Raw genomic sequence first — 60,948 nt, 5'->3', positions numbered from 1 at the left:
AACATTTTTGTTTTTATTTTTTTATTTGTTGGGCAGTGTTGGGCAAGGAACCCAGGGCCTCGAGCATACTAGGCAAGCGCTCTACCACTGAGGTTCACCCCTCCTGGGAAACACGTTCCCTGAGAGCGGCCGTGGCCTTGGCAAGGTGGCTCGGTAGTGGAGGACAGTCCTGGAGAGGGACTCAGCAGTGCCCCGTTAGCCAGCCCCTCCTAGCCCCCGATGAGGTGAGGGCTTCAGTTCCATGATTCTCAGGTCCACTCTGTGAGGTCAGAGATCAGGGGCACTGGTCCCACCTTGGTTGGTTTGGGGCAGGGAAGCTCCCTCCTGAAGGGGAACTGCTTCCTTGATGAGAGAAAAATAATAATGTCCAGTGCAACATTAAAATAGAAAACAAAAACAATAATAAATGCACTATACAAACGTCTGACCGATGGCGTGTCCACTCAAGCCCAGGCAGCACTGGGTTAGGGTTAGACCATTTCTTTCAGGTAAGTCATCCAAGACCCCATTGCCTGCCTTGATTTCTCAGACTACAGAGAAAATAATATTTGCTGAGAACCCCTCTAGATACTAGGGATCCAAACAGAAAGTGCAAAAGCCCTGATCCCTTGCCCAGTTTCCAGACCTGAGCTGGTTCTCAAATCCCACACCAAGGACAGAGGAGACTGTGTCCTGGGGAGAAGACCTGTCCCACCTGGCCAAGGCCCCCGTCCAGTGTAGCTTACAGCCAGTTACTCAGGCAGCCAAACCCTGGGGAAAGAGCACCCATGTATCTTGAGGGGTGTGACGTGAACACAATGTGTATCATCATCACAGTGTGACTAGGCGACTCGTCAGGAGCACCCACCTGGTGCTTCCGGCTCCCAGTCTCTCCTGAGGCCCAGTCAAGATGTCAGCTAGGACTGCAGGGCCAAGGGCAACAGACTGCTTCCAAGTGGCACCCCTGACCCAGTGGGCTAGGGCCTGGGGTGCCCTCTGTTGAGGCCTCTCCACGGCTGCCGCAGTGTCCTCATGACACAGCTGCTGGCTTCCCCCAGAGTGACAGCCCCAAGGAAGGGTGCAACACCACCTGGGCTGAGGTCCCTCAGCAGCCAGGCAAGTGCTGGCAAACCAGCCAGTGCTCCCGGACCTGGACGGCAGGCCTTAAATGGGCACCTGCCCAAGGGCAGAGTTGAGCAGAAGCCAACCCAGGATTAAGGCCTCAAAGGAGACAGACCCAGCCTGAAGGCAGGGCGGCCAGGCTTTCCCTCCCTGTTCCAGGCAGCCACTGTCCTGACCCACATAGCAGCAGGGTCAGGCAGAGCCTGAGGGAGACGAATACACTGCTCAGCTGTAGGACCTCCAGGGTTAAAATTTTAAGGTTGACTGAAAGCAAGAGCAGCTGGAGGGTATCTCGTCCTTCCCTCGGTCGCACTGTGAGGAGTTCATGGCACAGGGGAGGCCGACGCTGCTCTGTCAATTAGCCCAGTGAGACCTGTCCCCCACGTCCCACTCTGGTGACCTCCTCGAGGATCCCTGTGGTTCTTGGGAGCCTCCATCCAGGGCTCTTCCCTCCCCTGAAGTTCTCGGAGTGCCTACTGGGACAGCCAGGGACAGGGAGCCGGGGTTGGCCTGGAAGTGCAGCACCCTGTCCCACCTCCACTGGCTAACACAGTCCTGTGGCCACACTTGAAAGGAGGAGGCCGGGCAGCGTGGTCCAGCTGAAGTCCTGGAAGGCCGTGTGGCGCCATAAGCGCTACTCACAAAGGGTTGGAGGGTCTGTCCTGGGCTGGGGATGCAGAGGGCCCAAGGAGCTGGACAAGGCAGAGGACACACGGGCTCGCCTGGAGCACACGTCCCTGGGTGCACCTGCTGAATGAAGGGCAGCATGACCACTCCAACAACGGTCCAGAGCCAAGCCCGGGCCCACTGAAAATTCCCACGAGGGCCCAGCTGTTTGATTCCTGGTCGGGAACCACCGTAGGCCTCCTGCTCTGGGGAGCAGCGATGGCACGGAGGACACTCTTGCCCACCAGGCTGCACCATGTGACCTCCGCACCTCTGGAAGGTCGGCAGGAAGGAGATGGGAAGGTTTTCTCCTTGTCAGAGGGACAAGTCTTGAGAAGGTCCCCAAACAGGAAGACTCCATCTCAGGCCCAGAGTGTCCTTGACTTCCTTGCAGAAAGGATTTAAGGGTGGGTCACAGTGAGGCACAGATTGACTGACTTAAGGGAAAGCAAGGAGCTTCCTAGAGGGAGGCACTGGAAAGGGACGGGTCAGCGTCACCTGGCTAAGGCATGTTTATTTACAAAATCTATAGGGCAGGGACAGGACCCCAGAGGGCGGTTTCGTTTCAGTTCTCCTCGGCTGGTGACTCAGCATGTTAACCATTACATTTCAGGGCTGTTTTCTTCTGTCCTATTAATTTCCCACAGGGAAGACGGGGTTATTCTTGTGAACTTAAGAGTCTTACAACTGCATAGGACCGAGCAGCCACCAAGAGTGCAACAGGCGAAGTAATCAGGCCCTAAAAACAGAAAATTCTACTGGTTGAGCAAAAACATTCTGAGAGCTGTTTTTTCTTTGGGTCGGGTCAGGAGAAAAGTTATTGACGATCCGCGGATCAGGTCTGATGGTGGACTTCACAGTGTTGTCTGTGCTCCAAGTAAGTGGAAGGGACTTGAAGCCTGGACCTCGGCCCTGGCCACTCTGGTTTTTGCCCCTCGTGTCTTCCACCAACTCGGCGCTCATTTCTGGCCCCTCCGTAGAGGCCGAGAGGTTAAGCACTGGCCCCAGGTCACCAGTCGGCCCCCAGTTAAGTCACTGGGCTTATTGACAGAGCAGGGTCCCGACCCTCCACTAGCCGTGTGACCCGGACAAGTTCAGGGCGGGCCTCAGTAGGTCCCCAGCCACCCGGCGGGCACGTCAATCCCCACGTCCGCGGGAGCGCGCGGTGGGCGGGCGGCGCGGCGGCGCGCGCGGCGGGCGCTAACCTGCGGGAGCGCGCGCCCCTACCCGCCCGCGGCCGCCTGCGCACCCCGCCCGGCCCGGGGCGCCCGGGTGACGCGGCCCGCGGACCCGGAAGTCGCCGGCCCGCCCCGCCGGCCGGCCGCCAGGAGCAAGATCCCCGCCGCCCGGGATGGGGCCGCGCTGGCTGCCGCTGCTCGGGCAGCTGCTGCTGCTGCAGCCGCCGGGGTCCCGGGCCGCCGGCCCCATCCGCGTCTTCGTGGTGCCCCACAGCCACATGGACGTGGGCTGGGTCTACACGGTCCAGGTAGGTGGCGGGGGGGCGCTCCACGCGCGCCCCTCGCAGCTGCAGCCTCCCTCCGCCAGGGGCGCCCCGGGTCCCGGTGCCGGCGCAGGCGGTCCCGCTGGGTCCAAGTCCCGGCTGGGCTCGGGCTGGAGGAGCCCCCGACTTCTCTGGTCACTTCCTGTCTCTGAACCCCAGTTTCCCCTTCTGTCGGGTGGTACACTGAATGGGTGGCTCCTGCGTTCCAGGCTGCAGAGCGGAGTGGCGTCCCCAGCCTGGGCATTGACCGAGGTGGCCCATGTGAGCCTGAGCAGGAGGGGCAGGCAGGCTCCAGGGCAGGTGGACGTCAGGTGACCACTGGAAAGAGGCTGCTTCCCTGTGCGCCTGGGTATTGGAGGCCAGTTCAGCATGCCCCGCCTTCCCAGCCCAGGGCTTGGGTCGGGCCAGGGGTCACCTCCCGGTTCTGCTCCGGACCTTGGGCAGGGGGTTTGCTCTCTAAGCCTCAGTTCTCCTGTCTGTGAGAGCAGTCACTCGCCTGCCCCGCCCCACGTCCAGCTCCCTGCACAGCCCTGCAGTTCCCTGCTGGGACCCAACACGGGTCAGACCCACCCCCTGGAGTCCTGAGAGGAATGCAGGAGAGGGACCAGCATCAGGGTCAGTGTAAGTGCTCAGCTCCCATTAGGCCTGCGCCTGTACTGTGGAGGCAGGTGGTGGTCAGCTGACACCCAGACTCTGAGGCACATGACTATTGGTTTGCTTCACTCCAGCCACACTGCTGCCCTGGGCCTCCTCCACACCTCAAGACCCCTCCTGCCACAGGACCTTTGCCCTGGCTGTGCTCTCTGCCCAGGAAGCTTTCCTCCTGAGAACCTGCAGACACCGTCCCTTCCTTCCCTCCGCTTGTTATTTGAAAGTCATTCTTGGTGTGGCCTTCCTGATGACCCTCTTCCCCTCTCCCTTCAGGATGGTCCCTGTTGCACTTGTCTCCATCTAAGGGGCCATATGTTTTGCCTGTTGGCTTGTTGACCGTGAACTAGAACCTGACTCCTCAGGGCAGCGGCTTTGTCCACTGTGTTCACTGTGTCCCCACCATGCCCGGAAGAGTGCGGATGGAAACCAATGGACACCCTGAGGTCCTCAGGTCTCCGTGGGCATTGCATGTTGTCACCTCAGCCTCCCGAGCTCCTTTGTGGGGTGAGGAAGGAGATGCCTAAGTTAATGAGCCAAACCCTCGGTGGCCTGGTGCGGTGGCCACGCCTGTAATCCCAGTGGCTCAGGAGGCTGAGTCAGGAGGATCATGAGTTCAAGCCCAGCCTCAGCAACTTATCGAGGCCCTGAGCAACTTAGCCAGACCCTATCTCAAAATAAATAAGTAAATAGAAAAAGGGCTGGGGATGTGGCTCCGTGGTTAAGCGCCCCTGGATTCAATCCCTGGTGCCAATAAATAAATAATCAATCGGTGATTAGGGACAGAATAACTTACAAAGGACATTGTAAGTAAATGGTGACATTTTAAAGAGAGGCAGGAAGCAGACCTGATGCCAAATGTAAAATCTTGTCCCTGGTGCATTTGGCAGCCTGTCAGGGAGGCCACCCACCCACAGGAGACAGTTTGAAGGTGGGGGAAGGGGCACCCACCACTCCCAGTTCCCAGAAGAAGAAACTGAGGACCAGAGAGGGTGGATGCGTTTCCTGAGACTACTCAGGAGTAACCCCAAGCCTCCCAACTTCCTGCACCGGGCTCTCAGCACTAGTGTGCAGGGCCTGGAGACTCCCTGTTCCTCAGAGTGCCCAGCCTGGGGGCATCGGGCAGCCAGTCCCCCAGGGACAACCCAAAGCACCTCTTCTCGGTTCAGCTCCCACCACCCACATCCCCCTTCATGTCAGCCCAGCAGACCCCTTTGTGGTCTCTGAGCCACGACCCGTCTTGCATCTGGGGCTTCACTGTGCTGCTGCCCATGGACCCTCAGGGCCAGCGGACACACGCCTCTCTGCCCAGCTGATTCTGGCTCCCCGGCTGGCTGGCAGGCACATCCCTCTTCCCACTAGGTGTCCTTGCCTGTTTCCTGGTGCCCCCTGCCTGGCCCCCAAGAGCCCGTTCCCCCCACGGGTAGGGAGCACGTTCCCTCTTCATGTACTGGGCAGAGATGGGCACCCTGGACTGGTGAGGGGCTCAAGGGGGGAGCCGGGAGGGGGAGAGACCACAGACGTGCCCTGCAAGTGCCAGGGCCCTGGGACACTTGTTCAGCTGCATTTGTCCTGCTTCTTGGGGCCAAGCCCTGCAGAGCTCCTGGGGCACTGGCCTGACACGCGCCCCTCCCCAGGAGAGCATGCGGGCGTATGCTGCCAACGTCTACACCTCCGTGGTGGCGGAGCTGACCAGCCGGCCCCAGCGCCGGTTCATCGCGGTGGAGCAGGAGTTCTTCCGGCTGTGGTGGACCAGCGTCGCCTCAGAGAAGCAGAAGTACCAGGTGAGGTGGCCGGTGAAGCCTGCAGCAGGGGCCTCGTGGGCTGGGCTGAGGCCACAGCTGCGTCCGCCTGAACCAAACCCAGGGACCGCTTAGGCCAGGCCTCGTGGTCAGGGCCACAGCAGGAAAGGGTTTTCTGTTTGATCCAGGCTTTCCTGGGGGTTCTTGAAAAAGTCTCCGGCTCTGGCAGGAGGGGCACGTTCCCAGGTGCTGCCTGGCCCCTCCTGGGCCCCTGCACCCCTTCCCTTATTTGCTCTGTCTGCCTGGCCCCCAGGCACAGGGGTGGTGGCCCTTGTGAGGGCGCTGTAGCGTGGGCCAGGGCGTGACGGCTTCACCAAGTGCCAAGAGCCAGAGCACCCCCGCTCTGTGACACAGACACCCAGAACCTACGCAGGAGCTTGTTCCTCTTTTCAGAACAGTTACCGAGCATGGACTTCAGAGAGGTTAGGCAGTTTGCTTGAGGCAGCGAAGCTGAGAGGCAGAGCAAGGACTGCTCCCCGCCTCACTGGGGGGTCTCTTCAGCCTGCAGCCTGTCCAGTCATGATGAGAAACCCTGCATGTGATGGCCGCTTGCCAGGTGCCCGGCCACGGGGAGGTTACCCAGCTTTACAGAGAGGGCGTGCAGCAGGTCACACAGCCTGTGAGTGATGGGGGAGATTCGGAGCCAGTGTGTCTGACTTGGGAGCACGCTGGGGACAGTCCACAGTCCTTTCTTAGAGGGATGAGGGACGTGACAGGCATGTCTTGGTGGAGACCTGGCAGGACACTCCTGGGAAGCTCCCTGGAGGCAGGGACTTGGTTTCCTTTGTCCATTCACTGCAGTGTCCCAGGGCCTGCCCAGTGCGGTGCCCATGTGTCTCAAGTGAATGACCCACAAACGCTGTGTCTTGGAGAACCAGCCATAGCTGCGGGCCCACGTTCTTGGGATCATTTACCTTCCCATCCTCCTGTTCACTCGTTTATCCAAAAATATGTATCAGCTACTCACGAGACCAACCCAAATCCAGGGACAGTCTGCAAAATAACTAGTCTGTGGTCTCAGAGTGGTCAGTCCCACAAGGAAAGGGGAAGCCTGAGGAGCTGTTTCAAGTTAAAGGGTCCAGAAGAGAAATGACAGTGTCATGCACTCGTGGTCCTGGCTTGAATCTGGCAAAAGGAACAGGAATTTGGCACAAAGTCTGTGGATGAGCTGGTAGTGTTGTCTTGGCGTTAAAGGTGCTGATTTTCATCATTATGCTGTGGTTATAATTAATTACCGCTGCTCTTCTGAAGTGCACCGAAAGCCTCGCTGCTCCTGAGCTACTTCCAAAACAGATGGGAAGTGTCAGAGCTGGGGCATTACAGCAAAGGAGGTCAGAGCAACGGGCGAACCGGCAGGAGGCTGCACCTTAGCTCTTTGTACTATTCTTGCAAGTTTTTGTTTTGTTTTATTTTGTTGTACTGGGGATTGAACCCAGGGCCTTGTGGTGGCCAGGCAAGTGCTTAACCACTGAGCCACATACCCAGCCCTTTATTTTATTTTGAGACAGTCTCACTAAGTTGCCCAGGCTGGCCTCAAACTCACAGTCCTCCTGCCTCAGCCTCCCAAGTAACCCAGCCTTACAACTTTTTGCTGAGTTTTAAATTATTTGAAAACTAGAAGTGCACTTATAGGTGAAATCTCAGACAGCAGCCAGGGCCAGGTGCTCTCTGGGTGCAGCTGGCACAGTCTGGACCAGAACAGTGTCCTGCTTTTATGGAATAAAGTAGGGTGAGGGGTTTAATGAGGTGCTACAGGCGCGGCCGTCACAGACCCAGCCAAGTTTAGGGCTTGAACCTGGCTGTTTCTCTCTGCCCACCCATGCCAAGGTCCACCAGCTCCTGAAGAAAGGACACCTGGAGTTTGTCCTTGGAGGCCAGGTCATGCATGATGAGGCTGTGACCCACCTTGATGACCAGATTCTACAGCTCACAGGTATGGCCACCCCGCCCTACACCCAGGGACTCCAGTGGGCTAGGAGTTCCAGCTGTGGCCACCCGCAGTGTGAAGCCTGCCCCCTGGAAACGGTGACTCCTAGAGCACACCCATGCCTGGCCAAGGGAGCGGAGTGCCAGGGTTGAGCCTGGGTATTAGAGTCATGTCGCGTGGGTGCACCCTGACCCTGCTCAGTCCCGTCCCCGTGGCCCTGAGCATGGGATGTGTGCCCCCCGTTTCCTTTGTTGGTAAGTGTGATGTTAATGCCCTCCTGAGAGAGTCGTCGTGAGGGTTCAATTGGGATGATTCAGGTGAAGGACTTTAAGTGGAATGTGTGGTCCTCTAGGGTGCTCAGCTGACTTCACCACCCCCCACCACCCTCACCAAGGTCACCCTCACCACCGTCATCACCCCGATCGCCACCTCGGTCACCACCTCAGTCACCACCAGCACCAGCACCCTCTTCCCCTGCACCATCACCATCCTCGTCCTCACCATCTCCATCCCCTCCGTGGTCACCATACTCCCTGTCCCCACCACGGTTGCAGTGGGCACGTCACACTGCAGGCTGTAGCCACGCCCGCCGTGGGCCGTGTTCCTCAGAGGTGTGGGAGTGGAGGAGCTGACCACCCTCGCCATCTCTGGTCCCTTGGGCCCCGTTTTTACCTGGGTTGAGCTGTAGTGGGCCCTGCTGTGAAGTGGGCCCCAGAAGGAAAGAAAGAGGCTGGCAGTAGCCGGCCTCCCGCCGAGCTGGCCTCCCACATGGAGCTGAGCCCCTTCCCGAGTGGGGACGTAAGGCGCCTCCGCCCAGACCTGTCCCGCTGCCCGGCTGTTGGGAGCTCCTGCCCTCCTCTTGGCCCTCATGTCAACACACACCTGAATGTTGGATGTGACATTTTTATTGAGGGGGCGTTTGTTTCCAGCATCTCTGGGGTTGAGACGAGTCAGAGGTGGGCAGCAGCCCCCGTGACCGAAGCTTTCGGCCCCCTCCTCAGGCAGCAGTGCCCTAGCGGATTCTCAGAGGCCTCCTGGGGGAGTGGCAGGTGCCAGCAGTAACCACCCCTGCCCCTGAGAGGGCCTGAGCGGGCCTGAGGAGGCCTGGCAACACCAGGTGGAGTGGAGGGAGGAAGGAGTCCAGGCAGGAGCGAAGGAGGCCACTACTGTACTGTCCCCCCACTGGTGCCCCCTCCCTCTCCTTTGCCGATGGACCTCTCCCTCCCTCCATCCCTCCAGCGTCCCCCGGCAGTATTGAAAACACACTGAACAACGCCTTACGCATCTGCAGGTCTGGGCAGCCCAGGGCATAGTAGATATCCAGCCTTCCTGTCCTCCCTTGTCCGTGCCTCCACACATGGCTTGGCCTGTCCACTAGGTCACTGTAGTAGTGAGACACTGGTTCGGCTGCTGCAGTAGGGACCAAGAGCCATGAAAGACTTTCTTTATGGTTAAGGTGGGAAGTCTTCCCTGGAGCCCAGCAGGGTCACCACACGTGTGGTAACCATGCTATTAAAGATGAACTGAGGCGCCTGGGGGACATGTGGGAGCTCCTCTGAGCAGACGGCAGCCCCTGAATCGGCAGCACCACCCTGCGGATGACCAGGGCGGGAGGCCATGGGGAGAACCTTCCTGAGGAGATCCTGGAAGCAAGACGCAGTGTTTGGCTGACGTGGAAAGCCCTAATTAGGATCCACGTACGCGAGTCTGGCCCTGGTGGCTTACCCGTCCTCCCTCGGTCCCTGCCTTGGTCTCTTACATAGAGACCCCGGGCGCCAGTGCCACCACAGCCCAGTGGCCTGAGTCATTGAGGGCACCCACCTCTGGCTGCCGAGAGAAGGGAATGTGTGTGTGGCTGGCCCAGACCTCTGTAGGTCCTCACGGCTGGAGTCCCCAGAGGAGGGACCCAAGAGAGAAGACAGAAGTGACGGTGATGGCAGGTGCCCTGCCCCTTAGCACTCAGCCCACTTCCGTGTTTGTTGGGGGTGAGTCCCCAGGTCCCGCAGCCGGCCCGGCACCCCTCAGCACCAGAGCTTGTCCAAGCTCACGGAGAGAGCTCACCAGCACCCGGGCTGCCACATGGGCAGGCCTTGAGGGCACGGAGTAAGCCAGTCAGGAAGAGCAACACGGAGGACTCCACTTACAGGGGGTTCCCGGAGCCCTCAGGTCCACAGGGACAGAAGGCAGAACGGTGGTCACCAGGGACAGGAGTTGGCGTTCAGAGGGCTTATGCAAGACGGAAGGAGATCTGGATGGCGGTGACGCTGCAGGACCCTGGGCACTACCTCTGTGGGACCTGCCTGGCCTGGCGGCTGGTACCCCAGCCTGCTTGATGGGCAGTGAGCCTGCCGCGGGTCACTAGCAGGGCGACGCTCTCTTTGCAGAAGGACACGGGTTTCTCTATGAGACCTTTGGGATCCGGCCCCAGTTCTCCTGGCACGTTGACCCATTCGGTGCCTCGGCCACGACCCCCACCCTGTTTGCCCTGGCGGGCTTCAACGCCCACCTCATCTCCCGGATCGACTACGACCTGAAGGAAGCCATGCAGGAGGCCCAGGTGCGTGTTGCGTCACACCTGCCGTCACCCCTTGTTCAGCGCATCTTAGGGGACGCCGCCAGGTGCCTGAGCCCGAGCGTGTGGGGTGCCTGGCTTGCCCTCGTCTTGCCACCTCCCCAGGGTGCCCTCTTCCAGCAGGCCCAGCCCTCCTGGCCCCCTCCAGTCCAGAGACCCCTTCCTCCCCTTCCACAAGGCCTGGGGCCGGCCCAGGTCCTCAGGCCCCTCCAGGGACCAAGCAAAGTGCACTGAGGAACCACAGGAGGAGAGTGGGCTCGGCTGGAGCCCAGCAGCCGCCTCCTGACGTCCGAGGCAGCGAGACAGTGGACAGGGCAGACCTCCCGGCTGCGTGCCCAGGAGCCGCAGGCTCCACCCTCCTCTCCCATTAACCTCCCCAGCGGCCCGGGAGGCTGGGGCTGCGGGAATAAAGTCCCCCCAACTGGCGCTTGGGCAGCAGACATCTGGGGTCTCAGCTCTGGTGCTGCAGGCCTGAGCTGCAGGGGCAGCTGCCACAGGCCCCTCTCCTGGCTTGTTGATGTTGTTTTCTCTCTGTGTCTCTGCTGTGTGTCCAAATGTCCCTTTTTATAAGGGCCCCAGTCCTACTTGCATTGGACCCACCAATGACCTCATTCTAACACGGTCACCTCCACAAGACCCTCCTTACAGTCAAGGTTCTGGGGGCTGGAACTTCAGCGTAACTTTGTGGAGGGTGTTATTCAACCCGTCATAGATGAGCAGAATCATAATCGCACCCATTTCACAGATGGGGAAACTAAGGCCCCAAAGGCCAACTTGTCCTGTCCAGGACGCCCTGGAGAGCAGTGGTAGAGAGTGGTAGAGCTGGCCAGGGGAAAGTTATGCAGAGGACATCAGGCTCCAGGCAGGTCAGCAAAGGAACATGTCACCGAGGGCCTGGCAGAGAGGTGGTCAGGACCCTCTCCAGTCAGCTGCTTTCACCTGCCTGTGACCCCATGAGTGCTGGGGGTGGCTCCCCATTTATCCTGGGGCATAAGGACTTGTGTGTGGCCCCAAGCCAGAGCCGAGCAGAACTAGAACTTCACACCTGCTTGCAACCCTGAGCATCAGAACTATTGAGGAGCAGGCTTCGCGCTTGTGAGAGGCAGTGAGCCCCGGGCCCGGGAGTCTTCAGGTGAAGCTGGAGCAGGCTTCTCCTGGAGGACCTGGCAGCGAGAAGCCTGCGAGGAGCGGGAGGGTGAAGGAGCAGCTGCTGGCAGGCAGACCCCAGGGCCCCCAGACCCCACGGGGGGGCTTGAGAGTGGCCTGGAGGGATGTTACAGAGGGGGCAGCAGCAGGAGGTCTTGGCCCACAGAGAGCGGAAGGTGAGGACCGGCCAGGGGGCACAAGCTGGGCTGGGGTGGTGCAGCCAGGGCTGCGGCTGTCCTGTCCTCACTGCCCCCTGTGGCCTTGCAGGGGCTGCAGTTTGTGTGGCGAGGGTCCAAGAGCCTCTCGGCACAGCAGCAGATCTTCACGCACGTCATGGACCAGTTCAGCTACTGCACGCCCTCGCAGCTGTCCTTCTCCAACAGGTACCAGCCCTCCCCAGCGGCCGCCCTTGCACCTCCCCTTCCCCAACAGGTTCCAGCCCTTCCCCAGCGGCTGCCACCTGCCCCTCTGCACCTTCCTGAGACCCCAGACCCGCGTGTCTGGCCCCTGCAGGTGGTGAGCAGTTGCTGTGACACTATCTTGAGCATTTCCAGTCCCCAGGCCCCATTCTTGGTGTTGTGCCATGCCCAGCCACCCTGAAGCCCTAGGCAAAGGGGAGACCCTTGGATGCCCATCCTTCGTTATTTCCGACTGGTATTTCTTCATCATGGATTTTTGTGTTGATTTTGATTTTTTTCTAAGTATCGCATTAATATGTCATTGATCTTGATGACCGAGATTTGGGGCACCTGTGAATGGTGAACAAAGGAACCAGCTGGATGGTCCTGGTGGGGGAGCAGGGGCTGCTGGCTCCTCGTGGCAGCTGGAGCTGACCAGGCTGGGGGGCGGAGAGGCACCTGGAGCCCCATCTGGGCACACCTCTCCTCCCGCTCTGCACTCTGCCTCCCCACAGGTCCGGGTTTTACTGGAATGGTGTGGCTGTCTTTCCAGAGCCACCTCCGGACGGGGTGTACCCCAACATGAGCGAGCCCGTCACCCCAGCTAACATCGACCTTTACGCCAAGGAGCTGGTGGCCAACGTGAAGCAGAGGGCTGCCTGGTTCCAGACTCCTTACATCCTCTGGCCCTGGGTAAGGCAGGGTCCTGGGCCTCATGTCCTGTCACAGCCCAGGGCCTGCTGTGCAGAGTCCAGCCCCTGTGCTTGGGCCCTGTGGCAGCTTGCACCAAGCCAGCCTGCCCAGGCCCCACCACTCTGCACCCCTTCCCCACAGACCACAGGGCCTCAGCCACTCCTCCAGCCTCCCTCCACCCTGGACTCACCCCGGCCTCTCCCACCTGACAGCAAACCCCCGGGCCAAGCAGCTTCCACTCCCGCCTGATGAGCCGTACTTGCCATTGCAGTGTTGGGGGCTGAAGCCCGAGCCAGAACCCCCATACTCTACCTCCAGTTCCCTCTGTAACACGGGAACAATGACAGTACCTGCTGCACAGTCTCCATCCAGGGTTGGTGAGGGGCAGTGCCAGGCAGGACACCATGCCACTGTCTCGGACCTTTACCGAGCACCCGCTGTGTGCCAGGCACTGTTCTAAGGGACCATTCGCCTCGTCCATCTGATTTGCACCACTGAGCCTAGAAAGCGGACATTGCTGCTGTCCCGTTTTGCAGTTGAGGGACCTGAGGCTCAGGAAGGTTAAGGAGTTTCCTAAGGCCACTCAGCCTCTTAGCAGGGCAGCTGGGAAGGGCAGGAATTTGTGTCCAGACAGGTCACCCAGGGCTGCCTCTCCTGAAGGTGCATAAAGGCCACGGGAATCACAACTCTGGCCGTGATTCTTAGTGATTATCACCCTAGCCATGTCGGCAGGTAGCAGTGCCATGGGCCTTGGATGCGCAGGGGTGCCAGCTGTGGGAGCCGGTGACCCTTGTTGGCGCCACGGAGAGTGGCAGGGCTGCCATTGGGAGGCAGTGCTGACCCTCCTTCCTGGGCAAGGTCTGTGCTCTGAGGCACAAGCCATTGCTTCTGTGTCCCCTGCAGGGATGTGACAAGCAGTTCTTCAATGCCTCGGTGCAGTTCGCTAACATGGACCCGCTGCTGGACCACATCAACAGCCGGTCCCAGGAGCTCGGCGTCTCGGTGGAGTACGCCACGCTGGGCGATTACTTCCGCGCCCTGCACGCCCTCAATATCTCCTGGGCCGTCTACAACCACCATGACTTCCTGCCCTATTCCTCAGGTACAAGCCTGGGCACTGGGGTCGCAGTCTAGTGTCAGGGCCGGCACAGGACTGCACATCCCTCAGTGCTCACAGGGGTGCCCCACAGGCCCTGTGTGGGGCCCTGAGGCAGACTGGCCCCACCTGCCTCCCGCCAGACGGCCTGCTTCCTGGTTCAGCTCCCACCCTGCCCACACCAGCAGTTTGCTGCCCTGCCCTGGCAGTGCCCTGCAGGGGGCACCCTCCTCACCTGCTCCTTCTCCTGTGCCCTATGTGCACCTCCTCCAGGCACCCCTTCCCTAGACACCGAGTCTGGGCTGGGTGACTCCACAGTGTCCCAACAGCCCCAGGCTTTCTTTTTTAATTGCTTCACTACTCTCGGGGACCTGGTCTCCTCTGGGTCACGAATGTGTCCTCAGGCCCGCAGCTGGCCGGCCACACATAGCACAACCTATGACCCTCTCCTCCGGGGCTCTGTAAAAGTCATGAGGCCTCCCTGTGGCAAAATGGGGACACCAGTGTGCTTTGTTCTCATGGTCATAACAATTGCATGAGACCAGAAGAGCTGTTAGCCTCCCACCCAGCACACAGGGGGCTCAGCCAAGGGAGCTGGGAGTAACTGCGATGCTCAAACCAGAGTTTGAGATGAAACTAGGTCCCCACTTCGGCCAGCGGATGTGTCTGGTAAGCTGGCCGAGAAGGCCTCTTGTCGCCGTAGCAGCTCATCAAGGCAGGAGCGCCTCCCTGTCAGCTCTGAGTCACAGCCGCCAAAGCCAGTTCTTCACAGCCACTGGGGGAGGTGTGGCCTCTCCTCACAGCAGGCCGTGTCCTCAGCGCTGCAGCGACCCCCGCAGTTCACCCCCAATTTCTTCTTTCTGGGTTCTTGTCTAGTGAATTCAAAGAATGAAATCCACAGACAGCGATGAGTGAGTGCAAGAAAAGCCAGAGCTCTCTCAGGGCAAGAGGGGACCGACAGGGGTTGCCGCTCAAGTGTGCCAGTCTAAGTGTTTAGGTAGCGCCTGGGTCCATGCTATGGGTCCAAATTTTGCTGACAGGGGTTTGGAAAAGTACCAGTGCTGTTGGTCGGGCCGCGATCCCATTCAGGTCTGCCCTGCTTTCATTTTCCTGCCGCTGCTGGAGAAGGGGGAGGTTGAGGTCAGAGGATCATGGGTACTCAGGGGTTCAAGGCTGCAGCACTGTGTAGAGTGGGCACCAGCACCAGGCCTTGGCCTGGCCACCCAGGGACACCCTGGCTGGCCTGGGCCCTGGCTGTCTGCTCCTCAGGCCCACACCTGCCCAGCTCCAGCAGCTGCAGCCGAGCTGGCTGCCTGTACTCCAGCCACCAGCCCTGCTCCTGGACGAGGGCTTGGCTTCAGCGCTGTCCCCAGCCCTTTGTGCCAGGTTAGGAACGTGGCTTGCCAGCCCCTGCTTGAGAGACTGCTTCAGGGCCTGCAGGGTACAGCAAAGCTGCTGGTAGCATCGGCACCCTGTTCCTGTGGGCCTCACAACCCACACCCCCTGAGCACCCCGCTGGCGGCTCCTGCAGGTCTGCTCACCTGCCTAGCTTGGGGGACAGGTAGAAATTGCTCTTCTCAGCCCACTCCCAGACCCCCTCTGGCCTCCACAGGGGGATGGGTTTGGCCAAATGTTAAAATCTACATTGGTTGCATAAGATGAGCAGCCCAGCCAGGCTGGGTGGATGGTGGCTGGGCCACCATGAGCCAGGAAAGCGCAGGCTCTCAAATGCAGCCCTTCCTCCCAGCTCTGCCTAGCACTGACTCCCGTGCTTGGCTGACTGCTTTGGGAAAGGAAGCAGTGATGAAGAGGCATGCCACGGCTGTCCCCAGAGAGCTGAGGAAGCCCAGGGGCATCTGGCCGAGTGGCCACCATGTCATGTGGCCTGGGCACCTGGAGCTAGGCCTATCTGGGGCCTCCCAGCCACAGTGACAGGCAAGGACCGGCCCTAGGCAGTGACTCCCAGCACACCTGGGTTTGGGTCACACCCCTCCCAGCATGAGCTGTTGCTCCAGCAAGTGGAGACACTTCTTGAGCTCTGGGGTGTCATGGTAAAATGGCGTTTCTACAGGACTAGGGGGGACACCCACGTGAAAGCTTCCTGGTGGCCAGCCCCCTTCTCCCTGTTTATGTCCTTTCAAAGAGAACTCAGATGGACTGTGGCTGCAGGGCTCCAGGGGACCTGGCTGCTGCTCAGACTCATGCCTGTCGGGAGTTAGGCTTGCTTACCACTCTGGGCCTCGGTCTCAGGCTGCGTGGAGATGGGGTGGGCTACACAGCTGCCAGGACCCTCTGGTTTGCGCCAATTTGCTGAGGGGTGTGGCTACAGGTGGGGAGAATGGGTTCCCGGGTGGGGGCACGGCTACAGTCAAGGTGGGCAGAGATGATGTGGGCGTGGCTACAGTGAAAGTGGGGGTGGGATTTGTCCTGGGGACCGGATATGCCCTCAGTGGGGGCGGGTGGTTAGAGCTAGGCAGGAGAGTTGTGGGCGTGGCTAGCTGTGAGGTGGGCGTGGCCACGTCCAGGCTGGCTGCTCTAATTAGCGTTTGGGCTGTGAAGTTGCCTGATAGGGAATCCGGTCCCCAGCCTTGACCCAAGCCCTCATCCGTTTCGCCATGAAGCTGCAGGGGACGCTGCCTATCTGACTCCACAGCCTGTGGCCTTTCCTCTGGGCCGTGGGGCACCCACCAGGGACTGGCCCAGGTCTGTGGGGAAGAGCAGGGAAGAGGCACAGGGCAAACCCGGGTCAGCAAAGAGGCAGACCTTGCAGGGAACTGAGAGCCCCCTTGGGAGACAGGCAGACCGAGGTGCTCAGCCGCCTCCCTCCCCGGCCCTGGCAGCCAGACAGCAGCTACCTGGGATGGCTCAGCTCCCACACCACCCCGAGCATTCTCCCTGGGCCTCGGGAGGCTGCTGAAGTGCAGGCCTGTCCCAGGACTCCCCGTGGCCCGGGGCTCACACAAAGCCCTCCTTCTGGGGCTGTGTCCTACCCACCTGGTTCCTGTCTTGCTCTCTTCCCTCCCTGAGGTTTCCCAGATACCATCTTGTCACTGGCCTTGCTCCTCCTGCACCTACTCTGTCCCCAACCTGCCCTGACACTCCTGCCCTGCCCCAGGCTCTCCAGGGCTCCCTGAGCAGTTCTCTTCTGGCTTGGAGAAGGTCCCTGGACTGAGAGCCACAGCCTGGGGTCACCGCCTGCCCAAGTTGCCCTCCTAGGCCACCCAGGCACACTCTGCCTATCTGGTCCCCGTTCCTGAGCAGTGCAAGAGTGAGGACGTAGTGGGCTCCACAGGCAAGGGACCCTCAAACTCCCTGTCTGCCCTCGTCTCCCAGAACCATTTGCTGCCTGGACGGGCTTCTACACCTCCCGCAGTATGCTCAAGGGGATGGCACGGAGAGCCAGCGCCCTGCTGTACGCAGGGGAGTCCATGTTCACGCGCTACATGTGGCCAGTGCCCCACGGGGCTCTGGACCCCGCCTGGGCCCTGCAGCAGCTCCAGCAGCTCCGCTGGGCCGTCTCGGAGGTAAGGCCAGGCTTCTCAGCCAGAGGGGTGGGACTGACACCCCTGCTGTGCACCCTTGTCCCAGCAAATCCTCCAGCCCAGGCTTTGGGGCCCCATTTCACAGATGAGAACAGCGAGACACCCCGTCACTGGGTCGTGCACCATGAAGCTGGGCCAAGTTCTCTTGGCACCCAGCTGGTGGCTTCAAAGCTTTATATGTGATTCTTCCAAGAGGAATAAGGACCAAGTAGAATGGCAGTGGTGTCAGCCAGTCCTGCCTGGAGCTAAACCATAGCCCCACTGTGACCTCAGTGACAACATCTAGGAGGGTGGTGGGGCAGTCGTGACCATAGGCTTGACATGGTTGGCACTGCGGCTGCCACGTAGCCAGGGTTCCTGGCCTTCCCTCTCCACGTGCTCCCCAGGTAGGAAAAGTGAGGCCCCAGGAACCTTGTATGCTGTCCATGGTCACCCATCCACACGGGGCCATGCTGGCTGTGACTTCTTTACAGCTGCCTGAAGGGGCACTGGCAGAACTCGCCTTGTGCTGGGCATAGACTGCCCTAAAGTCCGTCAGAGCAGCCGGCCACAGCAGCTTCCACTGTGGAGCTCCATGTCCCCTTCTGTGAGGACACAGTCCTGCCCCTGCCTCGGAGCAGAGGAGTGTGAATGTCGTGTGGTGTGAAGGGTGCCCAGAACAAACCAGCCACACGTGGGGCAAGATGGACCGGGTGGGGCAGGTCCTTCCCAGAGTCCCCTGGCTGCCCAGGATGGCAGACCTGGCCAGGGGTTCCACAAGGTCAGCGAAAGGGGCCAGTTCTGCAGCCTCTCTCGCCTCGGCTTCCTCTTCTGGGAAGTGGGAGGGACGCCCACCTTCTCCCCTGGCATGAGACCAGCACCTTGTAGGGTCAGGTCCTGATCCCCGCCTCTTCCTCACATCTGACAACGGTTGCCACAGGTCCAGCACCATGATGCCATCACTGGAACTGAGTCCCCCAAGGTGAGAGACATGTACATGGAGCATCTGGCCACAGGGATGCAGGGCGTGCACAAGATAATGTCCTCTATTGTCCTGGACAAGTTCCAGCTCAGGATGACAGCCCGGGCAGCCGAATCAGGTAAGCCAGACCCCCACAGAGAGGCTGAGGCCCCCCTCTGAGAACAGAGCCCAGAAGGGCCAGGGAGGGGGCCTAGTGACCTGAGTCCACAGCCCCTGCGACCCCTTACTGTTGGCATGACCTTGACCTTGGCAGTGGCTCCAGTGCCCCAGGCCTCCATTTCTTCATCTACTGGATGAGGAAGGGCTGACATGAGTCTTGGGGATGGTAAGCCTGGCGTCTGTAAGACTGGACCTGTCATGGTCCTCGTTTCATAGCTGGGATCCTGAGACTGTTTATTTACTAGCTCAGGGCCACACGGGTCGGAAGGAACAGAGCAGGGGTCTGACCCCTTAACCCATGCTTCCCTGCCTTGCAGGGAAGATGCCAGTGTCCTTGGCCCCGTCCTGTTCCCAGCACCCTCCTGGGCTCAGCTGGGCTGCAGATCACCTCCTGGTGGCAGTTGGATCCGCCTCCTGATCACAAGGTTTCACGAGTTAGAGTGTCCAATGTACCAGTTCACCCAGGACGGGGGCTGTCAAACCCGAAAAATCCTGGGCAAATGGGGACAATTGATCTCCCTACAGAAGCACGAGGTTTTCCTATCCACTGCCCTGATCCCCGCCTCTGCCTTCACTGTGGTCACGGCACTTCCCGATGCTCCCCCCGGCCTTCCCGCTGCCCCAGCAGTGTCTGGGCGGTGCCATCTTCCAGCCCTGCCCTTGCCCTTCCCACTTGCAGGTCTGGAAGGCCTTGGGGACCAGGACTGGAATAAACAGGACCCCCACCCTGGGGCATCAGGGCGCTGAGAGAGACAGGCACAGACAGGCCCCTGTGAGATGGGCTTTGATGTCCTTGCCAAGTGGCACAGTTGATGGGCAACCACTCCAATGCCATGCTCATGCCATCCCCACAGGCACACAGGGAGTCAGGAGAGAAGACAGAGAAGCCGTCCCAGGCACAGGGGAGGAGCCAGCAGAGCAGGGAGGCTGCAAAGCGGGGTGCCGTGTTGGGGATCCTGGGACATCCAGCACAGGAGATGGCGGGATGGGAGAGACGGGAGGCCAGGCCCATGATGCAGGGCCCTCAAGTGCCAGTTCAGGCTCCAGAGAATTTTTTCCCTGACAATGCCAAGTACGCAAAGCTTTGGATCCAGGCCTCGGAAGCTGGGTCACTTTAGGCCAATGACTGTACTTCTCGTGTCTCAGTCTCCTCATCAGTAAAGTGGGCCAATGGGGAGAGATGTGTGAGGGACAGCGGACCCTCAGCCACCCGAGGGACACCTCATTTTCCCTTTGTTCCTTCCCCGCTCAGGGACTGCACTGAGTCACATGTGACCAAGCTGTGTACCTGCTCCTCCCTGGCTCCCCTGGGGGCTCCACAGGGCTGGGTCTCACCTGCCTTTTTCCCATGTACCCAGAGGTGTGGAGTGAGCCAGGCAGCAACCCGAGGCCTGATGGGTACTCTGCCTCAGTCTACAACCCATTGGCCTGGACCGTCACCACCATCGTCACCCTGACCATTCACTTCCCCAGAGTCAGTGTCACAGACGAAATGGGCCACCCCGTGCCCGCACAGGTATGGACATGTGGTCCTGCAGGAGGGACGTTTGCCATTTGCCACTTGCTGATCTAATCTGTGTCCCACTTGCACATGCAGAAAGGTCTGGGGGTCTTAAAGGGCTGAACAGGGCTGCGGATGTTGGCGAGGCCTAGGCTGCCCCCCCCCCCCCCCCCCCCCCCCCCGACGTCTGCACGAGTTGCCATCTCTTCTCCCCTTCCGCTGCCTGGAGCTGCCCTGGTTCCAGAAGACACTCTGTCATCCAGCCCACGCCCCCTTGGGGAGGAGGGAGAGGGACTGACATGGCTCAGCCACTCAGCACACCCTCCAGGTGGGGTGCTGGGCCCCTGGACAGGAGTAAGGCCCAGCCCACCAGGGGACACAGTCACAGATGGTTATGGTGTGGAGGGTGACTCAGGAGCCAGTGGAGGGTCCCCAAGCCGAGACCGAGGAGGAGGGGAGGCCTGGAGTAGACCCAGCACACGCCACCCCTGTGTCCTGAGTGCAGGGCCCATGGAGAGGAGTCCTCTCTGCAGGGATTTCTGGAGCTCCGCTGTGGGTCAGACCCTTCCTAGGTGCAGGGACACTGTAGTAACCACAGGACAGAATCCCTGCTGTCTGTCAGGGGATAATATTCTAGTGGTGAGACAGGTGAGAAGCAAAATAAGACGTGGCCAGTGGCAGCCGTGGGGAGACAGTTAACAAGCACCAGGGCTGGGGCTCACCTGACTAGGTGACCCAGGTCGCAGCCCGCACGGTGGGGTGAACGGGACAGAGTGTCTGTGTTTGGGGTAAAGGTCAGGTTGGGGGCAGGAGTGGCAATTGTGAGTTTAACACTAGGCCCCCAGGAGCCTCCCCAGGGGACACGGAAACTGCATGCCTTAGCTGCAGAGCAGGTGGGAGGTCCCCAGCCCAAGCCTCAAAAAAGGGGTCAGTGAATCAGACAAGTTGAAGGGGCAGGAAAAAGATCTATTCATGATGCCCAGAGAAGAGAAGATGGCAGGCTGTGGTGCTCACAAACCCAGCTCCCCCCAGTGAGAGTCAGGCAAGGGAAGGGAGGGGGCTGAGGACAGGCGAGGGCCTCTGACTAGAGGCACATAGGTGCCCTGGGTGGGGTCTGCTCATGGTGAGAGCTTGGCGGCCTTGAAAATGGCTCATTACCGTTATCTTGGTGTCTTCTGCCTTAAACTGGGGGACAGGTAACTTTCAGGCAAATCAGCCTGTGCTCCCAGACCTGGACGGCAGGCCTTAAATGGGCACCCGGGCTGCGCGCAGTCTGACGCAGGGTTCAGGTGGGAAGGGGGCGGATCCAGCCTGAAGGCAGAGTTTTCCCACCCTGTTATGGCACAGGACAAAAGCAGGCTTGGCCCCAGGCACAGTGGCACAGGCCTATAATCCCAGAGGCTCAGGAGGCTGAGGCAGGAAGATCCTGAGTTCAAAGCCAGCCTCAGCAACAGGGAGGCACTAAGCAACTCAGTGACACCCTGTCTCTAAATAAAATACAAAACAGGGCTGGGGATGTGGCTCAGTGGTTGAGTGCCCCTGAGTTCAATCTCTGGTACCAAAAAAAAAAAAAAAGCAGGCCCCCGAGCTGTTCCCATCATGGGTGACTAATATGAATAGTTCCCCTGTGTGACGTCCAGAGGGAGTGATTTGTAAAGTAGCTAAAAGCAACCTAAGCCCGGGGCTTTTCTAAGACCCCTTCCAACACCCCATCCCAAGCCAGATACCTTGTAGCTGGGGAGAACCCAGGAGGATTGACCTGAAAGGGTCCTTCTCTGTGGAGACAAGGGATGGGGGTTGCCCCTTCCGAGGAAGTGAGGGGGAGCTGCATCTTGCTGGAACTGAGGACCCCCTCACCAAGGCGGGAGGAGGAGGAGGGTCTTAAAAACTCCTCTGGTGCTGTGGTAGATGGTTGGGACAAGAGAGGGTTTGGGGACACCTGGGCTACTGCCAGGGAGGGTCCACGGCAGCTATCACCAGCCGGAGGCCACAAAGACGAGATGGCAAGAGGCCGAGTCCTGGGAATGAGCACGGTAGGGCATGGTGGCCTGGACAGTAGCTGTGGGTGGTGAGCTGGAAGGGCCACAGCAGGGTTCCGGCTGGGGAAGCCTTGGGGAGCAGGTGGGGTGAGGAGTGGCCATGAGCTCAGCCATGGACGACCAGGTGGAGGCATCTAGCAGGAAGCGGTCCTTGTGGGTCTCGGGTTCCAGGACAGATCAGAGGTTAAGATCAGGGCATCAGTCACTTGGCAGATGAAGGAGGATTGAAGGAGCTGGGGTGACCCTGAGTAAGAGAAGCCCTGGGCATCCTGAGAGCCAGCCATCTTCAGGCCACTAAAATAGGTTCCAGGGGCCATTATGTTTTGTGGTGGTCCTAGGGGGTGCAGCCAAACCAAGGGAGGACAAGGAGAGCTCAATCCAGGAGACAAGGACACTGCTGGCTCAGTGGACAGTGAGCACCCCCTGTCCAGGAGGGATGCAAGCCAGGGGTCACCAGTGGACCGTGTCCTCCCTGCGCTGAAATCCACCTCCACTCCATCCTGCTGGTTGCAGATCCAGAACTCAACGAAGGACCTCTCTGCCTACGACCTGCTCATCCTGAGCGTCATCCCGGGACTCAGTTACCGGCACTACAGGGTCATGCCCACTACAGAGGCCCAGGAGGCTACCACCATGGCCACCACGCTCCTGTTTAAGAGCAAGCTGAGGAGACATAGCAGCTCACAGAAAAAGCGCCTGGTGACCATGGCAAACGACTGCTACACCGTGCAGTTCGACCAGGACACCAACCTGATGCACAGCATCTGGGAGAGGTAAGGCTCAGCCACTGCTGGTCTGCGGCAGAGGCGCACCCAGGGCCTGGACCAGTAGGGCCCCCAGTTCCCATTGGTGTCTCCATTGGCTCACCTGCCTGAGAGAAGGACCAAATGTGGTGAGGCCTCTTCCTGCTCTTGTGATCTTTAATTCAAGGCATATGAGTCTAGGCCAAGACAAAAAAAAAAAGCTTTCTTATGCCTTCTAATTCCAAAGATTCCAAAGCTGTTATCCAGAGAAAAGAGGGCATTGAGGGAGTCACCCTGAAAAAAAATATGTTCATATTATCCACTTTAACTGAGAATCTCTATTCAGGAAATAGTCACACTGTCTCTAGAACATGAAGTGTGTTGGTCAGCTTTTCATTGCTATGACAAAATACTTGAGAAAACCACTTAGAGGAGGAAAGGCTTCTTTGGCTCCCAGGTGCAGAGGTTTTGGTCCATAGTTAGCCAGCTCCGTTGCTTTGGGCCTGAGGCAAACATCATAGTGGAAGGGCATGGCAGAGGACAGCCACTCAGTTCACGACAGCCTCAGCAGAGAGCAGGGGAGAAGGGGAGGGTCCAGGTACAAGATAAAGTCCCCCAAAGCATGCCCCTCAAGGACCCACTCTGCTCCGCCACGCCCCTCCTCCTGCTGGTTTTCACCGCTTCCCAGCAGTCCATCGCTGTCGGTGGGTCGATCCACATGAGGTTACAGCCCTCGTGAGCCAGTCACCCCCAGATTCCTGCCTCTGAACATTGCTCTATTGGAGACCAGGCCTTCCATACATGAGCCTTTGGGGGACCTTCAGTTCAAACTACAACAGGAAGGGACCCTCAACATCGTTTATTCGTACCCACCCACTCCCCGGCCATCTGCCCACCCACCTTTCCATCCATCCATCCATACCTGGACCCCCACCCGCCCACCCCACTCTCAGCCTTCCCTCTGTCCCGTACTGCCCTGTGCTCATCCCGCCGGCCGGCCTGTGGGAGAAGCGTTTGTGCTGGTGGTGTGGACAGGGCTGGGGCAGGGTCTTCAGCAGCCCGCCACTGCCCAGAGCGTGGGACTTCCCTGGGAGTTGGGCCACGGATTCCTCCCTAGATGTGGGCAGCTGGAGCAGCTGGCAGCAGGCGGAAACGGAGCAGGGCGCCAGCCACGTGAGCCTCCCCGGCCAGGCTGGGAGAAGCCGAGTGCCCTCCCTCCGTCAGTCCCCAGCACCACCTTGCCGCCTCCTTCCTCCAGTCCGCAGACGGGCGCACCGAGGCCCTGCCCACCCAGCACTCTCCAGTCCCAGAGCCCACGCCACGCTGTCCTGTGCCTGGCCCTGTCTCTCTCGTCTGGAACTCTGGGGTGAGGACAGGGATGTTCTTATTAGGTTCCCAAAGCCCACCTGTCACCTGCACAGAGGAGGGGCTGCGGGAGCTGGGGGGCTCAGGGGAGGCGCAGGAGAGGTGGCTGAAGCCTGGGATCCAGGCACAGAGCGGGGGAGCCCGTTGCCCCTTCAAGGGAACTGGCCCACGCAGAGGCTCAGGAGGAGCCGTGCAAGTTGAGAGGCCCTTGGCCCTAATGTGACAGCTTCCTGAGGTGGCCACCTTCCACACTTTTCACCTCTAAATGTGCATTCAGCAGTTTTAGTGTCCTCGCAGTGGTGCAGCTGTCCCCCAGTCCATTTTGAGCCCTTTTGTCACCCAATAACCCGCCTGCAGTGTGGCAGCCACTTCCCCAGGAGCCTCCCCCAGGGCCCTGGCCACCCCGGCCAGCTTTCTGTGTCCATGGATTTGTCCAATCTGGACATTTCATATACATAGCGACCTACCTGTTGTGGCCTATTTGTGTCACCGAGGACCTGTCCTCCAGGTTTACATGTGGTAGCAAAGGCCAGCGCCTCATTCCTTTTTAAGGCCAAATGGTGTCCATTGCATGGACCGGCCATAGTCTGTTCACCTTTCTTTAGTCAAGGGACACTTGGGTTGTTTGTCAATGATGCTGCTGTGAACAGTCACTAGTGCTTGGGTGGACGCACGTTGACATTTCCCTTGGGTATGACCAGGAGTGGACTTGCTAGGTTGTGGGGAAACTGGGTTTCAGCTTTTTTTTTTTTTTGGCGGGGACTTACCAGGGATCTACCCAGAGACACTTAGCCACTGAGCCACATCCTCAGCCCTTTTTTTTTTTTAAGTTGTTGATGGACCTTTATTTTATTTATTTGTATGTGGTGCTCAGAATTGAACCCAGTGCCTCATGCATGCCAGGCAAGTGCTCTACCACTGGCCACCCCAGCCCTTTTTTATATTTTATTTAGAGGCAGGGTCTTGCTGAGTTGCTTAGGCCCTCACTAAGTTGCTGAGGCTAACTTTGAATTCATGATCCTCCTGCCTCAGCCTCCCCAGCCACTGGGATTATAGGCATGTGCCGCTGCGCCCACCTGCTCCGCTTTGCCTTCCCACCAGCACTGTGTGGAAGCCCCCATGTGTCACATCCCCCGTCACTTGTCTCTGCCATTTCAGTCATGGCCGTTCTGTGGGTGTGAAGTGGTACTGCCCTGTGTTTTTGATTTGCATGTCCTTGATGACTAGTGATGGTGAGTATCTCTATGTGCTTATTGGCAGTGGCCTATCACCATAGTGAAATGTGTACCCAGGTCTTTGGCCACTTTTAAATTGGGTTGTCTTTGCACTGTTGGATTGTAGGAGCTCTTTATGTATTGTAGGTGGGTGGTCCCTGAGCAGATATAGGATTCGCACATTGTTTCCCCCAGTCTTGGACTTTATCCTGTCTCCGTGGCCTTTGAAAAGAAGCTAGGGCCGTGGGCCTGGGCCAGGAGATCAGAGGCCTTTTGTGTCAGACAATTGGACATCACTGCTTTTTCTCCTCTGCATCAGGGTCTCAGCAGGACCCTTCTTAACATGTCTCCTTTCTTCCCTCCTGGCTCCTTCCCCAGACCACGGAAGTCCTCAAAGTGGGCGCAGAGCTGTGCGGTTCTTCCCACTCTGCCCACAGCAAGTCCAAGCCCATTAAAAATAACATACCAACACGTCCCTTGATGAGGCTGCATATATATTTGCAATTAAAATATACATCTCTAGGGCCGTGGGACCCCTCCCCATCTGCCCATATCCTCCATCTTAACCAGAACAACCTAAGGGGGGTGAGCACGAGTTTTGGAGTCTGAGCTGAACTTGAACTGGCTGGCCTCCTTCCCAGATGCGCTGCGTTGGTCGAGCAACGGCACATGGCCCAGCCGCTGTGCCTCCACGTGCCTCAGAGTGAAACTGGTTAACAGGTCGTGTCCCTGGGGCCTGAGGGTCAGGAGAATTTAACCAGGTGAAGGACGGCTCTGGCATGTGATGTGACATGGGGTCATAAATATGGTGTCCTGCTGGACAGCTCAGGGTCAGCAGGACAGAAATCCCTTCCAGTACTGGTGTGGCTCACAGACCCTGCTGGCCACCTGGATGGCCCAACGCCTGTGATGGTGCCCTCTGCTGGGCCTGGAATGCAGCCCACAGAGATAGGGGTGGGATCCGAGGTCCCGCTGGCTCTGGCTGGGGTCTTTACATGGACCCCACTGGGTCCTGGTGACCGTTATGCAGGCTCCTTGTGGGTGATTCTCCTCATTCTGGCCTCTTGGCTGCATGTGGACGGGGGATGGTCTGCTGGCTCCAGACCCCGTGCAGAACAATGGTGGTGTGTTCTCTTGCTCGCCACTGCAGAGAAAGCAACCGCACAGTGCCCCTGACGCAGGAGTTCCTGGAGTACCACGCCAACGGCGACGTGCACCAGGGCCCCGTTTCTGACAATTACAAGTTCACTGCCAACAAGACCGCAGTGCCCGCCTGGAAGACTGTGGTGATGGAGATCGTGAGGGGCAAGCTGGTGACTGAGGTCCGGCAGTACTTCTACAGGTGCCTGGGAATGCCCTGGACTAGCCGATGAGCGAGTGCGGCCACCCCGGGGGCTGCCCTGGCATTCAGTTGAGGCTGCCATCTCTGGGCATGCTTTCTCATGTGCATGGGCCTAGTCATTTGGCCGGAGCCTGGGTTCAGAGAGGGGCTCTTGTTAGGTCCAGGCCCACATAGCAGCTCCATAGTGTCAGGGACCCAGGCTCCTCCCGCAGCATTTCTGAGTGTGCCATTGTGCACGTGGCCCTGGGAGGCCCCCTTTCTACCCACCCTGCCAGCAGGAAGGACGGGCAGAGGAAAGGAGCACAGGGAGGCTCTGCAGCCTTACCTCCCACACCTCCTCCTCCTCCAGGAACACCACTGCCCAGAATTACACCTTTGCAATCCACTCCCGGCTTGCCCACGTGTCTTCGGACCCCGACCAAGAGCTACTCTGTCACCAGATAGAGCAGAAGTACCGAGTGGGCCCCTTGGAGCTGAACCGAGAGGCCATCCTGAGGACCAGCAGTGATATAAATAACCAGAAGCTCATCTATTCAGACAACAACGGCTACCAGATGCAGCGGAGGCCCTACCAGGCCTTTGTGAACAACGTCATCGCCCGGGTAACCCACCTTGCCACACACTGCACCCTGCCACACGCTGCCTGACCCCTTTAAGCAGCAGAGGCCTCTGGAGAGAGTTCCTTTAATGCCCCCTTACCCCAGATCTGCCTCCGCAGGGTTGAGCACACAGGCTCCCAGTCAGACTGTGTCCGGATTCTGGGGCTATCACATATGTATGAGAGAGCTCGGTTTGTACCTCTTTCCTCTTCTGAAGAATCAGTGCTTTGTCAGTGGGTCCTTTGAGGGTTGGTGTGCTGCTGTGTGCTGAAGGCCTAGAGCCATCAGCTGGGCCACATGGCTAGGGAGCACCAGAGCAGAGAGCTGAACCCCCGTGCACTGGCCTCCAAGGTCAGGGCACCTCCTCTGTGTGCCACCGAGCCTTGGGGGCTGGCCGGGCAGCCTGCACCACCCTTCACCCAGAATGCCCGCGGTGGTGCTTATGTTGCAGAATTACTTCCCCATGGTGCAGTCGGCCTTCATCGAGGACAACAAAAGCAGGCTGGTGCTGCTGTCGGAACGCGCCCACGGCGTCTCCAGCCAGGACAACGGACAGGTGGAGGTAGGAGGCCTGGTCTGACCTTCTGCAGCCCCTCAGAGCCACCCGTGAGCGCTCTACACAGGGAGGCCCTCAGACAGCCCCTCCTGCAGGTCATGCTCCATCGGCGGCTGTGGAACAACCTGACCTGGAACCTGAACTACAACCTCACGCTGAATGACACCTCGATCGTCTCCCCGATGCTCTGGCTTCTGCTGGGGCCCCACTCAGTCACCACTGCCCTGCGCCCAAGGATGGGGCTGGCACTGCAGCACAGGCCCATCGTGCTGGTCAGAGAGCTGGCCAGCAAAGGGGTGCCCATGGCACGTAGGTATCGCTTCTGCCCCAGAACGAGCCTTTGAGCCATGGTGGCCTCAGGAGGGACTCATGCCCTCAGGGATCTGGGCAGCTTTGGGGTAAGGAGGAGCCTCAGAGATTGAGGGCAAACAATGGGTCGCTCAAGGGCACGCTGCTGGCAAGCACAGAGCGGGGGCTCGAAGCTGTGCCACTCTGCACCTCTCCCTGATGTGTCTTAATGTGACACTGTCACCATGCCACTTGAGGCCTGGGGTCCCAGCATTTGAAAGCCAGGTTTTGTCTGAGTCTGGGCATGCTCACCAGGCGGCCCAGCCTGCAAGGCTGCGCTTTGCCTCCCCGGAGGCATCTGTAGATTAGTAACCATGCAGTTCTGTATCATTAAAATAGTGGAACCAGAGTAACATTAAACCGGGATTCCACCAGAAGACGGTCCTTGGAGCAGGCTTTGAAAAAGTAAAGACCTAGCTACATTCTGGCCCCATCCTCAGGATCCTGGAACTCAGTTCATTGCCTGCCCACTTGCAGAGCTGTTGATTAGGGTGTGCTTGCAAGGTATTTCCTCCTCCAGTTTCAGACCAGAACCTTCCCAGGGCCTCCACATTCAGGCAAGCTGTTACCCACTCTTGCAGCATGCATTTCCCCAACTGCAGGCGGAGGTGCCTCAGATGCAGCCCTGCCCTGCAGGAGTTTTCACAGCCTGAAGGGGGGACATGATGGTGCCTTGCGTTTGGAGGAGCACAGCTGGAAGGACACACACCAGTCCAGGTGTCCTCCCAGCTGGGACATGCTGCGCTCAGACGGCACCTGTTCCCCGCTCCCCAGATTAGTCTGCTTCCCATCACAGTGATGAGATCTCTGGGAAAACCAACTCTAAGGAGAAAGGTTATTTTGGCACATGGTTTCAGAGGTTCCAGTCCCTGGATCCAGTCCATGGTTTCAGAGGTTCCAGTCAGGACAATCCGTGATGTTTGGAGCCTTGGTGGAGGATGTCAGCTCACCTTGCAGAGGCTGGGAAACAGAAGGGATTGAGAATCAGTGTCCCCATCAAAGACCTGCCTCCAGTGAGCTAACTCCCTCCCAAGAGCACAGGCTGGTGACCAAGTCTTCAACACATGGTCTTTGGGGACAGACAAGTTCCAAACCATAGCACCACTCAAAACCGAGACTCTGACTTCCCATCTCGAAGAGCAGCAGGCCCAGGGAAGGCTTTTGATGGTCCTGCTGGCGTGACGTGTCTGTGTGGCTGGGGTGCCGTGCGCAGCTGCAGCTTGAGCGTGCCTCCAAGCAGGGCAGATGGATGTCAGGACAGGAGGAACTGGCTTCCCAGACCCCAAGTAGAAGGCAGAGCTGCAGGGTCCTGGTGGAGCTCTCTGGGCCTTAGTCTCATCTGTCGTTTGAATGTCTAGACTGGGGAGGCTCCAGATCCTTCCAGCCCCTCAGCTCTGTGATCCCAGCCGTTGGATGTGGAGGGAACAGCCTTCAGGGGAAGGGCCTGCAAGGGCAAGGGCAAGGGCATGGACGCCTGGGGCGCCAGGACCGCAGGTCTCAGGCTGACTGGCATAGGCTGCACACAGGTTGGGAGAGAGATGGGCCGGAGGCCTGGGAGACGCCACATGGAGAGTTCTGAGTGCCAGAAGGAGGAGTTGGTCCTGAACCCCTCCTCGCCCTGTCTGTCTTGCAGGATCCGCCCCAAAGCTCCCAGTACCCCAGGAGCAAGAAGCCGTGACACTGCCCCCAAATCTGCACCTGCAGATCCTGAGTATCCCTGGCTGGAACTACAGCACAGTCCACACCAAGCACAGGTACCTTCGGAAAGGTGAGGCAGGCGTCCAGCGGTCCAGACCCACTCTTCCAGGAGACCACCAGACCCCTCAGTCCAGCGCCAGACAGGAATTACCTCAGAGTCATTGCGGTTCTGTGGGGCCCTTGTCTGGTCCCTTATCTGCAGCACAGCCCACAGAGATGGCTGTCCTTATTCTGCCCAACCCTCAGGGCTGCTCAGGGTCCATCTCCCAGAAAACGGGCAGGTACCACTCCAAGAATGGGTGGCTGGTCCTGGGCTGGAGCCCACTTGCCCGGCTTGCTGGCTGGCTCTGGCCACTCCCCGCCTGTGTGCAGGCTGTGGTCCATCCCCATTTGCTAGATGAGGGGCCCGGATACCTGCAACTGCCTGTAAAGTGGGCTCCCATAGCACCCCACTGCTCAGGGCAGGAGGTGGGGTCGTTCTCTGACTCTGGGTTTCAGATCCAAAACCATTCCACCAAGAGCAGACAGAAACGCCTTTTACAAACCTCTTAGCTTGTGTGGGCCCCAGCAGCCATTCCTGTGTGCCATCTGAGAGCCAGCAAGCTCCAGCCTCGGGGCGAGCTTCGTAGGACTTCAGCACCTCAGTGCCAGCCCAGAGTCTGTCGGCAGCTGGGGTGGCTGCAGGGCTGGGCTCCTGAGCCAGGGCTTCACAGTCAGCGGGCCCTCTTCCCAGAACCTTGGACCCAGGGCTTCCCCTGAGCCTTCTCTCCTCTGTAAGACAGGAGCGTCAGCACCGAGCCTCCCTGTGAGGGGCGGCCAAGGGTAGGACATGAGATCCCAGGACACTAGGGCGAACAAGACCAGCGTGTCAGGCCGGGTGACCCGTAGTGCTGTGGTCGCAGGGACCCCTGACTTGGTGCAGCATGAATTCATTCCTCCCCCGTGTGTTTCCATGGGGGTCAGCGGGAAAGCCGCTCTCCCTGAGGCCACCAGGACGCCATGTGCAGGATGTGCTGAAGCACCTGCCTCCTCTTTACTGTGGAAAGTGACAGCTGGCTCCCACCACTCTGGGTGGTGTGGCTGCACTCACCTCGGAGGCAGGGCAGGAGAACTGGAGCCCTGAGGACAGCCCACTGATGACCTCACAGGGAAAGAGGACCCGGCCTCCGCCCCTGAATGGCAGGCTGGGAGGCCTGGAGTCCTCCCTCCTCGGTACTCCAACTTCCTGACCATGGGCAGGGACTTCCCCCTGAACCTTGGCTTCCTCTGCTGTCAAGTGGGGACCGAGCAGCTGCCTCTCAGAGAGGCTGAGGATATGGAATGAGTCAAATGTAAAGCACCTGGGACACACCAGGGCCTTGAGGCTGGCTGATAAGGGTCCTCACTGCCATCTTTGGTCCTTAAGGCCACCAACCAAAGGCCCAAGCCGACCTGCACCGCGTCCTGCTGCGGCTGCACCACCTGTATGAGGCAAAGGAGGACCCGTTCCTGTCTCAGCCGGTGACTGTGGATCTGGAGGTAACTGCCCCTTGCCCATCCCCGCAGACCACTGTGGCCGGCCTCCCCAGGAGAGTCTGAGGCCCTGAGTGAGTAGCCCCGTGGGCCCACCTCCCTCGTCCTCCTTCGAGGTCTCCTGGCTTTGTCAGTTACAGCAAGTCTGCTTCTTCCCCTCTGATCACTGACAACACAGACAGCGTTTGCATAATTAGGAACAAAGCAGATTGTGGCGGCCTTCCTCTGAAGATGACTTAGAGGTCCAGGGGCCACCCAGCCCCACCACTGGGCTGTCTCTATCCCACCAGCCTCTGGGCCAACTTCCTCACCTGGTCAGGTGGGGAGACAGGGAGTACTCAGCTGAAAGGCTGTGGAGATGCAGCGAGAGCCTGCCCACAAGTCCAGGCACCTGAGGGTCGCAGCATCCGCCCAGGGTGGTGCCTGTCCCCCAGGCCCTCATCCGGCCAGGCAATGGGGAAGCACACAGCCTGGCCTCAGTCTCCTCCTCTGTAAATGGGCTGGCAGACCCTTCCTTTCAGAGTGGAGAGCTGGACAGACACATCCAGCAAGGCAGGGCCTGCCCTGGTCAATGGACGCCACCCCTGCTGCTGCTCTGCTCGGATCTAGGGCATCTGGGGCCACCCCTCACTCTGCTTTTGTCCCTGCAGACCATCCTGCGGGGGCTGGGGCCCGTGGTGGCGGTCAAGGAGCGCTCGCTCACTGGGACCTGGGACATACATTCGCTGCAGCGCTGGAACTGGAGGACGAAGACTGGCCACCAGAAAGGTGGGAACCCCTGCCATAGTCCCAGGCAGGTCCCAGCCAGGCTCCAGAGCTGGACAGACCTGGTGCAGATCCAGCCATCCACCTTCATGGCCACGGGGCCTCAAGGGGCCCTGTCCCCCATGCCCCTGCAGCCTCCTGATTTCCAGAGTAGGTCAAAAAAGGCTTGGATCAGTCTCCGCCTGCCAACGCCACACGCAGGCACGTACATGAGCGTGCATGTGTGTGAGAAGTGCACACATACACACGGACCGCACACCCTGCCCGTGCCCTGAGCAAGAGCCCCAAGCTCCTGAGTGTGGCCCAGGGGTTCTGCCAGAGTTGGCCCTGCAGAGTGGCCTTCCTGTGCCCACTCTGCACCCACCATTAGCTCCCACAGGCTGGGCAGCCTCATGCCTCCAGCTTTGCCATCCCCTCCCTCCTCCTCAGAAGGTCCCTGTCCTTGTTCTCTGGCCTCCCCCAGTCCCCGCTAGGCAGGTAGCTCTGCTGCTCTCCTGGCCCCAGTGCTTCCTCTGTCCTGGGCATCGCCTCTTGTCCACTGCACACAGCATGGTACCGAGTGCAGAGTGGACACTTAGTGGCAGGGAGAGGAGGAGGGACCCAGGTGAGGAGGGAGGCAGGACAGGTGTGCCTCCTCAGTGGCCATGTTTTACCAGATGGCCCAGTTAGAAAACCCACAGATGTTGAGTACAGACCCCAGGGGGAAACCCGTCCTGGGGCCAGGACCAGCCTGTATGACATGCTCCGCCTGGGCCATGCCTCAGGAGAGGGAGACGTGGAGAGACCCACTGTGTAAAGGCCCCCGGTGGGCACAGGCCTCAAGGGCCATGGTCACCATGGGAGCCACAGCAGGCTGTATGCAGCTGCAGGTTCTGGGGGGAGTCTGGAAGAAGCACCCTGCTGGACACACTCTGTGCTCCCCCAGGTCATCCCACCTCTCCCTCAAGACTGAAGAGAGGCCCCATCGTCACTGTCTACCCCAAGGAAATCCGCACGTTCTTCATTGACTTCCAACAGCCATGAGTGGGTTGCCACGGCTTCAGGACTGCCCCAGCCGTCAGTGCCGAAGCAGAGGAAGAGCCATCAAGAGGGACTGGGGTCGGGAACGAGCTGCTGATCCCACAGGCTGGCAGCAGAAAATGGTCCTATTTGGGATTTTCTCTTATTTTTTTTTTTAAATAAAATTCATATTACAAAGTCTGGGTTCTCTCTCCAGTGCTCAAGCCCGCCCCCACTCTCCTCACACGTGAAGGATGTTTTCCTTCTTTCTTTTAATTTCTTTTGGTTTTAAAATAACCTTTATTTAAAAAAAAAAAAAAAGTTATGTGCATTATAGGAAACAGAAAAACACAATGAACAAAGTCATCAACACACGAGCAGCTTACAGCTGCGTGTCCTTCTAGGTCCCCAATGTGCATACATGACGTCCAGTTTCATGTGGTCGGGCTGTTGGTGCATATCATGCCTCCCACACATCATGAATATTTACCAACTCAAAATCCCAGGGCTACATGGTTTGATAACCAAGAATGCACTGCAGATTCAGTCTGGGAAAAGAAAAAAAGAAATGTAATCTTGCCTTTTTCACAAAAGACAAAAATGGCACGACTTTGAGGTAAAGGACCGGCAGAGCCATGGTGAAGCACCGCTCTGTGTCTCGCCCCACTGAAGACGAGAGGATGGGGCGCACGAGGCACGGTTTCAGGAGAGCTTGTTTCCACATCCACGCTGTTCACGTGTCAGCAAGAAGTTCTGTGCCACTGACTGCTTGACTTCCCACGTGCAGCCAGAGAGGTGCCCACAGGCCAGGGTGGATCTCAGGGGTGAGAGCACTCACCTGGCTCACCCACCCCTGGGTGCCATCCCCAGCACCATGAAGAGAAAGACAAAAAGTAAACCTGAAAGCATGTGCACACACCTCTGCCTGTCCCTCCACCCTCTGCTGCCGCCACGGTCAAGTCCTGACACACACTGCCTAGAGGTGGCTGTGGGAGACCATCGCGCTATGTGACCAGCATTTTCCTTCCCTGATCAGTTGAGGCCCTATCGGTCACTTCCAAGTGATCTGGCCACATCAAAGTGGCCCTAGATGGCTACACCAATCTTGGAAGACGCAAAATGTGTCCTCATGCATAGGCGCCTTCCTGTAGCCCCACAGGTCCAGCTATGCTCACCCGTTCCTTTGTGGTACTACCCCCTTGCCCTGTTTAGGACAGTGTTTCCATGGAAACACCCTTGTGTGTCCCCTTCTCTTGCTCTGCCTTTGGGTCTGTCCTTCCTAGCTGACAGCAGACATCATGAAGCTAGACTCAGCCCCTTGAAACCTGACCTCTTGCCTCATTTGAATGGCTGCCCCTCAATAGGGGTCAGCATGTGCTTGTACTCTCTCGCTCTCTCAGCGGACCCTTAAGGTTAGAGGAGCCGTCACAGGACCCAAAGAAAAAGGCATCTCTGTCTCTTGTGTGGTTATTTCGTGCAGCCCAGTTCCCCTGGAGTGACTCTGAGTATTTTAGTAGCGAGGAACGCGACAGATGGCGAAACAACTCCACTTCGAGATGCGTCTTTTCTCTCAACTATGACAGAGATATTTAAATCAGCTCATTCACTAGCTCACTTTTCCCCACAGGTGTCAGTGCAGGACATCTACAAAGTCTAGATGCCTCAAAATAAAGACCCACCTCTCTCCACAATAAACACATGTACCTGATGTCAAAGCACCAGACCTACGGGTACAATCTAAACCAGCTGAGAGCTGCAGAAGTCCTAGCAAGGAGCCCCCACACACACACCTTGCTCTGCTCCCCCTTGACCTTTCCAGCCACGGAGCATGGCACTAGTCTAGCTCCCAGAGGCGGTTGACAAAGCTACTCCCAGGAGACAGTACTTCCTAACAACTAACAAAAGGACGGTTACACAGGGATTATTTCACCACCTCCACCTTAAGTATACTGGGGGCAATGCGGCTTGTTTATCCTTAATACATTGACTAAAATGGCTGGACAGCTAAACTAACGTAGCTGGGGCAGAGCCTCTGCATCCTGCCTCCTGCTCCACCCACCACTACCCAGGCCCCACACAGTCTCCAACGCATCAAAGTTCACAATTCCCAGTGCAACACTTCCGTGAAACTGCAGAAAGCCTGCCAAGGAGCTTGCTGCAGCCCACTCCCACCACGTGCGGTGCCCTTCTCAACATCTAGAAAGACTGCAAGCTTCCAGTCAGGGCTGAGGCGTCCTGCTGTGCACAGAGGCCCAGAATAATGAACTGCAGACCAAGAAGGTGGTAATTAGAAAGTGGCCTCTGTGTAGGAGCATTCCCACCTAGAGCCCTCCCCTTCCCTCCCCTATCAGCCAGTGGCCAGGTGCTTACTTCTGTGATGCATACGGGGTTGTAACAACTTCCCCTTCGTGCACAAGTGGTTTTAGGAGCAGCCTTCTCCCCAGACCCACACACAAACAAGGGAGCTAGGCTATTCTCCCCAAAACATTTCCAGTGAATTTTAACAAGAGATTTACAAAATGTATTGTTACTACCTCTACTTTTAAGAGGTTCCAGGCAATTCAGAACAGCTAGAAACACTGGATGATTCAAAGAAGTACCTAGCACTGTCGATCATGTGTATAGCAGTGAAGAATAGCACACGCACAAAGAGGTCGCAACAGGAAAATGTCCTCTGCCTATGACTGGCACAGAACCTTCTCTTTATTCTCAGATCTTCTAATCCATGTGGCTCCTGGTGTGTCCTCTAAGGGAGGTCTAATGGATCCATTTCATTTCCATGGGCCTAGAGGGGTAAACTAGTGGTAGAGGCCAGCATGCACAAGACCCAGGGTTTTATCCTCAGCACCAGAAAAAAAAAAAAAATGTTGGAGAATGCTCAATCTTCTCAGGCACATATGCAAAGTGCACGCTAAAATTGCCCAGGTCATTAGACAAATATTAACAAATTTTAGACAGCATAAAACAAAACTCCATTTCTAAACAGAATGCAATTAAGTTAGAAATCAGAAGAGCATAAATGGCTCTCGGATGTTTGAAAAACATTTTTTTTTGGAGGGGGGGGTACCGGACATTGAACTCAGGGCACCAGCCACTGAACCACATCCGCAGCCCTATTTTGTGTTTTATTTAGAGACAGGGTCTCTCTGAGTTGCTTAGCAACTCACTTGCTGAGGCTGGCTTTGAATTTGTAATCCTCCTGCCTCAGCCTCTCAAGCCACTGGGATTACAGGTGTGCACTACCACACCTGGCTTGAATAACATTTTTTCAAAATCTAATAATTTGTCGAGCAAAAATTACAGTGGGAATACGTGTACTTATAAATAAAGAATAATGAGGGGCTGGGGTTGTAGCTCAAGGCAGAGTACTTGCCTTGCATGCCTGAGGCACTGGGTTCGATCCTCAGCACCACATAAAAATAAATAAATAAAAATAAAGATATTGTGTCCATCTACTGAGAAACTGATGACTCCATTTTTGAAAACCCAGCTTCTATCTCAAGGCCTGTCCAAAGGGACGGGGCGTGACCCTTGTCCTTGGAAAAACCCACAGAGTGCTCCTAGGCACATAGCCACCCTGCTGAGTTGTTTGTCTGTAAATAACAGGAGAAATCTGGGTGCTAGGTGTCCTAACTCAGTTAACAGAGAAAATACAGAAATGCTGGAGACCTGGCCCCTACTGAACACTGGACACCTGGCATCTTATGCCCGGCATGAAAGTACGTGGTGGAGGGGACCCACCTCACCTCATCCTGGAGAAGAGGCAGTGTTTTCCAGTTCTTTGGCAGGGTGTGAGTCATCTGCCCCTCACTCCCTCTAAATCAACCTTCTATTTTAGAATAGTTTTAGGTTTGCAGCAAAACTGGGCAGCAAGCGCAGTCCCCATACCACCACTGCTCCGGGAAGCAGAGCACAGCATGTGTGCAATCAGTGAAACCATGTTGGCACACCATCGTCACCCGGTCCTGCCTTTACTTTAGAGTCCATTTTGGGTGGCATACATTCTGAGGGTTCAGACGCGTATCCACCAGGATAGTCTCACACAGAGCAGTTTCACTGCCCTGAATGTCCGCCAAGCTCTGCCTGCCTACCCCTTTCTCCTCAAGCAGCCACTGAGCTTTTTGCTATCTCCATAGTAGCTGGAATTGAAGCCAGAATTGGGCAGGCAGTCAGTATAGACAGGTAAATCGAGTCAGATCGGGTCAAGGAGGCCAATTTTGAGTGAGTCTGGGAAGTTGGAGACTGTCCCCTGAAGGATCTTAACAAGAACCTGCCCTTGCTCCAACCTGTTGCCAAGGTAACCTGTCCCAGGAATCCCCTCCCTCCAGGGAGTTATCAGATTGTTAAAGGGTCCCTCTCTACTCCACCCTGCCCTTCCCCCTTGGCCCACCTGTTTTCCACTTTCTGGCCCTCCCACCGAGCATTTCCTGGGCCTTGTCACGTAAGCAGGAAAAAGAAAGATAAGTGGGAGAAAGGCAGGAGAACAAAGGAAGCCTAGGACTCATAAAAAGGGCAGAACACCTTGCTTCTTGGGATACCAGGATCCCAGCTATGGCCCCCTTCTCCCTCACGGTTTAGGTCTATGTTAGCCCCCCCCCTTTTTTAAACATTTATTTTTTAAGAGTAGTTGGACACAATACCTTTATTTATTTTTATGTGATGCTGAGGATCAAACCCAGGGCCTCACCGTGCTAAACCAGTGCTCTACCGCTGAGCCCCAGCCCCAACCCTATGTTCCCCCGTTTTAAATAAACCCTGCTTCGTAAGTTTGCCCCAGCGCGCTTCTCTAATGTTCAAACTTCAACATGTGGGGAAGCAGGACTCATCACAGAAAACCGGAAGTATCAGAATCATGTAGTAGCTGTAGAGATTGGCTTTTACTTAGTAAGATGCACGCAAGGTTTCCTCAATGTCATTCAGGACTTGATAGCCTGTTTTCTTTTAGGACTGAATTATATTCCATTTATCTGGGATATAGTTTATCCATTCACCTGTTGAAGGCCACTTGCTACTGAGTTTGGGCAGTTAGGAATAAAGCTGACATAAACATCTATGCACAAGTTTTTGTGAGAACAAACAGGTTGAACCCAGTTGAATAAATATCAGAGTGTGATTGCAGAATCACATAGTTAAGAGTTTCTTTAGTTTTAAAAATTAACTACCAGGACTGGGGATGTAGCTCAATGAGCACATTGCCAAGAGCACTTTCCAAACTTGCATCAGTCTCTGGGTTCAATTCCCAGCACTACAAAATGATAATAATAAACTACCACACTGTCTTTCAGGGTGGTTGTGCCATTTTGCACTCCTACCAGCAAGGAACAAGAGTTTCTGTTGAGCCACATCCTCACCAGCATTGGGTATTGTTAATATTCTGCATCTTAACTATGCTAATAAGTGTGTAATGGAATCTCATTGTCATCTGGGCCATTAATTCTTACTTAAGAAAAATTTGAGATAGGTGCTTCTGATATATCAAGAAAGCCCCAAAACCTGGAATTTTACAAGAGGAGCAACCAAAATATAAAGAATCGAGGCCAGGCACGGTGGCAACCGCCTGTAATCCCAGTGACTCGGAGGCTGAGGCAGGAGGATAGCAAGTTCCCCACCAGCCTCAGCAACTCAAGCCCTCAGCAAGACCCTGTCTCGAACTGCAAAAATAAATAAAAATAAAAAGCTGGGATGTAGCTCAGTGATAAAGCATCTTTGCACTCTTGGATTCAAAGCCCAGGACCCCACCCCCGCTCAAAACAAAAACAAAACCAAATCTGACAAAGGCCTAAATAAAAGAGATGCACTTTACACATGTGTATGCTTGGTGTCTACAAAGTACTTTCATGATTTTTATCTTAGTCCCCAACTGTGACTTTTTATCTGTCAACTGGAGATCCCTTGGGGGGGGGGGGGGGGACTTGGGTCAAAACACCAGTTAAGTCACAGTTTGCACGTCGTTCTGTGTTGAGCGAAGGCCGCGGCGCCCTGCGCTGGAGACTGGCGCCGCTGGCCAGTTGGCGCGGGGATGCGCGGGCCCCGGGGTGCGGGGTCTGCGTGGAGAAAAGACCCCCGACGCGCGGAGACGGAGGCGCGCTTCAATGGTCGAGTCCAAGAGGAAGGGCTCCGAGCGTCGCGGGAGGTGCTACAGTCTTCGTCGGCATTGGGCCCCCGCCTTCTCCGCATCCAGCGCGGGAAAACCTCCTTTTCCACGTAAACTTCCGTGCCAGGGAACCGCCACGGGAGGCGAACGCGACAGAAGCCCACGCCCACAAACCTGGGCAAAACGGGGCGGAGCTCGGGGTGACGCACGCGGGACAGGGGTCTCGTGCGCGCGCGCGTCGACTAGCGCGCGGCCGCGCTTTACAGCGTGACCGTAAAGCGAGGCGTGGCCGAGTCGTGAAAGGGGCCGCAACGCGCAGAGCGCTGGTTGACGGCCAGGACTCCATTTTGTTCGTCGCCTCTCGCTCTCCAGTCGCCGTTTCCGTGGCTGCTCTGAGGGGAAAAGTTTTAAAAGGGCGAAAGTTACACAGACCGCCCTGCGGCTGCGTGGCTGAGCGCCGCGAGCGTCCACCTTGCCCCCGCAGACGTCGGCAGCGCGGCCCGAGCGCGAGATGCGGCCCCTGGACGTGGTGGAGCTGGCCGAGCCCGAGGAGGTGGAGGTGCTGGAGCCCGAGGAGGACTTCGAGCAGTTCCTGCTGCCGGTCATCAACGAGATGCGCGAGGACATCGCGGCGCTGACCCGCGAGCGCGGCCGGGCGCACGCGCGCAACCGCGGCAAGCTGTGGGAGATGGACAATATGCTCATCCAGATCAAGACGCAGGTGGAGGCCTCGGAGGAGAGCGCGCTGAACCACCTGCAGGGCGCGGACGGCGGCGCGGCGCCCCGGGCGGCCCCGCGCTGCGAGAAGGCGGAGGAGAAGGCCAAGGAGCTGGCCAAGATGGCAGAGATGCTGGTGGCGCTGGTGCGGCGGATAGAGAAGGGCGAGTCGGCGTGACGGCGGTGAGCGGGCGCGGCCACGTGGGCGCGGGGGCCGCGCGGCCGGGGACGGAGGGGCGCTGCTGCGCGGGAGGCCGGCTCGGTGTCCGCCCAGGTCGCACCCGCGGGAGCGACTGCGAAATAAAGGACCTGCGGCACCGGGAGGCGTGCAGCCGCGGGGCGTGGAAACGGTGGCCCTCGGCAGCCGCTGGACGGTCCCAGATTTTGCTGGAAGGCCGGGATGAGTCAGGCGGCTTCCCGAGAGAGGCGACCTGCGTGGTGGGCTTTGCGTCCCCTCCGCGTTGACCTCTCTGATGCGTGTCTCCCGTTTGTGCCCTAGGTTTCCGCAGCGGGTCCTGGTCCAGTGATGGAGATTGGTGACACCCTGGAGAAGCTGAAACCAGAGAGCCTCTTGTTTTCCCTTTTTCTCTGTCTACACTCTGTCCTCACCTACACTACGTTTCTGCTGTGGTCGGGGGTTGATGACCTCAATATGAGTTTTGATTGTTAAATGTTTTTGTTTGGGGAAGTAACTTTTGTTTGGAAAAAGCTCTCACATACAGGAATTAGGGCCTAGATTGTGAGCTCTTGCGGCAGTCACATTTGTTCCTGGGTTTGGTTGTTATTTCTGAATTTTGAGGTGCTTTGCTCTTTCTAGTGTGACCTGATAGCTCCCTGGAACTTTGGGTCTGTGCAACACATACTCAGTGTTCTCCAGCTCTGGAGGTGCCCAAGGAGCTGCGTGGACTCCGAAGACCACTCCATGCAGCAGCTGCTGAGGAAGGGGCCAGACTTGGACTGGGAATGCGGATGGGCCTGACCTGGCTAGGACTGATGAGTCTGGAGAACGGGTGGAGGATGGTATTGTTCGTATTGGGGGACTTTAATTTCTGTGTGAGACCAAAGGCGGAGAGATGTATTTTGTTCAAAATTTAAATTTTATGTGGTACACTATCGGATGTAACCTGTCTCGTGGGTTTGTTTGGACAACCTAACTCAGCTCTATTTGCCATGGAACCTAGAGTAGGAGGTGAGATCTTGGTGTTCTATATGGGTTGATGTGACACCCGTATGTATTTTAGGGGATACTGGACATAAAATGAAAGATATTTGCAAAGACCCTTCAGGGGCTGGGAAGGGAAGCCTGGAACTGTCTGCATTGAACTCTTAAACTGGACAGGGAAGAGGCATCTTCAAGGTTCGTATGTTGTCCAGCTATAAGTTTATTTGAATAGCAGGCCTGCCAAGTATTTGAGGTCAAAACCCTACCATGTTTAAAAAAGTAAACAAACTTACCATGTTAATAAAAGTATTCATTTGCTTGAAAAGACAGAATATCTAGAAAGTTATTAAGAAATTTTCGTTCTTTAAAATTTAAGTTTTTTTCCTTTACTGTCCTTGTTCCTGAGTGGGGGTGACATCCTGTGGTCTTAAGCTGTTGTGAAAGGAAGCTTCAACTCTGTGTGCTCTTTAAGGAGCAGGATAAAGGGAAAAAAACATGGGTAGCTCTTGGTGTAGGAAGGAACCTCATGTAATCCTGTAGTCCAGGCCCTGCCTTCTAAGAAACCAAATGACTTTAGTCTTTCAAATCATAACATTCTTTTCTAGTCTTTGCACTGAGAATATAATGATAAAATAAAATTACAGTGGGGGGGGGGAATCAATGTACAATGTGATGATGAGCCACACCCCCTTGGGAAGTGAAGGACTTACTCCCCTAGCTGCTTTAGCTAGCTGTACCCCTGCTCCTGTGGGTGGTCCACATCCAGAGAGGGTCCTCTTCTACTCCCAGTTTGTGGCAATATAAATCATCTCTGCTTCGGAACTCCTGTTGGATGTACTGAAGCTTTGGTTAGGACCATATCACAGCCCAGTGTTACATTCCTTACCTTTCTCAGGTATTGGTTCCTAAAGAACTTACCTGTCTTTTCATCTAGGAATCTAGCAGCAAGAAGTCTACTTCCGGGGGGGGGACCTAGTTGGTAGGCAAATCTAAAGCAAGAAAGTCATGTATCAACAGCTCTAATACCATATCTAAGGAGAGCATTGAGGGAGTGCCTAGGAAACCTGTCCAGAGGTAATTGGCGAAGTTGGCTTCCAAGGTCAGGAAGGATGGGGAAAATGCCAGAGATTCAGAGGGGTTTTTTTTCCCCCTATGTGTTTCTCTAGCGGGGAAAACTGGGCCTTGTGGAATTACCAATCAGGAGACAACTACCTAAGCTGTATTTGGTCATAACTAAGAAATTAGACATTGATCTAATGCTACTAGACTTTATTCTTATTTTACCAGTTTTCTACTAATGCCCGTTTTCACTTAGGGCACTACATTGCACTGGGTAGTTGATTTTTTTAAACGGATAATACTTAATGAGACAATATTCAGGATAAAAGAGCGATCCTTCCTCTCTCCCCTGCATCTCAGTTCACCTAAGAAACAACCTTCTACCAGTAACCTGATGAATAGTCCACATTTGTGCATGTGTGTGTGTTTTTGTACACACCCTCCCATATTTTTTAAAATTTTCTGGCGTATACTATGTGATCTGTGAGAGTCTTTTTTCCCTCTCACTCTTAAGAGAAGTCATGAGGGCTGTGGGAGCGCAGGGTGTCTCCTAAACTAACATGGGAGAGTGGGAAAGGCATCTGGAAGACAGGTGTGGAACAAACCCTGAGGAGAAACGGGCAAGTATGGAGAATGATTGAAGCCTGCAGCTTCAACACTTGGTCAGCATCAAGCCAAGGAGGCCTTGAAGAACTGCCAAGGCCCTTTGGAACAAAGCAGATTTAATTCTGCCAGGCATCATGCCAGAACCCACAACAGCCGTGGCACAACTCTTGGGGACAAAACACTGACAGATGTCTAACCCAGAAGAAGGGAGAACACTGAAGAGCTGCAGATCCGCTGAAGATAAAGGCTCAGGGCAGTGCCAGAGGGCATGGGGAGACCTGGCCTCCCTTCATCCTCCACGTGCCCTCAGTGATCTTAGGCTTAGGCTGACGTGGCTTGTCCCACGTTCTTTGCAGCCCTGGCATTCTGAGTGACTTCTAGCACTGAAGCTATTTGGGGATGAAGTGCTGCAGGGATCATTAGTGCTGTTCAAATAAGTTCCGGTTAATAAGTCGACATTTTGGGCACACAGTATGATTGCACATCTTGACCACCTTGTGTTTGCGTGGGCCCATGTGACTAATTGGCAGGTGACACCTGTCATATCCAAGCCAACATGATGGCCTCCAGAGCCCTCTCTCTCCTACGCCTTGGGGACTAGCAACACTTGAGATGGTGGTTGGCTGCCAGCCTGTGTGCCTTTGATGAGCATAGCTTCCTGACAATCTAGGGCAAAGTTGTAGCAAAATAAAGAAAAACAAGTGGTTTTAACCCTCCGAGATTTGGGGATTGTTAAAAAACTTAACCTAGACTAAGGTTACTGAAAAAGATATTTTCTCCTTTCCTGGCCTTGCTCAAAAGCCAAGCTTCCTCCTGAAACCTGTATCCTCCACTGTGATCTCATCTCTTGCCTGCCTGGGAGCATTGTCCAATAAATACCTCCTGTGTCACTCATTCACTTTTTCTGCCCTTTAATGACTCCAGGGGGACAGGATGCCCAAAGTCAAATACCTGGCTCTGTCCACCATCTCCCATCCAGGCAGCAGGTAAACATGGAGCACCTTAGGCGTCTACTATCTTTCAGATGTAAGTGGGGTTTGCCATCCTGGTTAGCATTGTGGCCAGGTAAATCCACTAAAACCATCCAGAGCTTGCTTCAGTTGCTGTCCAAAATGTCACTCTACCTAGATCCTCAATATACTGATTAGTTCCCCTTCCTCCTCTTCAAACTCTAATTCTTGATTCACAAGATACGCCAGGCTGTTATTCCCAAACTCATCTTTGCTTTTTCAAAAACGTTCTTTACCAACTCTCACAGCTGAAGCTACCCTTCTGCAAGCCCTGGCTGCCCTGCAGCCCAGTTGATGGTCACAGCAGCACTCTGCTGCCTGGTGCCTACACAGGTGACGACGACTGGGTTCTTTAGGGCTGCATTTTCACCAGAGAGGAGTGAAGAAGGAAAAGGGGGAATTGAAATGGTATGTTTGGGTACTGGAATGTCCCCCAAAAGCTCATGTGTTGAAGGCTTGGTCCCCAAGTGGCAATATTCAGAGGTGGGGCTCTTGCGAAGTGATGGGATATGAGGGCTTTGACCTCATTGGTCAGTTGGAAGGTGGTGGAAACTGGAGGAGGTGAGACCTGGTTGAAGGGAGTAGATCCTTGGGGATGTGCCCCTGGGAACTATATCATATTCAGACCCTTTGCTCTCCCTCCCTCCGGGCCACCATGAGGTGAGCAGCTTTCCTCTGCCGTGCCTTCCACCATGATGTTCTGCCTCACCACAGTCCAGAAACAATGGGGCCAGCTGACAATGGACTGGAACCTCTGAAATTGTGAGCCAAAATAAACCTTCCCTCCTCTAAGTTGATTTTCTCAAGCATTTTGTCACAGCAATGAAAAGCTAATACAAAAAGTTACAAGTTGGGGGGGGGGGGGGCATTACTGCAGTGATGGGCTATGTACTCCAAACAGATCAGTGGGGAAATGATGAGCAGGAACAAAAGATGGAGGAAGCTGATGTGAATGGGAGGGTCAGGACTTTGTGTGTGTGTGTGTGTCGGTGATTATAGTGGAAATGTCCCCTGGAGGGATGAAGCTGTCTAGTGATTGTGGAGGTGCAGCAGGTTTCCCTGGGAGTGAGTGGTAGCGGGGTGGAGCAGCTCCTTGGAGGTGAGGAGGCCCAGGTGTGGGCTAGTGGTCGTGTGAAGGTGGAACTTACTGGGGCAGCGGCAGGGACAGCCAGCAGCCAGCTGCAGGGAATGATGGGAATGAAGGTGGGCGTGGCAGGGAGGCTGGAAGATGGTTAGCAAACACCCAGAAGAATCCATGTGGGCAAGAGTGGAGCAGGGGAGGGCATGGAGCCCCGACCCAGCTCCTGGATGGCACGCAGGATGTGGGGAAATGGGTGGCTTTCCCTTTACAGACTAACCAGCAAGGGGCAAGGAGGGCTGGAGGGCAGGTCTTCTCCAAGAATGAGGCCCAGGCTGGCAGTGGCTCCAGTTGCAAAGGCCTGGACACAGGTGTGGGCTGGAGGAGTGGAGAACATCGCTGGACGCTTGTCGCAGGACGGTGTCCGGGTCTTCTGCCCCGCTCATCGTGGGGGAAGCAGTAGGCTCAGTGCTGAATCTGGTCCCTCTGAGGGGTGGGCATGGCCTCCACCTAACTGACATGGAGAAGCCAAAGATGCCGCAGTTGGAGGATGTCATTCAGCCATCTCTGTGACAGGTCTGAGAGGCTATCTGTACAGTCACTTAGGGCCTCAAAGGGTTGAAAATGCAGGGGGTTCTGCACCCCAAATTAAAGCAGTTTGGAACAGCACCAGGAGCAGCCACCTCAGGGGAGACGGGCTGAGTCAGAGCTTCCTTGAGCAGCTCCCTCGGGCTCCCCCAGCTGGGGGTACCTGCTGGATTAGATGAGGACCTTCCCCTTCCCATGTGGACACCCCCGGCGGAGAGAGGAGGGCAACAGCAGAGACCAGAAGACTGCGGGAGACCTGGGCTGTGACCACGTCCCTGAGGAAAGGCCTACATAGACCTCTAGCTTCACTTGCTTTTTGCTGACTTAAAAATCACTGATTCTGGAGGTCACACAGCGGGATGACACATTGTCTCCCACCACCTCTGGCACCTCTGCCGCGAGGACCATGCCAATAACGGCCTGGGTTACTCTTCAGGGACCTGAGGCTCTTTCACTCAGAACACTGGCTCTTCACTTGGGCCTGCAGGTGACCCGTGGGGTGACCAGAACCAGAGGCAGAAGCTCAGCATCCGTCTTCATCTTGGGTCTCTCTGCTTCGCAGCCTGAACTTTGAGGCTAAAGGCACCACCAGCCGCCATGATCTGAAACACCAGACCATAAAAGAAGCCACAAGAGGTGGCCCCTGAGTTCCAGGGAGCTCTCTGCCTATTCCCAGGACAGACTTGACCACTGCTCCCTCTGGGAGCCTGTCTCCCTCCCCCATTCTCCTGTCCCATCTCTTCAATTCCCTGGAGCTGAGAGGTGGTTTGTGAGCAAAGCCCCCTCCCCACTCTCCACTGAGTAAAGCTCTTCTCCTGCCGCTGTCTCCCGAGTCACTGGCCTTATCGAGCACCAGCAGAGCTGGATACTTCTGTTACGCTTATGTGGACGGTGGGAGTGGACAGGAGGCTTCCTGGGGTTTGGAAACATTATATTGCCAAAGAAATAACAAGCTGGCTCTGTTAGAACCTGAGGTGTCCACTGCAGGGCCCTCCTGAGCCCTCGCCAACACCAGCAGGAACCAGGCTTCAGAGGCCGCATGGCCCTAGAGGGGTGCACTTCCCAGCTGGACTTCACAGTGGCCTGGGAAGGTAACGGATGAAGAAGAGTCTCCAGGAGCGTCGGCTGGCTACCCAGAGGGGAGAGGGCAAAGCAGTTCTAGAAAGAGGGCCAGGGGCCAGGCGCTAAGGGGCTTCCCTGGGGCTTTTGCTCTTCCTGCCCAGTGGCTTTTCTTTTCTTTTTTTGGTGGACACAATATTTCTATTTTATTTTTGTGTGGTGCTGAGGATGGAACCCAGTGCCTCACGCGTGCTAGGCGAGCACTCTACCCCTGAGCCCCAGCCACAGCCCCCTGCCCCGTGGCTTTTGATGACTCCTGCAGGCTGCGTGTTCCCTGTCCTTCCTAAGGGGGCTTCTTGCCACATGGAGCTCCCCTTGGGGAACTCCCAACATGCCGTCTGTAGCCGCGAGCCCAGCCGCAGTCCAGGGGAGGGGATGGAGCTCCTCTTGTTGGAGTAGTAAGAATCTGGGTGCTTTTCAGAGCACCGTGAGCGCCGCCCCGCGTTCCAGTCATGGCCTGTTTTTAAAACACCACTGAGTCAAGGACCTAAAGACAAATCGCCAGTGTGGACAATGGGGTCCCCAGCGTTTCAAGGTTTCCAGAGGCAACACAAGCACACAGAAGTCAGGAGCGTCTCCACCAGAATCAAAGAGGAAATGTAGTTTCTAAAAGGTACCATTTATAATAGGATCCACAGAAAACTGTTGATGTATATTTGTTTCCTAGGGATTCTGCAACAAAATGCCACAACAGAAATTTGTCCCCAGTTCTGGAGGCCAGCAGTGTGGCATTGGGGTGCTGCAGGGCCGTGCCCTCTCTCACGTGCCTAGGGAGGACCCCTCCGGCTCTGGGGACTGCTGGCAGCCTCGGCTCTCCTTGTGTTGCAGCTCATCAGTCCAGTGGGCCACCGTGGTCACTGGCCTTCACAGGAGGACACCATCAGTGGATTAGGGCTCACCCTAACCCAGCACTTGACACCCAGTCCTAACTAATCACATCTGCCAAGCTCTGTTTCAGTGCCACCTTCTGAGGTTCCAAGGCATGAGTCTTGGAGGGACACCATTCAACCCAGCTCAAGTGGCAGCTGGGACTGTGACATGGCATGTATAATTTGTAACATGTGAAATGTCTCTATGCATGAAATGACATAAAACACATTAAAGAACAGCTAAATAGACAGCTGACGGGCATTGCTGTCCTGTGGACTGGTCCAGAGGTCAGCAGCCCAACAGAAATCTCACCAGGAAAACCAGGACACCCCAGGGCACTTGCCACACTGTACCGAGCACCAGTCCTTCCCGTGGAGCTAGCAGGGGCCAGGACATGGAGACCCACACACAAGCGCGGACAGCCCTGACACAGGCGTGGCAAACATGGAGGCTTGACGCACTGACCGGTGCTGCGCTGCCACCCAGGGCCGTGGAGGAGAGTCAGCTTGTGGCACGAGGACAACCGGCCATGTGTGGAGTGCGGGTGGAGGCTCTGCAATAAGGGCCCCGCCCCAAACAGCTTGAGAATCATCTCCAGATGGGTCAGCCACAAATAGGAAAATCTAAGCACTAAGTATTTCAGAGAGTATAAAGGGTAGGAAAGGATTTCTTAAGACCAAAACAACAAAGCATAAAAGTAAAGTTTGATATTTTGTGTTCACCAAACCAAAATCTTAATTCGTACATGAATGTTCACAGCAACGCTTTTCATAATAGCCCAAGGGTAGCAACAGCCCCATGGCCATCGATGGCTGGAAGCATAAACAGACTGGAATAGCCACACCGGGGACCCTATCAGCACTTAAAGGAACAAAGTGCTGTCACATGCCACAAGCTGATGAACCCAAGAATATTGGGCTAAAGGCTGGGATGGGCTCCTAGTGGGCTGCTTGCTGGCATGTGTGAAGCCCTGGGTTCCTCCCCAGGGCCATGCACACACTAAGAAGCCAAGCACACAAAGCCACAAGTTGTGTGATTCCTCTTCTCCCCCAGTGGTGAAGACGGAACCCAGGGCCTCACAGTGTGAGCAAACGCTCACCACTGCGCCAGCCCCCAGCTGGTGTGAGTCCCTTCTTGTTACATTATGAACTGAACCAGTCTTCACCAATCTCAGGTTAAGCCCTGCCTGGATTTGGAGACTGTTTTAGTCAGCTGTGCATCGCTGTGACCAAAGGGCCTGGCTAGAACGATTTTAGAGAAGGAAAAGTTCATTTGGTGCTCACTGTTTCAGAGGTCTCAGTCCATAGACGGCCGACTCCAGTGTGAGGCAGAACATGGTGTCAGAGGGAGCAGCAGAGGAGAGCAGTTCAGGACATGTCAACCAGGAAGCAGAGAGAGACAGCTGTGCTCACCACCACAAAAGGTAAACTCCAAAGGCACACACCCCCAGTGCCCACTTCCTCCAGCCACGCTCACCTGCCTGCAGCCACCACCCTGTCAATCCCTACTGATCACGGGATTAATGCACTGATTAGGTTCAGGCTCTCATGACCCAAGCTCTTTGCCCCTGAACTTTCTTGCATTGTCTCACACAAGAGCCTTTGGGGAATACCTCATATCTAGACCGTAACAGAGATACAACCTCTAAAGAGAAGTTAAATGAGTTAAACAGGGACACAGCCACATCAATGTTTATAGCAGCACAACTCACAATAGCTAAACTGTGGAACCAACCTAGATACCCTTCAGTAGATGAATGGATAAAGAAAATGTGATGTATATACACAATGGAATATAACTCAGCAATAAAAGAGAATAAAATCATGGCATTTGCAGTTAAATGGATGGAGCTGGAGAAGGTAATGCTAAGTGAAGTAGCCAATCCCAAAAAACCAAATGCTGAATGTTTTCTCTGATATAAGGAGGCTGATTCATAGTGGGGTTGGGAGGGGGAGCATGGGAGGAATAGATGAACTTTAGATAAGGCAGAGGGGTGGGAGGGGAAGGGAGGGGGCAGGGGGGTTAAGAAAAAAAAGACGGTGGAATGAGATGGACATCACTACCCTAAGTACATGTATGAAGACACGAATGGTGTGGATATACTTTGTGTACAACCAGAGATATGAAAACTTGTGCTCTATGTGTAACATGAATTGTAATGCATTCTGCTGTTATGTATAGCAAGTTAGAATAAAAAATAAATTTTAAAAAAGAAAGAAACATCAATATTAAGGCAGCTAATGAACTGGGTATGAAATGGGAGTCCTGAACCTACCCTCCTTCACAGGCCTGACGTCCCACAGGCATGGCCACTGCAGGTATCATCCCCAGGAGAAATGTCCCTCCTGTGACTGGCTTCCCAAAAGAAAGCCACAGATGAAGACACCAAACCATCTGCACTACACTTTATGAAAAATCAAAATAAAAAAGATTTTCAACAGTAACAAAAGAAGTTAAGTGAGTTAATAAAGATGGAATCCTAACCCAGTGTGACTGGTTCCCTTATAAGAAGAGGGAGAGACACAGGGAGGTGTCTGCATGAGAAAGGGGCAGGGAGGACACAGTGAGAATGAGGCCGTCTTCAAGTCACGGAGGGACCTCAGGAGAGCCCAGCCCTGCTGGCACCTTGGGGTAGGACTTCCCGGCTCAGAACAGTGAGAGCACAAATTCTCGCTCCGACCTCCCAGCCCGTGGTATCGTCACGGCAGCCCGAGCACACGTGACGTGTCCAGATAGAAAAACCCACAAACAGAAGGCAGACCGGGGTTGCCAGGCCCGGGGTGGAACGTGGAGTGATTAATAAATGTGCCAGATTTTTTTTTTTTCAAGGAACAAAAACATGGTTTATTTTACTTTGCTTCTCAAGCACAAACATATTTCTAAAAATTTCAGGACAAATGAAGAACTTGATATTCAGAAGTGAATTACTAAAGATTTAAAACTGGCAATTTCATTCAGAAATGAGAAGGTATCAGACTTTGGAAATTTCAGAGGCCGACTAAAATGGAACAAAGGAAGAGCAGCACAGCTGGTTCACTTATATGTCCACAGAAGGATCAGGGCGAAGACAGGGTGAGAGAAGAACGGGGAGAGGGAGGGTTCGGGCAAGGAGGGCTGGAGGAAGGACGTCGTAGGAGTGTTTCCACCTCACAGGAACAGGGGACAAAGGGAATCTGTGTTTCAGCTGAGTCTGAGTCCAGTCTACGGGGACTCCTAGCGCGAGGGGCTGAACCCCCAGGATGGCCGGCTCTGCACAGTCTGGGTTCTTCCTCCCCGATTCTCGGAGGTTCTGGAAGACTTAGGGAGTCTGCACTCCTGCCCTCAAGGCCGGACCTCCTAGTGCTGGCAATGATTGACCTGTGTAAGTGACTCATGAGGAGCCCAAGCTTGGGACTGTCACGCAGGCGGGGTGCAAGTTCCCTGGGCCTCTCCCGCCCGTTCTGCTTGAGCACGGTCTCTCCCCTGGAAAGCTCAGGGGAGGCTGGGGCTGTGGGGCCCAGGTCTTGCCATCGTGTCCAGGCCACTGCTTGCCATTAAGACAGGGGAGGACGGGCTTCAGGACAGTGGTCCTACCGCCCTTGTCTCCCACCACGCCTGATTGATCTGGCAAGATGCTTTCTCCCAGAGGACGTGGGCCACAGCCACTAGCGCTCACCACAGACTCCCTTCTGGGGCCCTAGAAATCCAGGCCTCTCACTGTGGCACCTTTTCTGGGGCCCTTCCATCTCTTAACGTATCGCCGAGTGGAAGAGGTGAGAATCGTCATCACCGCAGCCCCGTGGAGCTCTGTGCCCCGTGGTTGCCCACAAGACCTGCCTCATCAGTTTGGAATCCCAAGGCGAGGTCATGAGGACAGGATTCTCGCCCACTGATCTCCTTCTCACCGGCCTGTCTCTGCTCATTAAGCCTCATGCACTGACCTCGCCCACCCACTGCAAACCGGCAGGTGTGGCTGGGCTCCACCTACGTTGCCCACAATCCCCCTTTCTTCTCCTTCTCTTTGTTACCACCACTTTTGGAGCTGCTGCCCTTGCCTGAAATCAATGGTAAAAATAACTGCATCTTCACCTGAAGTTAGGGACTTACAGGGGAGTCTGGCTCAGAGCCAGCTGGTGAGAAGCTGCCCTGAGTCTGGCACACACCTTTATTCTTCCCACCTGTTGGGCAGGCGGTTCTGCTACCTGTACCTGGCCATCACGGGAACTCGTGGCCACAGTGGGATCACCACAATCAGAAAGGAACTTAGCCTGGAAGACCTTCTTTTTGTGGCCACTCTCAAAGCCCAGTCTTGGCTGCTTCCCCATCCAATCCCACACTGTCACCCTCTGGTCCTCACTACCACGGGCCAGCCAGTTGCCACGCTGATTAAAATGCGCCATGGTCACACAACCTAATGGCCGTCAAGACCATACTGCAAGCTGAACTGCTGCACAGAGGCTCTTGACCCACGGGCCTCGTGTACAGAATGAGCACTGGGACCAGCGGCCGCTCCTGGAGTGTGGAGGACCTGCCAGAGAGAGGGCAGGAGGGAGACGCCTCTGAAGTCACCACTCCTCCAGGGCCCTTCCTCCTCTGCTCTGCCCTGCTCGCCTGTCCTCACTGCACTGCGACACCCCAGGCCAGTTCTCCACCTTCCTCCCCCTCCCCTCGTCCTCTAAGTGGCGAGGGAACATGCTTTCCTCGCTGTGACGAGGTGGTCAACGTCCTCCTCAGTGTGAAAATCCATGGTGTCACTCGAATTTTCTGGGTCTGCTCCTTCACTCTCCGTGTTGACTTGGATGGGGACACCACCGTCGCTGTTCTCGTAGCCATCTTCAGTCAATGGCACACTGGGTTCTGAGGCCTCTCTTTTAAAGTCCGAGTAGATATCTCTCCCCACCCCGCCCGGCGTCTCCAGGGGGCTTCCATGCTCTAAGTTTGCTGAGGCAATTTTTGGGTGCCAGATAGTTTTTTAAAATACTTTTTTAGTTGTAGACGGACACAATACTTTTATTTATTTATTTTTATGTGGTGCTGAGGATCGAACTCAGGGCCTTACACATTCGAGGCAGGCGCTCTGCCACTGAGCCCCAGCCCCAGCCCCAGGTGCCAGATATTTTTATGGGATGATGAAAAAGTTTGAGACTAGAGGGAGCTGGTGGCTGCAGAGTGGTGTTGAGACACTAAATAGCACAGAGTCTTACACTTTCAAGTGGTTAATGGCATGTTACATGAATTTCACCTTGAAATTTTAAAAGACTAGAGCCAGAAAGTGGAATGGCAGGTGCTAGGGCTGGGGAGGGGATGAGGAGCTAGTGTCTAATGGGGACAGACTTCAGTTTGGGAAGATGGAAGTTCTGGAGCTGGACCAGCCGTGTGCATGTGCTTAAAGCCACAAACTGCACACTCAGGTCAAAATGGCATATTTTACCACAAAATTTCAAAGTAAAATATTGTTTATGAAAAAAATAAAGTGTACTATCGTCTCAGTTTTTCTATGACCCTAAAACATCTAAGAAATAAAGTCTATTTTTAAAAAAGCAGTCAAGTCTCAATTGGGAGAAGATATTTGCAACACACACTCTGGGGGAAAAGAAAAGGATCCAAACTGTATAAAAAGAACCAGAGAATTCTCCAGGGAAGGCTTCCAGGACTGGCTGCACTTTCTCTCATGCTTACAAAGAACAGGGAGGGCAGGGGCCGCGGCTCCCCTCACCAGATGTGAATGTGCTGCAGGCTGCGCCCAGGCCCACGCTCAGCCAGACCTTCCCTCTCTCATTTCTACTGCTAAGGTAACGGATTGCCACGACCTGACCCAGCAGCACAAAACCACACAGCTCAATTACCAGAGCTCGGATGGTCAGAAGCACCAGTGGGCTCAGCAGGTGTCTCCACTCCGGGTCTCCCGTGTCCCAAATCAGGGGCCCTGGTTGGCTGGGCCCTCGGGGGAGGCTGTGGGAGATAACTGCTTCCCCACTCGCTCAGGCTGTCAGCAGAATCCAGTTCCTGGGACTGTAGGATGCAGATCCCTGTTCCCTTGCTGATGGTCAGTAGGAACCACCTTCCACCCCTGTAGGCCACTCTCTGGCCATTGCACGGGGTCACCTGAATCTCAGAACCAGCAGTGCTTTATCAAATTCTTCTTGTGCTTTGAATTTGTCCAGACCAACCAGCTAACAAACAAGCTGTGAAGCTCGGGTCCCCAGGCTCTGCCCACGTGGGTCAGCATGGCAGGGCAGCCACCTCATACCTGGGAGCTCTGACCGCTTCTGCCTCTCTTTTTCCCTCTCTGCTCTTAAGGACTCTGTGATTAGATTGGCCCACCTATAATACACAGGTTAATTTCCTTAAGATCTTTCTGAAGTAATTAGTTAATTTTTCTGTGGTGCTGGGCTGGAATCCAGAGCCTCACACCTGCTAGGGAAGCATCCCTATCCAAGACCCTTCATTTATTTTTTTCCTGGTCCTGGAGATTGAACCTAGGACCTGTGCATGTGAGGCCAGCGCTCTAACACTGAGCTGCATCCCAGACAGACCCTTAATTTTAACTTATTTCCTTTTGCCATGTGATCTATGATGTATTCATAATTACAAGATATATGCAACTCCGCATAATCACGGGACCCCGCCAGGGATTAGGACGGGGGCCTCCTTGGTGAGTGCAGACTATGCTGGGAAGGTGTCACCTGGCCTTGGGCACAGGGCTGTTCAACCAGCTGCTGAGATTTGTGGCCCGAGCATGCGTTTAGGATGGCTGTAGCATGTGTCAACAAACTGGGCCACTTTTGAAAGTGAAAGGTGGTCCCTCCACTATCACAGGCAGGTAGAGACAGGGACACCTCAGGTTTGGTGGTAGAACCGGGAGGGGATAGTGGGAGGAAGCTTTTCAGACCAGGGGACCTGCTCAGCCAGAAGGATGAGCACAGGTGGGGGGAGGACAGAGCGAAGGGGCAGGTCAGGGTTCAGATGGCCGAGGAGCCCAGCCTCAGCTGGGAATGCTGCTGGAGGGGGTGGGCAGGGGTGCCAGCGTGTAGGTCTCGGCCTGGCCCCAGGTGCCTCTGCCTCTCTGCCTGCTGTCTGTGTGCCTGGAGTTGTGGGCAGCCGCTCATGCTGAGGGAGGTCCTGACGCGTTCTGAATGGTCAGCTTATTTGATGTTTGATGGAAAAACACTTCTTAATTTTCTAAATGAAATATCAACATCCAAAGAAGTTGCTCTGCGGCTCTGCACACAGCCCTTCACAGGGTGCTATCCAAACTTCCAGTGCCCCTGAACCTCGGGTCTCCCCCAATGCAGGTTCTGGTCCTGCGGCCGAGCAGCTGGTTTCTGATAAGCTCCCAGGTGAGGCCTGGACAGGATCCGAGCCTCTGAAGTTAAGGGGAGTTGGAAGACCTTTGAGAAGCAGAGCGACGGGGAGCCAAGGAACTGTCTGAGCAGGTCCACAGCACCCACGTTTGTGGAGGGGACAGGAACTAGGGATGTACAGAGGGAAACGGGCACCTCACTGCCTCTGTTGTCCCACCTCCCTGCCTGCTATGACCACTGTGCTGCATTTGCCACCAACCTCAGATACCCCCTTACCACGCCCAAATCTATACTCCTCACCTATCTCACCAGAAGTACAAATGTGTCCTGTGTCGTGGCTCGACCAGTGGACACCCAGAAGCCACCAGGAACAACAGCCAAACAGGGCTGGGCTTGCCAGGGCTGAGGACTGAGGTCTGCACCCCTTTGGGGAGCCCCAGCTTGCAAGGTCCCTGTCCTGGCTTAGCACAGAGGCCAGACCTTGGGTGAGTGTGCAGTAGTGTCACACAGTCAAAGGCAGGGGAAGGAAGCAGGCGAGAGTCTGCGTCCCCATCTGTTAAGACAAGCCTGTTTGCAGTTGAAAGAGATAATTGCTGGGCACAGTGGGGCACACCTGTGATCCCAGCAACTCAGGAGGCTGAGGCAGGAGGATTGCAAAGTTCAAGGCCAGTCTCAGCAATCTAGAGAGACCCTGTATCAAAATAAAAAACATAAAGTTCTGGGGATGTGACTCAGTGGTAAAGTGTACCTAGGTTCAATCTCCAGTACGAGAGAGAGAGAGAAAGGGAGAGAGAGAGAGAGAGAGAGAGAGAGAGAGAGAGAGAGAGAGAGAGAGATTTCCGTTTTTAAAAAAGGGGAAAAAAATCTGGGGCTGAGATTGTGGCTCAGTGGTAGAGTGCTCGCCTAGCAGGTGTGAGGCACTGGGTTTGATTCTCAGTAGCACATAAAAATAAATAAATAAAATAAAGTTACTGTGTCCATCTACAGCTAAATATATATATATATATGGAAAATTTCATCTGGAATTGTTACATTTGCTTTCAGCAAACTCATAGAGAAACCAGTCTATAAAATGTGAACAGGATGGAACACATCAAGTCTAAGGCCATTCAAAAGGGGCCAAAGGGGGACAGGAGGAAGAGGTGTGGAGGGCCTAGGTTGTGGGGAGAGGGCAGGGACTGTGGAGACAGAGCCACAAGGCTTAATGCCGCAACCAGAACGGCCAAACTAGCAAGTTCTGTCGAGGGATTATGGGAGATTGGAAGAAATAAAGAGTCGTCACATCCAGATCTTGAAGATGAAACAGGCTGGGGTCAGGTGGAGCACTGCTCTCTGATGGAGCAGAAGGTCTAAAGAATTACACCAGCAATCTTTATTATGCATGTCTCTAATCAGATTAAAGACGATGCAAGAATTATTCTTTGTATTCATGAAAGTTACAGAGTTAGCAGCAGTGTGCAGCTATTTCCTCAGTTACCTTCTACAGCTGCAATGTGCAATGTTAGGAGCATGGTGCAGCTCTCAAGAAAGTCCACTGTTTAAAGTTACTGATCTGCGGGCAGATTCAGGAGCCAAGGGACTGGTGAAAAATTGTGGTTATCTTAACAAAGAAGCTCCCTCATTCCCAGGAGCTGCTGTGCCTGAGAATAGGGTTGAGGACATCTCCATATGGAGGCCATCTCCATAGCAACCGGGCATCCTATGCCTTTGCACAGAAACTTTCCTAGTCACCAAGTATGCCACAGCCATGAAGTCATCAGGGACCCTAACCTCAGATACTGGTCTCCCAGTCACTGTCACCACTCTCCACAGGTTAGGGTTCAATCCTCAACACACAAAAACAAAACAATGATAAAGGGACCCTGATTCTTCCGTCATCCCGCAGCAGAAGCAGAGTTCCTACAGCTCCCAGCCAGTAACAGGACATTAGGTACATGAAATAAGGAAACAGAAATCTGTGACAAGATATCAATTTGGGATTAGGCACTTAATATACCTCACCTAACTTTCACAGATGTCAGAAGTTGTTTGATGATTCTCATTGTTCAGGTGAGGAAACCTGAGCTGGGAAAAAAGAAAAGAGAGAGAAACCTGCGGAGCATTCACTCGCTGCCAGAGCGGATCCCGGTGGTGGTCCTCTTCTCCTCCCAGCAGGATCCATGTCTGAGCCCAGAGACAGGGAAGATGCTCACGGAGGAAAATCCGGCTCCCAGAAAGGACACCAGCCATGGGCAGCCCACGAGGCAGGGGCAGGGGCAGGAGGACTCCATTTCTGGCCCTGCTGTGTACCACCCTGTGGCTTCAAGCAAGTGACAGTCTCTAAAATAATGTTACAAACTGCCATGTCCCGTGGGTTCCTTGGAGCTGGGCATTCCCTTTGGCTTGGGTTCATGTGAAGTAACACCTCTAGGACAAGTTTAGCCTGCCCAAGCAGCACTTCGAGGACAGGTGTCCCAGACGCTTTCCAAGTCTCTGAATTTAACTGTGGCCCAGTCACGCTGACACTTCCACATGGGCCCGGTATGTGGACTGAGTCTCACCGGGAAGCACAAGATGTCCTGAGACCTCCCCAACTGACCAAAGCTGCCAAACAAGTGTAGTCCCTTTTGATCTTGCTCCTCGTGGCTATGTGGTGACACCCTTGACAGCTCTGCGGTACTCGTGGCTATCCTGAGCTTATTGACTCCGTGGCTCCTCGGTGCAGATGAACTCCACACTCAGAGATGAGTGGTCCTCAATGACAGGTCCCCTGGGGTAGCGCCTCAGCTGTCAGTCACCAAGGGCTTGCTGAGCCTCTGACTAGTGGGCCGTGGATTTCTAGTAGTTCTGTGCATTTTTTATTGAACACAGGGGTGACTTACCACTGAGCTATGTTCCCAGACCTTTCGATCTTTCATTTGAGACAGGGTCTTACTAAGTTGCTGAGGCTGGCCTCAAACTTGTGATCCCCCTGTGTGATCCGGTGCACACAAGCTTAGAGGTGTGCTCTCTTCCTGTAGAGTTGAATTCTTGTTGTGTCTGTTTTATCACAAAGTCAGTTTTTCTGCTATGTATATAGACCACCCCAGCTTTCTTGTGGTTGACTTACCTGGTAATCATTTACCATTATTTTAATCTTTTTTCTGTGCCTTCATATTAAGTGTTCCTTTAAGTATGTAAATTAGATACGATAATCCCAGCTGTTCAGTCCACCCCAGGTGGACAAGGTCTGTAACCCAGAGGACCTCTGGGTCCCTTCCTGGTGCAGTTCAGTGTGTTTAGGTTCTGTGCTAGAAGACAGTGGATTTATGAACCGTGTCCCCAACCGCCTTCCCCAGGGCATCTTGGGGAGGTGACCTGCAAAGCTTCCTCCAGAAAGAGGTAGAGGGGTCGCTTCCTCTGCAGGCTGCATCCACCGTCAGCCCTGCACAGTCACTCTGAGGACAGTAGAGAGCCTCCTCACCAAGCAGCAGTCACCCTGAGTGCCACCCAACAGGCAGTCTGCCACCAGAGGAAGGTAGCACTGTTCACTAGTGGATGCCCCCCCCCCCCACGCAGGCTGAGTTGGCTCTGTTTGCAGAAGTATTCTCTCCCACCCTTGGTGACGTAGATTGCAGGTGGCAACTGGGTGTGATGATACATGACTGTAATCTCAGCAATTCCAGAGGCTGAGGCAGGGGGATCACAAGTTTGAGGTCAGCCTCAGTAACTTAGTGAGACCCTGTCTAAAATGAAAAATAGAAAGGTCCGGGAACATAGCTCATCGGTAAATCACCCCTGTGTTCAAGCCCCAACACACACACACACAAGAATGCAGGCAGCAGTCTCCTCAGGGCAGGGCACAGGAGGGTACAGGATCCTTGTCACACCCCATCTGGGGGACACAGGTGAACTCCCCTTGGGGAGGAGGTTGTTTATTGTTGCTGTTTGGGGTTTTTGTTTGTTTGTTTGTTTGGGATCTGGGTATCTAATCCAGGGCCACTTTACAACTGAGCTACATCGACCACCATTTTTTTATTTTTGAGAAAGGGCCTCACTAAGTTGCTGAGAGCCTTGCTAAATTGCTGAGGCTGACCTCAAACGTGTGATCCTCCTGCCTCAGCCTCCTGCGTCACTGGATTCCAGGTATGCACCACCCACCACGCCTGGCCTGGGGAGGGCATTTCAAGGGATGCTGAAACTCTGTGAAGGTTCATGCTGAAGTCTCACATGCCAGTCCCCCTTCATCGAGACTGCCCAACCATGGGGGGCAGTGTTTCTCTCCTTGGGATGCCACCAGCTACCTCCAGAGATATCTAAGTGCTGGGAGTGGGGGAGGGGAGCACAGGATGAAAACAGAAGCCTGCTGCCACCCAGCCCCTTGGCCTTTGGGGAGGCCAGGGCACTGGGCACCTTTCCTTTCATTTTCTGGACTCGGCCCTGAGGTGAGTGGGAGGAGGTGACAGGTCAGATTTGGACCCTGGCTTCTGCACTCAGAGCCGTGCACTCCTCAGAGAGGACAAGTCCTTTCCAAAGCTGCCTCTCCCCACCATAAAATAGGCCTGACAGTTCCTCCCTTTGTCCCTCCCAGAACCAACCAGAGGACTAACTGATAGGAGAAATTTCTGCTGTAGGCCAGAGATCAAATACTTCTCTAAGGACCTGAACAGTAAATGCCATAAGATCACTGTCACAGCTCCTCAGCCTTGGTGAGCCCACTAACACAATTCACCCCAGGGACGGTCAGTGGAGAAGAGAAAGGCAAGGGGGGCCCGGGGTGTGGCCCCTTGAGCGCTGGCCTAGCACGTGTGAGACACTGGGTTCCATCTTCAGCACCACTAAGAATGATCAATAAAATAAAGGTTAAAAAATGTTCAAAGAAATAATCTATACCTTAAAACACACACACACACACACACAGTTGCCACCTGCATTAGAAAGGAAGAAGAAAGCATTTCCTGCCTGCCGTCCAGCGCCATAGCCTCAGGTGGGAGGATGAAGGCCCCGAACCTGCCACGAATATTCCACCCATCCACCCAGCCGCCTTCGGCTGAGCACAGGGAAGTCAGGGACAGGGGATGGTGGGCACTGACTTTAAATATTCCCTCTCCTGCACCTGGGGAAACAGCCTGGAGACCCTTTCCCGCCTAAACGCTGAGAGTGCACCAGCCTTGGGCAGCAGAGGGATTAGCGTGCTCACGCTCACCTTGACCACCCCTCCCCAGCCCAACGCAGCTCTAGAAAAGGGGCCCCTGACCTGGGGAAGCCCTCTGCCCTGGCTTTCGCAGCACGCCAGAGCCACCAGCAGGGCAGTGCTGGGAGGCTGGCGCCAGTGGGAGTTGTACCCTCTCCAAAGGGCCAGGAGAGGAAGCCAGGAGACTGGGTGCTGAAGCAGAAAGCTGCCCCCCATGAGCCTGGAAGAGGACGTCTGCACACGCCGGGTCGCAGGCAGGGCAAGGGGCACGTTCAGAAGCTGGGCAGCTGGAGGCTGGTGGCTGAAGATGGGGTGGGGCTGAGATGGGGCGTGGCCTATGATGGGGCGGGGCGGGGAGTTCGTAGAGTAGGGCCGCGATGGGGCGGGGCCGCGATGGGGCGGGGCCGCGATGGGGCGGGGCCGCGATGGGGCGGGGCCGCGATGGGGCGGGGCCGCGACGGGGCGGGGCCGAGGCGGGGCGGGGCCGAGGCGGGGCGGGGCCGAGGTGGGCGGGGCCGAGGTGGGCGGGGCAAGGGGTGAGGTGTTCCCCGGGAGGCTTCCAGTTGGTTGAATTTTCTAAACCTGCTCAGGAGCCAGTTATTTGGTTAAAGACAACAGAAGTTATTTGGGTAAGATTAGGCTTCATATTTGTGTGGTTCTTCCTCACACTTCCCAAAATTAAAAAAAAATTTGAATAAGGATTAAAGGTAAAATATTTAGCAGCTTCAAAACCTTCACGCTCCTTTTCTCGGTAGTCCCATCTCGGGGTCTGTGGACAGAAAGGAAGAGCGCGGTGGGCAGGCGGGGCTGGTGCTGGCAGGTGGTGTGCGCCACTGTGACTGCGGCTAAGGCACTGTGTCTGCACCTTGTTAGTGCTCTGCACGACTTCCCTGTCAGACAGTGCTGGGGGCGTTTTGTGGGCGAGAGATGGGCAAAGGGTCCCTGGAGGCGGGTCTCCCCTTGGCTTCCAGAACTTCTGCACCTCCCAGACTCAATTCCAGGAAGCTGGCTGTGTGGCGCCATGTTGACCCCAGGCCCAGGCCAGCTTCTCCCCCCTGGCTTTCCATGAGCGGGTCATCCAGCCCAGGCCCTGGGTCTTCCTGCTGTGCTCACCAGCACCCCTAGGCCATGCCTTGCTGCTCCTCGCTCCCCTTCTTTCTCTGCACCCGAGCTTGCTGGTTGGTCCCCTTCATAGATGGGCACATTTGATACTCACTAGTTCCCCGGAGCACCCAGCAGAAGAATATACCGCACATATTTGCTTCACTAAACCCAGAAGCAGAAAGTAGCTGGGAGAACCCAAATGCCCCAGGAAGG

At 55.7% G+C, this 60,948-nt stretch overlaps 2 protein-coding genes across 5 annotated transcripts; both read left to right on the top strand.

Annotated features, from left to right (window-relative positions):
- The first annotated feature begins 3,085 nt into the window (after positions 1-3,085).
- Man2b2 (mannosidase alpha class 2B member 2) lies at positions 3,086-33,094 on the top strand. 4 transcript variants are annotated; one of them, XM_027939669.3, is made up of 19 exons: positions 3,086-3,253; positions 5,554-5,700; positions 7,546-7,651; positions 10,030-10,202; positions 11,631-11,746; positions 12,277-12,454; positions 13,358-13,556; positions 16,884-17,074; positions 18,012-18,171; positions 19,571-19,728; positions 22,266-22,525; positions 26,225-26,416; positions 26,766-27,018; positions 27,467-27,577; positions 27,667-27,880; positions 29,553-29,687; positions 31,023-31,135; positions 31,780-31,897; positions 32,820-33,094. In XM_027939669.3, the coding sequence occupies exons 1-19, from the start codon at positions 3,119-3,121 to the stop codon at positions 32,915-32,917; spliced, it is 3,057 nt and encodes a 1,018-aa protein (XP_027795470.3). In that variant the 5' UTR covers positions 3,086-3,118; the 3' UTR covers positions 32,918-33,094. The 4 variants fall into 4 exon arrangements, with proteins under 4 accessions (XP_027795470.3, XP_027795462.3, XP_027795488.3 ...); XM_027939661.3 differs by having other exon boundaries at positions 27,655-27,880; XM_027939687.3 differs by lacking the exon at positions 32,820-33,094 and having other exon boundaries at positions 27,655-27,880; positions 29,553-29,673; positions 31,780-31,868.
- A 6,215-nt stretch (positions 33,095-39,309) lies between these two features.
- On the top strand, positions 39,310-41,191 carry Mrfap1 (Morf4 family associated protein 1). The gene is made up of 2 exons (XM_027939722.3): positions 39,310-39,887; positions 40,204-41,191. Exon 1 carries the CDS (start codon positions 39,499-39,501, stop codon positions 39,880-39,882), a length of 384 nt encoding a protein of 127 aa, XP_027795523.1. The 5' UTR covers positions 39,310-39,498; the 3' UTR covers positions 39,883-39,887; positions 40,204-41,191.
- The last annotated feature ends 19,757 nt before the right edge of the window (positions 41,192-60,948 follow it).

The sequence above is a fragment of the Marmota flaviventris genome, chromosome 7, assembly GCF_047511675.1.
Source record: "Marmota flaviventris isolate mMarFla1 chromosome 7, mMarFla1.hap1, whole genome shotgun sequence".
In the NCBI taxonomy this organism is placed as follows: domain Eukaryota; kingdom Metazoa; phylum Chordata; class Mammalia; order Rodentia; family Sciuridae; genus Marmota; species Marmota flaviventris.
This window is presented reverse-complemented; position numbering and strand designations above follow the sequence as displayed.

Coding starts and splice junctions, on each gene's coding strand:
- Man2b2 (XM_027939661.3), top strand. CDS start 3,119: ATGGGGCCGCGCTGGCTGCCGCTGCTCGGGCAGCTGCTGCTGCTGCAG. Junction 11,747..12,276: donor CAGCTGTCCTTCTCCAACAG/GTACCAGCCCTC, acceptor GCCTCCCCACAG/GTCCGGGTTTTACTGGAATG. Junction 13,557..16,883: donor CTTCCTGCCCTATTCCTCAG/GTACAAGCCTGG, acceptor CTCGTCTCCCAG/AACCATTTGCTGCCTGGACG.
- Mrfap1 (XM_027939722.3), top strand. CDS start 39,499: ATGCGGCCCCTGGACGTGGTGGAGCTGGCCGAGCCCGAGGAGGTGGAG.